Source organism: Tripterygium wilfordii, chromosome 1, assembly GCF_013401445.1.
Source record: "Tripterygium wilfordii isolate XIE 37 chromosome 1, ASM1340144v1, whole genome shotgun sequence".
Classification (NCBI taxonomy): Eukaryota; Viridiplantae; Streptophyta; class Magnoliopsida; order Celastrales; family Celastraceae; genus Tripterygium; species Tripterygium wilfordii.
The window spans coordinates 6,396,566-6,468,654 of NC_052232.1; the positions used below are offsets into that span (position 1 = coordinate 6,396,566).

General features: G+C 36.7%; 4 protein-coding genes and 2 pseudogenes across 4 annotated transcripts in view; all 6 read right to left on the minus strand.

Moving 5' to 3' along the window:
* Window positions 1-7,215: 7,215 nt before the first annotated feature.
* LOC120014402 (rop guanine nucleotide exchange factor 5-like) lies at window positions 7,216-10,293 on the minus strand. Its single transcript, XM_038866384.1, has 7 exons — window positions 9,754-10,293; window positions 9,510-9,626; window positions 9,248-9,402; window positions 8,851-8,925; window positions 8,470-8,760; window positions 7,936-8,292; window positions 7,216-7,849 (listed from the first exon to the last, which is right to left on the minus strand). Exons 1-7 carry the CDS (start codon window positions 10,046-10,048, stop codon window positions 7,412-7,414), a joined length of 1,728 nt encoding a protein of 575 aa, XP_038722312.1. The 5' UTR covers window positions 10,049-10,293; the 3' UTR covers window positions 7,216-7,411.
* Window positions 10,294-17,124: 6,831 nt separating this feature from the next.
* LOC119997247 lies at window positions 17,125-34,760 on the minus strand (annotated as a pseudogene).
* Window positions 34,761-40,933: 6,173 nt separating this feature from the next.
* On the minus strand, window positions 40,934-46,395 carry LOC119996157 (annotated as a pseudogene).
* A 2,071-nt stretch (window positions 46,396-48,466) lies between these two features.
* On the minus strand, window positions 48,467-52,017 carry LOC119996164. The gene is made up of 8 exons (XM_038842705.1): window positions 51,908-52,017; window positions 51,285-51,657; window positions 50,893-51,167; window positions 50,576-50,788; window positions 50,306-50,398; window positions 50,110-50,226; window positions 49,589-49,997; window positions 48,467-48,504 (listed from the first exon to the last, which is right to left on the minus strand). The coding sequence occupies exons 2-8, from the start codon at window positions 51,622-51,624 to the stop codon at window positions 48,500-48,502; spliced, it is 1,452 nt and encodes a 483-aa protein (XP_038698633.1). The 5' UTR covers window positions 51,625-51,657; window positions 51,908-52,017; the 3' UTR covers window positions 48,467-48,499.
* A 9,115-nt stretch (window positions 52,018-61,132) lies between these two features.
* Window positions 61,133-63,649, minus strand: LOC119995123. Its single transcript, XM_038841516.1, has 2 exons — window positions 62,962-63,649; window positions 61,133-61,694 (listed from the first exon to the last, which is right to left on the minus strand). Exons 1-2 carry the CDS (start codon window positions 63,351-63,353, stop codon window positions 61,457-61,459), a joined length of 630 nt encoding a protein of 209 aa, XP_038697444.1. The 5' UTR covers window positions 63,354-63,649; the 3' UTR covers window positions 61,133-61,456.
* A 5,111-nt stretch (window positions 63,650-68,760) lies between these two features.
* The window catches only part of LOC120004106 (transcription factor MYB25), a 4,005-nt gene continuing 676 nt past the window's right edge, over window positions 68,761-72,089 (minus strand). Inside the window, exon 2 of the mRNA XM_038853391.1 lies at window positions 68,761-70,043. Coding sequence (XP_038709319.1) covers window positions 69,196-70,043 — 848 coding nt within the window. The 3' untranslated portion in view covers window positions 68,761-69,195. The remainder of the gene's footprint in view (window positions 70,044-72,089) is intronic.

Genomic DNA, 72,089 nt, shown 5'->3' on the forward strand with positions numbered 1-72,089 from the left:
AGAGGGGAATCAGAAGGATTTGGCAAAATGGACTATGTTGTTCGATGGGGCTTCTAATATCATGGGATGTGGAATTGGTGCAGTGTTAATATCACCTGATGAGAATATTATCCCGTTTACAGCTAAGTTGTATTTCGAATGTACTAACAATGTGGCTGAGTATGAAGCATGCACGATGGGAATTCAAGCTGCTATCGATATGGGGATTAGGAGGCTACAGGTTTATGGTGACTCACAGTTGGTGATTAGGCAATTGAATGATGAGTGGGAAACTAAAGATGACAAGCTCATTCCATATTACCAACATATCAAAAAGTTAGTCAAGTTTTTTGATTGGGTTGAGTTTGATCATATCCCCAGGGAAGAAAATCAAATAGCAGATGCTTTGGCAACTTTGGCGGCAATGTTTGATGTAGACCCAAAAGGGGAAGTGCAGCTAATTAAAATTGAGAAACGAGAAGTTCGAGGTTACTGTTCAAATTTGGAGGGAGAGCCTGATGGTAAACCGTGGTATCATGATATCCAACAGTACATTGAAAAGAAAGCATATCCATCAGGGGCATCAGAGAATGATAAGCGTACCATCAGGAGACTGGCAGAATCTTTCTTCTTGAGTGGAAATGTTCTTTATAAAAGGAATGATGGGATAGTTTTCTTACGTTGTGTTGATATGGCTGAGGCTAAACAAATAATGGAGGAAATTCATGAAGGAGTGTGTGGGACTCATTCCAGTGGATATGCAATGGCACGGAAGATTATTCGTGCAGGGTATTATTGGTTAACCATGGAGAGGGACTGTATAAGTTATGCAAACAGATGCCACAAGTGTCAGATTTATGCAGACAGAACACATGTTCCAGTTAATCCATTACATGTGTTGACATCACCATGGCCTTTCTCGATGTGGGGATTAGATGTCATCGGTCCAATTGAGTCGAAGGCTTCTAATGGGCATCGGTTTATTCTGGTTGCTATCGATTATTTTACCAAATGGGTGGAGGCTGCTTCGTATTCTAATGTGACAAGTAGCGTGGTTGTTCGGTTCTTGAGAAAAGAGATTGTTTGTCGATATGGAGTCCCAGAAAGAATTATCACTGATAATGGCACGAATTTCAATAGCAAAATGGTGAAGGATTTTTGTGACCAGTTCAAAATTAGTCACCATAATTCAACTCCATACCGTCCAAAGATGAATGGGGCTGTCGAAGCGGCGAATAAGAATATCAAGAAGATCATTGGGAAGATGACAGAGAATTACAAAGATTGGCATGAAAAGCTCTCTTTTGCTTTATATGGTTATCAGACATCAATACGCACATCTACCGGGGAAACTCCTTTCTCCTTGGTGTATGGTATGGAAGCGGTTTTGCCTATCGAAGTGGAGATTCCATCCCTTCGAGTAGTTCTGGAGGCAGGATTGGAAGAATCAGAATTGACTCGAATGCGTTATGAGCAGTTGAATTTGATTGAAGAACGAAGACTAAGAGCAATTTGTAAAGGGCAATTGTATCAAAGAAGATTGATGAAAGCACATAATAAGAAAGTTCGACCTCGCAGTTTCAGGGACGGAGATTTAGTGTTGAAGATGATCTTGCCACCTCAAAAGGATCACCGAGGGAAGTGGACACCGAATTATGAGGGACCATATGTGGTGAAGAAAGCCTTTGAAGGAGGGGCATTAATTTTGACAAGAATGGATGGAGAAGAATTGCCTAATCCGGTGAATGCAGACGCCATCAAAAAGTATTACCCATAGCCAAAAAAAAAAAAAAAAACTCGCTAGATTGAAAACCCGAAAGGGCGGTCTAGGCAAAAATTAGAGTTAAAAAAATAAAAAATAAAAAACAACTCGCTAGATTGAAAACCCGAAAGGGCGATCTAGGCAAAAATTAGAGTTAAAAGCTAGCTAGATTGAAAACCCGAAAGGGCAGTCTAGGCAAAAATTAGAGCAATAAAAATCCCGCTGGAGTGAAAACCCCTCGTGGGCGCTTCAGGCAAAAATTAGGGAAAATAGAAAAGTCTCTACTAAAGTGAAAACCCTTCCTGGGAGCTTCAAGTAACATTGAGATCAGAAAAAGCGTGGAGAAAGCAATTACGGGGAATTGACAGAGGCCATTAAGAGGATTTGAGAAGAATACGGGACAATTCAGTGAATGACAAATAGCAAGGCTGTATACGGGTGAATTGGTTATGTTCAGGGGTATGCATGATGAGTCTGTGAAGGAGAAGCTTCATATGGAAGTAGTCAGATTCAATAATTGCAAAATGGGGGCACACAAAACTGGGGCAGTTTTGTGCGGAATCAAAGTTATCTCATTTTATATCCTGTAAAGATTTCTGCTATTTCCTTTATTTTTAACCCTCTTGAATCATATATATACTCGATCAGTCTCTCCTGTTATCTATCTATTCTAAATAAAATTCTCTGAGGTCATTCAATTCATTTCTAAATTCCTTATTCATTGTTTATGTTTTTCGTGATTTTTTGCCTTCATAAATCTCATGTAATACAAGCATTGCCATACTATTGAATTTATTTGGAAGTTAAATAAGGTAATAAAAGAATCATGACAAGTGCATTAGGACATTGTTCTTAGCAGGAACCTGTGAGATTTTGGTGTTCTTGACTGTAAAGGAGCTAAAAGAAATTAAATGGTGCTAAAAGGCATGGTGGAGCCTGAGAGATTGTGGTGTTCTTAACTGTAAAGGAGCTAAAAGCAATTAAATGGCGTTAAAAGGCATAGTGGGGCCAGAGAGATGTTGGAGCCGGAGAGATTGTGCTTGGCGTTAAAGGTATGTCAGATTTGGTGGAAATCATATGTAAACAGTAAATTGATGGAAAGATCGGACAAAAAGAGAATGAAAGATACAAGAATAAGCCTAACATGGCAGCTTGAAGATAGGATGGAATCAAAAGATGTAGTTTTCTCATGATGGATGATTGTAGGATGAAAGGGTGGAAATCATATGTGAACAGTAAATCGATGGAAAGACCAGACAAGACAAAACAAGAATGAAAGATACAAGAATAAGTGTAACATGATAGATTCAAGATGGGATGGAGGCAAAAGATGCAGTCTTCTCATGATGGATGATTGCAGGATGATAGGGGTGATGGTGCTTACGACAATTAACCAAAATCAAATTTTCAAAATGAGAAAAATAAAAGAAAATACAATTTTCTTCATGCATTCATACACTCATGGATATTTTCTTGCATAAAATTCAAACAAACATTGCTGGCCAAGCTGGGAATGGCCGTAGTGATCCCATGCACTTTCTTTTCTTGTCAGCCAAGCTGGGAATGGCTGTAGTGATCCCATGCACTTTCTTTTCATCAGCCAAGCTGGGAATGGCTGTAGTGATCCCATGCACTTTCTTTTCATCAGCCAAGCTGGGAATGGCTGTAGTGATCCCATGCGCTTTCTTTTCTTGTCAGCCAAGCTGGGAATGGCTGTAGTGAACCCATGCACTTTCTTTTCATCAGCCAAGCTGGGAATGGCTGTAGTGATCCCATGCACTTTCTTTTCTTGCTGGCCAAGCTGGGAATGGCCGTAGTGATCCCATGCATTTTCTTTTCTTGTCAGCCAAGCTGGCAATGGCTGTAGTGATCCCATGCACTCTCGTTTCATCAGCCAAGCTGGGAATGGCTGTAGTGATCTCATGCATTTCTTTTCATTTGGCCAAGCCGGGAATGGCCTTGTGATCTCGTGCCCTTTATTTTTCTGCACCAACATTTGGCCAAGCCGGGAATGACCTTGTGATCCAGTGCCCTTTATTTTTCTGCACAAACATTTGGCCAAGCCGGGAATGGCCTTGTGATCCCGTGCCCTTTATTTTCTTGCACAAACAGTTGGCCAAGCCGGGAATGGCCACAGTGATCCCGCGCATTTCAGTTCCCGTACGAAACTCGGTTGACTACACCTTTGTTTGTCTTTTATTTCATAAAAGACATACAAAGGGGGGCAGCTGTAGTACCCGGTTTTCGTCCAACCCAAAAAAAATTAGAAAAAATAGAAAAATTAAAAAATACAATAATAATAATAATTCAAAAGCCCGTTCTGGAGCCCGTAAGCTCACAAAAAATCCTAAAGCCTATTTCTTGGGTCATAAGCCCATAAAAATTTAAACCCAAACCCAATACAACAAAACCCTAGAAAATATCTAAAAATAGGAGAATTAAATAAATAATAAATAAAACCTTTAAAAAGGAAAGGTGACACCTTTTAGGTTTTTGCAAAAACATTGGAAAATACCAAAATATTAGTTTCTTAGGAGAAAATAAATAGGGTTTGGGGGGACATTTTGGTAAAAGGAGAAAATAGGGTTTTACGTGGATATGGTATAAAAGAAAGAGAGCTTGTGGGAGAGAGGGGCAGCCGCATAACAAGGAAAGGGGAGCCGGACAACACATACAGGAGAAAAAAGAAGAACAAAAGAAAAGGAGAGATCGGGAGAACAGAGGGCAAAAAAAGAAACCAAAAGAGGAAAAAGAGAGGTTGAATAGAGGAGAAGGAAGTCAATATCAAGGGAGTGCCGGATACAAAGAAGAAAGGTATTACTCAGCATCTTTTTCCACTTCTCTACTATCTTCTTTGGTGTCATTTTCGGTTCTGGTTTCTGGTCTCTAAACATTACATGTGCACTCTTGTTTACTTCTGGGTTTGTTCTAGCAGTAATGATTCGTTCACAATTTAACCCAAACCTGGTTTTATTTCATTGAAATGGGGTGATGTTTTACTTCTGGTGTGAATCTTGTTTGCTCACGGTGTTGATGTTTGATATGAGATCCGGTTTTGATGTTAGTTTATAGTCATATGCTTGTTTCAAAAGAAATGGGGTTTGGGTTGATATACTTGTAGTTGGCTGATTGGTTCTATATGTGTTTGAAGGGTTTGTTCTGAAGGTGTTAGTCATATGTGTATGTTCGAATGTAGCTCCCGATTGTAGAAAGGTTTTCTTGATTGACAATGATGAACTGTGACTCAAAATGGTATTCAATGCTTTTATAAATATATTAGTAATTTGAGTGGAGTGTGTAACTTGCTAGCTCAAATCTGAAGTGGAGATCATGTTTATAGATGACATAAGAGTTGTGTATATATGTGAATCTCATCAAATCTGTGAAAATATGTGAGTTTACTCTCTTGATTACTTTTGAATAGCTATGTTGACCATTTTTTTTTTGTGTGTTTGATGTTGGGGTTTGAACCGGGCTTGATCCCACTTGGGCCGAAGGGAATACTTAGAGGATTTGGGCTGGATTGGAGCAATGGGCCTCGCGGGCAATATTGGGTTTTTGTACATTTGTATAAATTTCATTTTTTAATTTTATTATTTGTCATGTATTCTTGTAAAATGTAAGTCTTGTAATAGTGTAGCAAAAATAGTGGATGTAAAATAGAAAATGCATACATGATATTCTAGGATGCTAGAAGCATATAGAAATTAGGAATTGATTTTGTGAATGATGATTGCATTAGAATGCATGCTTAGGACTTTGATTTCTCACACTATGCCATGATGCTTAGATGTATGCTAGGATTGTTTGAATGCAATGAAAATGAATGCAACGCGTTAGTCATTAGAATTAATCCAAGCTGTCTCACCTTAATAAACACACCAAGATTAACTTATGGAACCTTTATGTTTTGTTTAAATACCAAGGAGCCTTCAAGATATTGGGGTTCCATTGGCATTCATCCAAAACATTTGGATTTCGTGGACCTGGAAAGCAAATATGTTTTTAGGGATTAGGAGAATTTATTTAAGGACCCAAAGGGGGGTTTAAAGTTATTTGGCCCGTCCGATGGGCCTTAAATGGATTCTTTCTTTTCTCATGAAGAATATAATTGTGAGTAAGGCTTGAATAGAACATTTTTCATTGATTGTGGGCCTTTTTGGTGCATCAACCAAGTTCCCAAAAATCTCTTCTCCAAAACCATCAAAACCCATTCCCATGTTTCTATCCAAATAGCCTTTTTTCCAAATCATCCAAAACATCAAAACCCACTCCGATATGGACTTTTTCATCCAAGACCAAGTAAAACATTTTCGGCCAAGCCGGGAATGGCCATAGTGATCCCGTGCACCTTTTTATTTCAACAACCACTTCAAGTGGAATTTTTTATTAAATGTTTTCGGCCAAGCCGGGAATGGCCGTAGTGATCCCGTGCATCTTTTTTTATCCAGAACCACTTCAAGTGGAATTTTTTTATTAAATGTTTTCGACCAAGCCGGGAATGGCCGTAGTGATCCCGTGCACCCTTTTTTTTATCAAAGACCACTTCAAGTGGAGTTTTTATCAAACATTTTTGGCCAAGCCGGGAATGGCCATAGTGATCCCGTGCACCCTTTTTTTTTATCAAAGACCACTTCAAGTGGAGTTTTTTTAAATGTTTTCGGCCAAGCCGGGAATGGCCGTAGTGATCCCGTGCACCCTTTTTCCTTCTTTTTTATCAAAACCCATAAAAATAAGATTTTTAAAATCAAATCTTGGTCTAACATTAATGGAACATTTCCACCCATTTGATAATACATGATTTTTCGGGCATATGGAAAACTCATTAAAACATTTGGGACATACAATCATTCCTCAAATCAAAGTAGAGCCAAATAGGAAAACATTTTTGAAGGTAACCGTTTTCGGGAGTTGTGGGGTGCCTAACGCCTTCCCCATGCTCAATAGACCCCCTTACCCATTTTTCTCGTAGACCAAAATGGATGTCCAATTGCATCCTAAAAATCAATTGGTGGCGACTTCATTGTTTTTTCAAGTCGGTTGCTTCACCAAGCATACCAAGCCTACACTTAACACTTGTAAGTTTAGCCTAACCAATCAACACTTAACACTTGTAAGTTTAGTCAAGAGAGAGTACAATAGCAAAAGAAAAAAAAAGGAAATTGTAGTTGGAAATTTTGAGTTTAGAGTACTTCATATTGTGTACCATTGTAAAGGAGACTCTTGATAATTTGATGATGCACAAATTACAAGGTATTTTGGAATGTTTGAAATATGTTTGTCATTGGAGATGCTCTTTTAGTTGTCTTATTAACACATTACAGGCAAAAATCAGGGGCTTCCATTACAGGCATTTCGACCTTACCTTGATCAATTAGAGCTATAAATAACAAAAAAATTGACCCTTTAGACTAACAGATGTGAGATCAACTTCAACATCAATTATCAAGAACAGGAGCAGCTTGAAACCAAACTAATAGCAAAAATGCAAGCGACCATTGTAACATTCAACTTGTAAACAATAGATGTGATTGGTTACAAAAGTTTAACAAACAATCCTATTTCTCTAAACATGTTGGGTGTGTTCTTTTCCAGGAAACTCTCATCTGGCCATTTCAAGAGGCCGTATGCCAGGGAGGATTTTGGTTGATTTCGATCCACTCTGTGGTGCTATGAGTCCTTTTGATGTCCAAGACTTCCTGCGCCATTCGCACTCGCGGTTGGATTGCCACAGATCTTGGCTTTTGTGTCAACACCAAGATAATTGTTCAAGACCCTTTTCACACCAAACCCACGACGGGGAGCCTTGCCATTGTTGGTTATGTTGACAAACGGAGTTCTCTCCCCCCTTAGAGGACTGATTGATGGTGCAGGTGAAAAGCTTGGTGTGCTAAAAGTTGTTTTCTGCGGAGTGCTTGAGGTGGGCAATGAGTATGGGATCGAAACCTTCTTATGAGCGATCAAGCTGAGTCCAGGAACAGATGATAATCTATCCGAATGTTTAGTTAAGTCATCCACGTACAGCAAGTCGTCTATACGTGCAACAATGTTGAATGCCAGGCTCTCCAGAACTCTTGAATAGCTTTCAAGAATTGATTTTCCAACGTCCTGGGAAGATCAAGAACAAGTTTCTTAATATAAGAACAAAATGCATTTGTAAGAACTAACATGTAACAAAAGAACGAGGCTAAAACCTTGTTGCACTGGATTTTGCTGGTGTCCAGTGTAGTTTGGGTTAGACTAGGGAACCGCTGCTTCAAACAGATCAGCAGGCTTTCAGATCTTTCTGCCAGAAATTCCCTTTTATCACCATCAACCATTAGGTCCTTAACCATCTCCCATGATGATTTAGTGGTGGAGCGATTTGGGTTAATTGGAGGTTTTGGATGAGCTCTTCGACGCCAAACGTAAATCGAGGATTCCACTCGATTTGCAATCTCTAGAGCAATGTGCTCAGAGGACAGGTCCAGACAATCAAGCAGGCATTCTGCATTGAATTGATCTGATGTAATATACCGGTAAACAACATCGCCTAAACATGTTCTCCCATTCTGCAAAACAAATTGTCAACTGTTCAATAAAAACATCACCTTACAAATTCAAGGGGAAAAGCGAGAAAGGAAAGGTTAAGCATCAGTAGGGTTCTCGCAGAAAACCTGGAGAATGCTCTAGCAATGTTTCTTCTACTACATGACATTAAAAAATGGGGCCAAGTTAGATTTTCAAACCTTTGGAAGAGCTTCCAAATATGAGTTAGGAACCTCCATTTCAGCTAAAGCAATACTGTTGATAGCCATAGCAGCTTTTAATATTTGATTCGTGCATTCACGGGTGTGATTCAATTGCTTCCTTGATTTCTCACTAAGACCAGCCGCGGGTACTCGAGGAACAGGTAGCCACCACTTCTCCTCTTGCCGTTGAATCGTCTTGCGAAAAGAGGCTGAACCATCAGCATCTGGAGCTACGATCCCTTGATCAACATACCAAAACTCTGTGTCTCTGAAACTATCCAATATTTCCTGTCATAGAGGGAAAAGACACTCACAATTTCTACATAACTGATCAGGATGAGAAATGCACAATGAGGAATAAGACATGTCATTTCTTACAACAAGCATGTTGTCTAATTTACGCAAAGCTGGGAGATTGATGAATAGATCCGACCTGGGCCTGCATGTCATGACCTAAAAATATGCAGAAGAAATATTGTGAGTGCAAAAAAACAGTATATCGGTTGGCCAGTGAACAACATATAGTCCTTCTGAGGATTAAGCTTTGTGTACTAGATAAGAATTGAAATTGATATGACAATGCCAAATTTGTGTCGAACTCTAATTCCAGCTTAAATAGTAGTGTGCTACTAATAATTTGAATTTCCTCAAAATACAGTAACTCAAACCCAAAAGCCAAATAGTTTTAATCCAAGGGACCAAACAGAATATCACCATGTTATGATGTTAAGCTTCTATAGTGGCGAATTGACATTTGGACTTGAATTAGAAATACCTCAAGCTTACTGCCATCAGGAAATGTTTGCCAAGAAGGAATTAATTCCACAATGTGATCACTAACACAAAGAAGCAACTCGATCTCTCTTCGCCACATTGATTTCTTCTCAAAGGGCAAAGGCTCTAGTCTCCATTGTTGCCCAAAAATGGTAGCTAGATACCATAAGCAAGACGTTTACAGTCAGAGATAGCCAAAGAAGCAATATAATATATGCAAGTATAGAAAGAGATAGACCGAGACGGAGACAGAGAGAGAGTACCACATAGATTGGTAATGGCATTTGAAATAGCCAAAGCAGTGCAAACCCCTTTGCCAGACCCTGACATATCTTCACCAAGTAACAATTTTGCAAACCTCTCCTTCATCATGTCAATCTCTGTTCAAAATCAGATTTCAAAATCAGAAATGGGTATTTTCCAAAACGAAAAGGGGAGATTTCAAATTGTTTCTTTTTCCTGCACTTTCTCAGGAACCAAACAAACCCACCCAAAAAATAAACTTACCTGAAATCTTCGAATTGGTTTTCTTAAGATCGAAATCCTCGAAAAGAGATTTATCTGCGTCCACTTTGTCACACGAAACGGAGCTCTTGCACACTTCACCGGCTTTCTTGATAGGCCAACCAAGCAGAGGCGGCGAAGAGCACGCTGTGGACTTCGCTTCCTCCTTCGAAATCCCACTCGAGCTACTCTCTTTCGACTTAGCACACAACTCGGTTAACGAATCGGCACTACCCAATGGCTCAAACCCATCCTTTTTCTTCTCAAATCGACCCCCACACTTCACTAATCTTTCCATTTTAAAAGAACCCCCAAAAGAAAATAATGAGCTTTAGCTTTAGCTCTAGCTCAGATTCACATCAGATTCGGACGGAGAGAGCATGATCTGAGTTTCTAATAAGGCAGGGGAGTGAAAGGGTGGGCTGAGGTTTGAAATGATTTTGACTTCGGTGTTTCCGGAATTCTTTCTGTCTCTATCTACAAAAGAAAAGTTTGATTTTGAAGAACAATCAGAGAGATAACGGCCAATATTCACATGCCATGCCAACGTCTCTTTTTCACTTTCAAGCTCTGAGTAGAGGATACGTTCAAATTAATAATATAATATTGAGGCTGCAGGTGAGTGACGGATGTGTGAATAAGAATAGGGATAACTTGAAATTGACCCCCCTACTTTGTTTTTCTATTAAAAAAAGTCCCTTAATTTTGTTTTGGATAAAAAAAAAAGTCTTTGTACTTACAAAAATGATACACGTTAGTCTTTCTATCAAACATCCGTTAAAATTTGCTGATTTGATAGTTAATTGATTTTTTAAAATTTTTTCATGAATGACATGACATACTTAAGTGCATAAATGGCTCAAATAAGCCTATGTACTCTTGAGAAAGAAACATTTAAGACCCTTTACTTCTCTTAAATGGCTCAATTTAGCCCTTTTTTAATATAACACTCCTAAAACAGAAACAAATGCCTCAACAGCGACTGTAACATACAATCCAATATCTAAACTGATTCCAAATGAAGCAAATAGGTATAATTCAACATAAACAGATCCAAACAAATAAGTCTAGTACAACAAAAGCATACTGAACAAGTTTTGATTCAACATCACAAACACAAGTAGAATCCTCTACTAATTCATTCCAGATACTAAGGGAAGTAAAGGGTCTAAAATGTCCCTTTCCCAAGAGTACAAGGGCTTAATTGAGTCATTTATGCACCTAAGTACGCCTACGTCATTCATGAAAAAAAAAACTCACTTAATTGTCAAATCAACAATTTTTAACAGAGGTTTAACAGAAGGGCTAACATGTATCATTATTGTAAGTACAAGGGTTTTTTTGATCCAAAACAAAGTTCAATGACTTTTTTGAACCAAAAACAAAGTACAGCGAGCAATTCCATACTTACCCCATAAGAATATCACAAAGCATGAAAGCATTTGGGCCACTTTGGTACTCCATATAAAATACTAAAATATTAGTATAATATGAGTCGATTTGGTGGACAATTTTGAAATTAGCATATATGCTTTTTGAAATGTTAGACTTATTTGATTTAATTTATGCTGATAATATATATATTATTTAAAATGCTACAGCAAATTACGTATAATGCTATTGTACATTTTACTTTAAATAGAAACAATTAAATATCTTATTATTCTCCAATTCAAGTAATTCTTGCAGAACCAATGAGAGTTGAGTTGGTTGATAATCGATTGGGTCAGGCATATGTGTTCCTGATGTTCAATTCCAACCGCAAAGCTTAATTCTTTATGCTATTTCAAAAAAAAATTCTTGCTGAGTCTAAATTCTTAAATAATTATATGGTTGCACATATGGTACCTAAAATGTGGGCAGTGTTTGGATGTACTTTTACTCGTAGTATTTGGATGTAATTTTGTTGGTAATATTTATATAGTTAAAATTATTGGGGCAAATGACGTGCATGAGTATTATACTTTTAACTTTTAACAGATTGAAATAAATAGTAAAATAAGTACCAAACAAATATTTAGTATTAATAAAAACATTTTAATATGTTAAAATGTTAAATATTAATATTAATAGTAATATGTTTAAACAAATATTTAATATTCATTTTAATATGTTAAAATGTTTGATATTTAATATTAATAGTAGTATACTAATATGTTTAAACAAACAGTTAATATTAATTAAAATATTTTGATTAATTTAATAAACTAAAAATATATTAATATGCCCTTGCATTTATTAAAAGGGTATTAAGGGAGTTTCATTTTAAAGCAAGGTTAAAGAAGTAAATCTCTATCAAACATGCACAAAATTTTCCAAAAATTATTGAATCTTGTATAATTAATTGCAAAACACAATAAAAGCCAGGTTAAAGAAGTAAATATCTATCAAACATACACAAAATTGTCCCAAAATTATTGAATATTGTACAATTACAAAACAACCATTTTATTGTGTTAAAATTGACTGGAAATTTGGGGTACCAAATTACTGTTTAGTGTACCATCAACATCAGCATTAATGTTGGTGCAAAATTGAACACCAAATGGGCACATTGGGTCCGTTTGGATCCCCGATGGAAGCCAATTTTTTTCACCGCATCTCACAAATGACGAACACGTCCATCGTTAAGCTGTTTGGGAGTGCTTCTTGGTGGTAAGTGTGAAAGCTGCTTTCACTCAAGAACGAGTTTGAAAAACTCTGTTTCAAAAAAAACTTGCGCAATTTGACCCGCCTACTCCCAAATTTTTAACTTATTTACAATCGTACCCTTCCCAATTTCTATCCCATTTGCGTCGCTGCGACTGAGTTTCTTCTCAGGTTTGCCATCTTCTTCACAAATCTCTCATGTTTTGTCAAATAGTTATCTTCTTCACCAACATATGCTCAATTTGCATGGATACACGTAGCCGCAATTTACTACATAGGTGGGTGTGGGTTATATTGCTAGAGAAGAGATCTGTAGAAATTTGAGGTAATTTGGGCACCCCTTGCAGTTTATCTCTTGCTGCACAACATGCTTTGTTTATTTTTCCTTAATTTCTCAATCTTTATCTCTCTATGTATAGTTGTTCTCTATCTATATAAATCTATGCTTTGTAGTCATTCCCGTGGATATATCTATGATTTTTAGTCATTTTCATTGAATCAATTCCATGCTCTGAAGAAATATCCCGGTAGTTCAGCATTAGGTATTTAAATTGTAAACAGAACATGTATATGATATAAATCAATTGATACTTTTATACATATGCTTGGTGATGTAAATGTTGTAGAATAAGTCAACAAAGTGCTCAAGTGGTTGAAGAAAATTCTCCAACTGATAAAGCAAACTGGGATGCCCCATTGACAAAGGCCTTTATCGACATCTATTAAGGATGTCATCGTATAAATTTAAGGATCAAGTGACGATTGTTGTTGTATGCATGACATTGCACAACTTCATTCGAAGACAAAATAATTGAAGATGAAGATTTCCTAACATTTGATAACGAATCTATGGTCATTACAAATGACGACGACATTGGTAATGAGATCAACATAGGGGAGCCTTCGAATTTCAATGAAGATTTGGAGATGGTCATCTTACGTGATATGATTGCTACGGAGTTATTCGGTTTGTAGTGTAACATAAAATAAACAAGTATTATGTTTGGTATTAATGTATAATATATATTAGTGATATAAACAAAATTAACACTTGATTGTTTAAAAATAAAAAATCATAAAATAAATATTAATTAACTAAACTAATCTCACACAATCATTTATTATAATTTAATATTAAAATTAGATAAATTTCATAATTTATTATCTCAACTCACCACACTTCAATTTTCTTAATCCACACACTAAAGTACACCGACTCACCTCACCACAATTTTTTTTTTGTGTTATGCCAAATGCTTTTTGTCAACAGAATTCACCTCACAACAACACAACTTTTTACATGGTAGCACCTCACCTGAATTAGTCAAAATACAAAGTATTCCCAAATGGACACATTATATACTCTACTATTAAACCGCCCAACTCCCAAACTATTAAACGCCTAACTCCCAAGCATTTTGAATTCATCCAAGATAAAAATAATTTACTTATTTTACATGAAATTTACACGCAAGGGATGGTAAATATTCTTGTGTATGAGAAAAATAAGTCATGCCTAGTCAGCATGTCAAGTGTCATAAGAACAAAGTCTACGCATTGAAACTTCCTAGCAGTAGCTAAAAAGTCAAGATAAATACAAGGTTAGCTAGGAAAGAGATAATTTCCAGCACCCAAGGAAAATCTCGACTATGCTCAAACTATCGTTCAAGGACGTCAGGAGATTAGAATCAACACGTTTGATCCTATCATGACACCCCAAGAAGGATGATATCAACAACTAAGAAAAGTCTTTATCTCATCACCTATTGACCCCTATATAAAGCTGAGATTTACCCAAAATGCAGATTACAATTTGCAATCACTAAGAATATTAGAACTCCATGAGTTTGACACTGACTTGAGCGTCGGAGTGTCACCAGACCACGAAGGGTCTCCCTCTCCCTTCGTTCTTGCAGGATTCACGGAGACTTGAAGTTGCGTCAGCCGTCTTAGCAACTGATGTGTGGATCGTCAGATTTGTGCATCCACAATCCCTAAACAAAAGCAGGCAGTAAAACTACAAATCTTGCTAGCCCATTTATTTCTTCTCCTCGAAACAGTAAAAAGAAATCAATTGAGATATTGGACATAGATGATCTTTTATTATATCCGGCTATCAGAACATAGAAGTGCAACCCATAGTCTATTAAAACAATTAACTTCACTACTCAACACCCAAGCATTTTGAACTCATCCAAGCGAAAAATGAAATAAACATTTCAAAAGAAAGAAGGATAGTAATTACGAGTTTTCATATAAAAGAAACCGTTGGAGATAAATAGAGTCCCTCTCGCGGCACATTTCACCCCACATCATTAATAGCTAGCAAAAACAGTATATGGTAAACAAATAGAATGAGAATGGGAGATAGCCTAGTTGGTCTGGTTATCTGTCTAGGACCTTGAGGTCCAGGGTTCTATTCTTACCAGGGGGTTTGGGATTTGGATAGTTTTCCATCCGCTGTGGTGGCTTTCATGCCCCTCGGACATGGCTTAGCGTGTGTATGGCTTGTGGGCCTTTCAAAAAAAAAAAAAGTAAACAAATAGAATATTAATTAGGCTAGTAAGACACCCATCTATTATTTGTTAAAATATGATTTTATTTTTTATTTTTATAAACCCGAAATTAATCTATTCCACTTTGTTTTTTTTACTTGAGAACCCATGACCATTGTTTTTCAAATGTGCATAAGTAAACACTCGAGTCCATGCAATAATTCGCAAATTATGTGTACCAAGCAAATACATGTAATCCACGTAGGAGCGAGCTTAGGTAGAAATCAAATCCATTACCTCTTGAAATGGAAGGTTCCCTCCTAACTATTAGGTTAATAGTTGATTTCATTTGTTCCACTTAAATTTAGCAAAAAATGGTGAAGATTAATTGTCATATCCTTTATCTCATTAAGTCAAAAGTATGTGATTCTCCAGTAGTCCTCCTCAAAGTTCAATTTTCCAATCTCAACGACCATATTTAATGCTAAAGCACATAATTCATTGTCAAAAATAAATGCTAAGAGGACTTTAGTTACTCTTCCCTTGAGCCTTAACCAAGGTTATTGTTAGCAGGTGGTAGTAATTAAGAACTCTCTTCATAATTCTAGCTAGTTCATGAAACTTTAAAAATCAAGATTCAAATTCAAATTCAAATTCAAAAAAGAAAAAGAAAAAAGAGTTCTGGCACACATGATCATAACCTCATTTCTTTTTACTAAATAGGAGTGGTATTCATTGTGCACAAACAACGTTCTCCTGGGTCTTCCTTTTACTTAAAAAACAGTGCCTCCCAAAAAAAAGCTTTTGTAATAAGGTGTTTGCTGAAAAGTGAACCTATAATCTCAATGGCTTTTGCCGAAAGAGGTTGTTTCTTTGTATTTTTCCCTTTCAATGGATGGATATTGTTGATTTACAATATCAGGGAACTGCAACCACAAAGGTGTTTACGTTCATTGGGCTAATCAAAATTTGAGAAACGTGTAAGCTGAGGTATGAGTGAGAAGGGAAATGTGGTATGCCACAATGATACAATTTTGATGGTCTATTCTATAGAGTATATTTTATTTTTTGCAATACTTTATTACTTTTATTAGAGCAAAAATTCTCAAAGTGTGAGATCCCACACTTTCATCTAACCATTCATTTGGTGTAAGTGCAGTTCTCACACGTGATGGGGTCCACGCATGAATGGTGTTTGATGGATTCCGCGTTTTAAATAAAGTGCGAGATCCTGTACCTGAGTCTGAGTCTGCCCCTTAAGGAGAGAGAATGTGTAAAGTGAACCCCAAATATTCCAAAAGTAAGCCAACATATAGGTCAATCAATTTCCATTCCATACTATTTGACCCAACAAAAATGACTCAAAAAAAGATCATTATTGTATCCATTCATTCATCCATGCCCTGGTAGAATCCACTTCTCTCCCATTCATGCCCCAACAAATTGTCACTGCTGGAATTGCTAGGAGTGGCTGTATAACAAAATAAAACTTGAGGAGGGGTGAATGCAAATTACCCCAATTTTATGGAGAAAAGTAGTTGAATTCAAAACCAGAGATGGAATTATCTGCATTTGAATTCCAATTATTACCATTTTCCAACATCTTACGTACATGGTATTTTTCAGTCGATATCAAGATCCAATGTTCGAATGATTTGTCTTTTTTAAGAGTTTTCTTAAATCGTTTTCTTTTTTTAGGCAAAAAATTTGTTCATCATCCTTAAATACTCTCCAAATCTCTGATTGATGATAATTGTCCGGATTAAAACATTGGTGCTGAACTGCTGATGGCCAATGAAAAAAAATTGAAATTCAAATGAATTTTGTCCTTCGTGCAACGGAATTAGGGTTTAGAATGTAGGATTTAGGGCTTAATTTTTATTGTTTAGGGTTTACAATTTAATATTTAGAATTTTTTTTCCCAAAATCTACTATATTCTAACATTATGAACACCAAAATACTCAATAACATATTTTAATTCATGATTTAACATGATTTTGGGAGAGAATTAGGGCCGAAATTGGAGCCCCCATCCCTCGAGCAACAATGCATTCCAGAGATATTCTTTCTTGCAAGAACAAATATACTAATAAAAAAAAAAAAGAATGTTCCATGCAATCCACAATGGAAAGGGAGTTTATGCAACAAGATATTACTCTTTTAAATTTTTGTTTGTGCAAACCTGAATTAAATCGACAGTTCAACACAAACTTCACACATATCCCTGAATTAGGTCCACAAAAAAAGCCAAATCTTTCTCAAACTGAATATAGCAAGAGTGCGAGACAACGCATGCCAAAACGACATCACTGAACCACTGAAAAAGTACCCAATATTTCCATCAAATACATCATAATAAGTACAATTTATCATTAGGTTGATCTAAGACTGAACAGAAGAATGTATATGTAATGACCCTTTCGTGCACCAAGCACCATACAAATAGGCAACAACGCGTTTACTTTATTGAGAGTACGGATTAATTTGACAGAGATCCTGGGCAGATGTTGAGGAGGACCCAGTCCATGACAAATCTGACGAACGAAGAATGGGCTGGGTGTCCCCAGATTTGTGTTCTATAATCTGCTCAAACTGGTTTCTTAAGGCCTTAAACCTCAACCCATCGCCATAGATGCTCGGATCCATGATGAGTTCAGGGACAGAGACTTGGCCTTCGAGCATTTTCACCACTACTGACATGGTGGGCCTAAGTGCTGGTGCTGGGTTAGTGCATAACAGCGCAACTTTAATCATTCTCATTGCCTCTTCCTTGTTGAAATCACACCCCAATTTAGGATCCACAAGCTCCATCATATTTCCTCTCTGTTGTAAGACAATTGCCTGAATGAAACAGAGGGAAATGGTAATAAGAACTAAGGAACAAATCAGTATAATCTAAAACTTAGATCAACACAGAGGTTCAATACAGAAGTTCAATTAGAAAATCATCAGTCTCGGTGTCTGGATTAAGACCAATAGAAATACATGATATGTTTGGAAAACATACCACTCAACTAACTCATGTCAAGCCTGAAAAAAATGAAGAAATCACAAAATTTATTTTGTGATAAGTTATTTTGTTCAAAGGAAAGGATATTCCCATGCTTCTATCACTTCATTAGCATCGATTATTGCTTGTTGCTTATGTTATTAGCAATTTATGAAAAATCCAATTTCAACATAGCTAAATTTGAATTTTAATGAAGTATAATCGGGCAGAAATAGGTTGACTACGAAAATTGGAAAAGTACTGCAGCAAGAAAATTGGTGTCTAAACTGTACTATTAATTCCATGCAATCGAAAGATCTGTCTTACCCAATCTACAAGGCATACATAGTTCTCATTTGGACGGTATTTCATGTTGCTCTTTCCGGCCACAATTTCCAAGGCGACAACTCCAAAACTGTAAACATCTGCTTTATAAGTCAAGTAACCCCACAATCCATATTCTGGAGCCATGTATCCTCCGCACAAGGAGATCATTTATGGCTTTTTGCAGCAGCAATAAACTTTTAACATCAAAGAAGACAACAATATCCAGTTCGCATATTTTTCTAATTTATTAAGCTTTCATGCTAATAAAGGCAGAACTAGTTCTCATATTGATTCATGTACCCCAACATTGTTTGGTATAAAGGCTCTATTGATGAGGATGATTAAGGTCTAATAGAAGTAATTTTAGTTTTCCTCCCATTTTTGACTTGGACTGCTAAAATTAAGTGTGAGAAGAAGTAAAAGTATTGTCTTTCATTTGCAACTTGATTGTTGTAGCAGTTATTAATAATGAAGTTTCGCCAATAATTGAAGCCATAATACGAAATATGACATCCACGCCTATAGGTCACTATATGTGAAACTACAATTTACTGCATCAGCGTAATATACTTCCAACATCAATTCAACCACAGAGACACGAGGACCAATGTACTCGCTATTCTTTCCTAATCATGGATTACGCAGCGGAAGCAGAACACATAAAAATATATATAATTGAAAGCACCCAAATACAATCACAAATATAATGCGAAGCAAGAAAGGGATGCTCACATAGTCCCAGCAACCCTGGTGCTGATGTGGGTGTTCTCCTCTTCATCAAGTTTAGCCAAGCCGAAGTCGGATATCTTAGGGTTTAGATCCATATCAAGTAGTATATTGGTAGGTTTAATGTCTCTATGAACAATCTTCAGTGTGGACTCCTCATGCAGAAAAACCAAACCCCTTGCTACCCCAACACAAATCCTTTGCCTTGTAGACCAGTCTAATTTCAACCGGCCTACCTCAGGACCTGTAATCAGTGTCAATAACTCATATAGTCAAACTCAATACATTAGTACTTACTATAAGCTATTTATAGTGTTTTCTTATCTTATTAAATCAATATAATTCCAGAAGATTAAGTCAGCCTAGTGGCTAAGCTCCCCACCCCTAAGACTCGTGACCAAAGAGGTCAAGGGGTCAAACCCCCTGAAGCAGCACAGACTTCTGTTGGACAGATCTGAAGAATCTGGTCCCGCACTGAGAAGGGATTACCTTCAAACTTAATGAAAACAGAAATCACAAATGAAAACTATTATTGCATACCATACGAGCATACAAAGATCTCCTATTTATAGGAGTTCTAAAACACCACAATATTCATATTTTTTCACAGATTTCAGAGGAGCCATTTACTACTTAGATAAATGCCAAATAAAGTTAGTGTCTCCAAAATATCCATTGAAAATAACTAGACCTTCCAGAAAAATCAGCTAGAATATTTCTGATTGATATCTCAAGAAAACTCTAATGTACATATTTAGAAGCAAAAAAAAGGCTTACCATACAGTGCATGTCCAAGACAATTATTTTCCATATATTCGTATACCAAGAATAATTGGTTTCCGTCAATACAACATCCATACAATCTAACCAGATTTGGATGTTGTAAGCCAGAAATCATGCCTATTTCATTTACAAATTCACGATTTCCTTGCTTTGATTTCGATGAAAGCTGTTTGACTGCAATTACCATACCATCTACCAATATACCCTGCAAAGATTATGATACTAAATTTTCAGTTATATAATTCATCATGCATCTCAATCTGCTATTCTCCAGGACGAAAACCGGGAAAATGACGACACAAAAATAATGGAAGAGATTCAGTAGAGAGATATCTTGTATACAGATCCAAAACCACCTTCCCCAATCTTGTTTGCAGGATCAAAGTTATTAGTGGCAGCTTTTATTTGTCTATAGGTGAAAATACCAGTTTGCAAATCTAATCCAATCAGATCTGACAAAAATAAAAATTAAGAAATATTCCATTGCATCTTTAAAAGTTAGCTTTTGAGCGGAGTATTTGAGTGCCTCTTGATATTTTAGATGACTTATTACAGAATAGAGAAACAGACAATCCCAAATGCAACTAAAAAGAACTAGTATTGTCATATCCAAAATAATGATAATAATACAATAACATTAACTGAAACTAATATACAGCGAGTCATAGCCACCTCATAACACAGTTGAGAGTCTTGTATCTTGTCCTAGATTTTCTAGGCATATATATTAAACTTCATGGAAGTTAGAAATCAAATAGAAAATTTATAATTCAGATTGTTGTAGTTGACATTTGCGACGTCCCCTCATGCTAAAGGAACTGTAAGTATGAAGTGTTGAATAGAGTCAAAGATTTACCCAAGATTTACTTTATTGATTGAAGACTTTATTGACAAACTCAATATTGATTGAAGACTTTCCTTAATTGAAGATTCGGCAATCAATATTGATTTGTCTAAGTTCATAATTGATGCCTCAATTGTTGACTAATTGATGCCTCAATTGTTGACTTTGATAGTGACTTTGATAGAGATTGTAATTACGTAGATCATTGATTGTAAACCAATGTAATAGCTATATAGGTGTTTCCCACTTCAATAAAAGATATTGATTGCAAAATTAAGTTGGTATCAGAGGAAGGTTCTCTTAACATACTACCTCTCCATCACCGTAGCTACTAGGGACCGACTGCTCCAACCATCCGACAGAAGCCGATTGCTTCGTCCATAACAGGTGCCGATTGCACGTTTCATACCATGATCAAAACACAATTCTCTGCTAATTTACAAGTTCTTCGATCTGATAATGGTGGTGAATTTGTAAATCAGGAGTTACAAGCTTATTTTCAGACTCATGGAATTTTGCATGAAACCACTTGTCCTTATACACCACAACAGAATGGTGTTGCTGAGCGCCGAAACAGACAAATTTTGGAGATTACACGTGCTGCCCTTATTGGAGCCCACATGGCACCACGTTTTTGGGAAGAAGCTGTTACCACAGCTGTATATCTTTTGAATAGGGTACCCACTCGTGTTCTACAATTTCAGACACCACTTGATAAATTGGCATCATATGTAACACTGCCATCGCACCTCACACTTCCTCCCCGGGTGTTTGGTTGTGTTGTGTTTGTACATTTACAGAAACATCTCCGCACGAAACTTGATCCTTGTGCCCTCAAGTGTGTATTTGTCGGTTATCATCCTTCACAAAAGGGTTACCGTTGTTTTCATCCTCCTACAAGTAAGTTCTATGTTACTATGGATGTCACCTTTTCTGAACATGAAATGTTTTTTTCTTCACCCAATTCCACGCTTCCGGGCCTGAGTGGTGATACTGTTGTTGAAGCTCCAAATTGGATGGAGTTGTTTCCTGATCCACTGTGTGTTGCCGATACTGTTGCTGAAGCTCCCTCCCTCTCATCTTCGCTAGTACCCACTTCCGATACTCCTCGTACAGATCCTCCTGAGGTAAGCATTGAGTCTGATGTTAATACTAACAATATTTGTGATAATACTTGTGTCTCGATTGAAACTGACAGATACGTACTCCCACCAAGAAGTACTCGTGGTGTTCCACCAGATAGATTTTCACCAGAGGTTGTGCGAAAAGTGAAATATCCTATTGCTCAGTATGCATCCACTCACCGACTGTCAAAGGAATGCCGAAGCTTTGTCAGTAATATGACTGTCATAGATATTCCTACTAAAGTGCAAGAGGCGTTGTTGGATCCAAAATGGGCAACTGCAATGACTGAGGAGATGACAGCACTTGAGAAAAATCAAACTTGGGAATTGGTGGAGTTGCCGAAAGGAAAAAAAGCTGTTGGTTGTAGGTGGGTGTACACCGTCAAGTGCAAGCCTGATGGTTCGGTTGATAGGTATAAAGCTAGGCTTGTGGCTAAAGGATTCACCCAGACGTATGGGGTTGATTATCAGGAAACGTTTGCTCCTGTTGCAAAAATTAATACGGTTCGAGTCCTAATATCCCTAGCTGCAAATTTTGATTGGCCTCTACAACAATATGATGTAAAAAATGTTTTTTTACATGGTGAGCTACAAGAAGAAGTTTATATGTCTCTGCCCCCAGGATATGAAGCTCCAAGTGATCAAAGTGTCGTGTGTAAACTGAAGAAAGCCTTATACGGGTTGAAACAATCTCCTCGAGCTTGGTTTGGTCGATTCCGACTTGCTATGAGAAGATTCGGCTATAAGCAAAGTAATGCAGATCACACTTTATTTTTGAAAAGAGTTGGTGATAAATTAACGGCTCTCATTATTTATGTTGACGACATGGTAGTGACAGGCAACGATTCTGAAGAAATGCGTAAACTGAGAGACTATTTGTCAACTGAATTTGATATGAAGGATTTGGGAGGATTAAAATATTTTTTGGGCATTGAAGTTGTTCGTTCTGAGCAAGACATATTTTTATCCCAACGAAAGTATGTGCTTGACTTATTAACAGAAACTGGTATGCTTGGATGTCAGCCAATTGGATCTCCTATGGAACAAAATCATGGATTGGAAGAGTCTTCGAATCAAACTTCAATAGACAAATTACGATATCAAAGGTTAGTTGGGCGTTTAATCTATTTGTCTCATACGAGGCCAGATATTGCATATGCGGTCAGTGTTGTGAGTAGATTTATGCACAATCCTGGTAAACAACATATGGATGCAGTTATTAGAATTCTGAGATATTTAAAATCTGCACCGGGAAAAGGCTTACTTTTTTCTAAGAATGGGCATGCAGACGTATGGGGCTATACCGACTCAGATTGGGCAGGTAAAGGAGACCGAAGAAGATCAACCACTGGGTATTTAACTTTTGTTGGAGGAAATCTGGTTACTTGGAGAAGTAAAAAGCAAAAAGTTGTTTCATTGTCTAGTGCAGAAGCCGAATACAGAGCAATGGTGAAAGGTATTTGTGAGTTGTTATGGCTCAAACGGCTTATGGGGGAGCTGAGTTTGTCAATTAAAAGACCAATGAAATTGTATTGTGATAATCAGTCAGCAATTAAAATTGCTGAGAACCCAGTGCAACATGATCGGACTAAACATGTGGAAATTGATAGGAATTTCGTGTATGAAAAGCTAGAAGAAAAAATAATTGAAGTTCCGTATATGAAGACCGAAGATCAGTTGGCTGATGTGTTAACCAAGGGAGTGTCAAATTCAGTGTTTGCTGATTCACTTGTCAAGCTGGGCATATACGATGTCTACGCACCACCTTGAGGGGGAGTGTTGAATAGAGTCAAAGATTTACCCAAGATTTACTTTATTGATTGAAGACTTTATTGACAAACTCAATATTGATTGAAGACTTTCCTTAATTGAAGATTCGGCAATCAATATTGATTTGTCTAAGTTCATAATTGATGCCTCAATTGTTGACTAATTGATGCCTCAATTGTTGACTTTGATAGTGACTTTGATAGAGATTGTAATTACGTAGATCATTGATTGTAAACCAATGTAATAGCTATATAGGTGTTTCCCACTTCAATAAAAGATATTGATTGCAAAATTAAGTTGAAGGACTAAGGTTCTGTTGATTTGTCTACTGACTCTACTCTTTAAAGATTTCTTCCGTCTCCACGGAAAACAAGATACATCATGCATTTACAATAAGGAAATTCTGCAAAGTAATTCTCAGAAAGGTGGGGAAACCTACCATAGGGCAAATGCACAGTACAGAATAAACAGCAGACTTATACACTTCTTAGGCATCATAGAAGCTCTAAATATTCTGCTGCAAATTGACTTTATTCGACTGCAAGACCTATACTCACTAGTAAGACTTGATAATTTCATTCATTGTTTTCCATAAAATTATATTCATTTTCTTTTTCATATTCTGCACAGGAAAATAATATATTCTAAAATTGACATGTTTTTGATGCATATATGACAATTATATTAGAGTATTGATATTATCTTACATGAATAATTGCAACCTTCTAGTAGAAGCCACCTCTTCATTAGTTCATTTGCAGCAAGATTAACCCATGTATAATCATCCATTACTGCCTCAAATTTTGTAATGACAATCTAATATAGGGCATGATGTCATTTTACAAGTTATATGAGTGACTTAATTACTCAAAATAGTGGAAAGTAGACAATCTAATCACTATATTTAACCAAATAATAAAGACAATTAGTATAACCAAGAATTTCCTAAATAATATAAGATTAAACAGGTAGGTTCCTTCCCCTCATCCCCGAGGTGCTTTCCATGCTTGTACTTCAGATTTTCTTTTTCTCTACTGAGAGGAAAAGAAAAATCATCTCAGTAGACAGAGATGATCATCAAATACAGTAAATGGCGCTCACTAGACAGAGATGGTCATCAAATAGAGTAAATGGTGAAAAAGCATAAACATAGAATTGATACATGCTCCTTGAAATTTTTTCGTAAATCAATCATTGTCATGCCACGGAAATAGAGCTGTTGTAACCTTGGCACAAAAATGACATGTTCTAACAATGGAACTTACTGGATGTTATATATTACCTTGCTCTCTAGATGTACTGCCTCCCAAGCAGCCCTTCCACCACAGAGCGCCCAGCATTATGAGAATAAGAAGCAACACTAAGGCTATGGAACCCGCCAGGAAGAATATCTCACTTTTCCCCTTACTGGGAGGCTTAAACTCTGCATAGTTAAAAAAAAACCAATGAGGAACACATCCAATTTAACTTTGTAGTCATGCAAGTCCATACAGGTGTAGAATGTCAATAGAAAAACCAAAATTTAAAACTAAATTCTCACGACAAGACAGTTTGAGAGGGTTTACAAAATACCTATTAGTCTTCCATAAGCAATTAGCCTGCACCAACCCTATTTAAGTATTACACTTTTTATGTACAATATTCATTGCCATGGATATAAAACAGTATTATATCTTTTTATAACAATAGTCATGGATCCATGCAAACCATATTTCAGTATAGTCTTGTTCCTTGTATAGTTCACTCGAATAAATAGAATTGCTTATAGTGAGTCACATTTCCTTGCTTAGGCTATTGAGTACGGCTAGGCCAATCTTAACTTGTATAATGAACCTGAATCAGTTTGAGAGCAAAGTTGAAGTGATATGTAATTAATTATGCAAGAGGTGGAAAAGGCTGTGCTATGAAGGCCAAGTATTTCAAAGTAAAAGAGAAATTCACGAGCATTTTGGAAACAGACAAGCTGGTTAAAGGTAAACCGAGCTGCCTAAGTCAACCTACCGTTTCAATGTAAGATATCAAAGAATCAACAAGTAACCTGATTCAACAGAGAGCGCTGATATCAAAGGACCATAGGTTCCTATGCTAGGGATCATTGTTGCTCCTTTCCCGGCCCAAAGAAACCGAATCTCTAAAGTTCCATTAGTAACAAAAACTCCTTTAACCACATGAATAACTTCCTTATCCACCCCCTTGGCTTCTTTCTTGATATCGAAATCCTTCGATACAAGTTTTCCCTGCAATATACAGACTCAGTCAATACATCTTCTACAATATGCAGATAACATAATCTGTAACATGGACTAACCTGGATATAAACATCAAATATTCGTCTTCCAAGACTGTAAAATGATCTATTGTCCCTTATTATAATCTCAGCATAGTGAAGTTTCACAGTAAAACTTCCATTTGCCAAGCAACGCATGTAATATGTGAGAGAGAGAGGAGATAAGCGGGCAGTCTGGTATAGTTCAGCATTTTTCATTGTCAGTAGAGATACATTATGTGCTACATATGCAGTCGAGGTCGAGGTGATGTTTGTATCCCAGAAATGTCCTGTGCTACTGGTCACCCAATCCTCTCCCATAGGAATGTAATGTGCTGGACCTCCCATGTATTCATCTCCTTCATAGTTGATATCACCAATGGTAGTTGCCCTTCCCCCACAATTTATGTGAAATGAATACCGAACTACACAGAAACAACTGCCTTTTAATGGTTTAAGATGTGAAACAGGACCAAACACAATCGGATATGTATAATTGAAATTTCTGAAATTGTAAATTGTACAATGTATTGTCAACAAGAACAAGACTTATATGGATTACTACAGTTGCATCCCATTGTTAAACCTAGAAGCATATATTTTCTTGCATTTAATAATGAGTGAACATTATGTGGAAAATAAACATTCATCCACATGGGGCACGGGGGTGGAGAGCAGAAATTTTAGAATGCTTTGTGGCCCGCCCCTTGACACTCTCGATAGCACAATGAAGTCACAGATTCATTTAGAAATTTCTCTGGCATCTTTATGGGCTCTTTCAATTCTTTAAATAAAATAACTAAAGAAAAAGTAAGAGAAAATAAATTTACAATTACCTTTCTGACAGGGACGCTTGTCAAGGCACTCGGCAACACTATATTAGAAGTTGTATAAGAAAAAAGCATCAAGCCATCAGAAAAAAATACAATTGAAAGGAAATTGACTTGTTCTGAAGGATTAACAAGGTAGAAGCTTACAATCCCTTCTGTCCGGAAGTGCTTTTGAACAAATTTCTGTCAAATCAACCACGATATATGACTATAGGAATATTTACGACACTCAAGGAAGTTGAAATTCTAATTCACTATGATATCTGTTCTTACAGGGATTCTCGACACGCAGGCTGTGAGAGCTTTCAGAGAAATTATTATATGAAAGATCTATTTGGCTGCAAAAAACTGTAACTGTCTAAATATTTGTACATATATATTCTTTCATAAGATATTTAAACTGCGGGAAAAATAAATTTTGATACTTCAATCAAAAATTTTAAGTGCGCAACTTTTTCTGGAAGTCGTATTAATTTCTAGAAACAGCTCCGAAGAAATATTTTATGCAATACGACTTACTAACTTCCAGTACAGTACGGTTTTTCTATGCTACTAGCATGCTTGTTTTTAGAAGTAGTTTCTATATCTCTTTCTTCCTCTATCTGAAGCTTAACAATCTATGGCTAAAGAAGTAAATTATGCAGCATGTGTCAAATATATCAATTGGTACATAAGTATGCCTGCACAAAGAATCATTTGTTAGAATGCAAAATTCACTATTCCAGGATCCTTAATAAATGCGAAATCAAATATTGACATTTTCTTCCAAAGGTGGAAAAATTAAGACAACATACCATTTAATGTCTTTGTTCTTGATCCAGTCAGGGATGGATCCAGATAGAAAGTTGCTCGTCAGATATCTAATCAGTAAGCAACAAAATTTCAATGTCCTTATTACCAATAGGAAAGGATATTAAAAAAAAAGGGGGGGGGGGTGGGCATTGTGAGGTTTCTATTTGAGAGGATAAGAAACTATTTGAAGTAAGTTTTGCGACATACAACTTATTTCCTAAATTTCCATTGCCGTATGAAACAGGTGAACATGTAGCCCTGTGGTAGAGTTGCAGGGAAGCAACCTAGAGGTCACAGGTTCAATTCCTGAAAACAGCTTCTCCACATATTATGTGGGAGTATATTATGTGGGAGTAAAGTATGCATACTGCCTCTACCTGTCCCGACTCCATCCACTGCGAGACCTTGTGCAAGAGAGTTTTTTTACCTTTTACCATTGCAACATGAAAGCCATTGGAAAGCTATGGTTAATGGCTCATGTGGTGCTATGGCTTCTAAGAACTTTATTTTTTCGATTGCATCTTCTAAGATATATAACCAAAGGCTTTATTACTTAATAGGTGGTCAAAAGTTAGGTTTCTTATCAACATAAAATGGGTACCTAAGCCTACAAGGTGAACAGATTGTAGATATGGAGATAATATACGAAGGAAAAGTTCCATGCGCATCACAAAATATGCTAGTGGCATGTGTTAAATTGCTCACAGTTTCTCCATCTTTGTGAGACCTTCAAGCTTTGGAATAGGCCCGTCCAACTTGTTGAAACTAAGATCTCTGAGAGAAAAATTGTAGTACAGAGGTAATCATAACAGGATGAACAATAAACTGTGATTATGTAATCCAATTTAGTAAACCGTATGAAGGTTTATGTAAAATTATGAACAAGAGTCATGAAAAATGAATATGCAAGAATAATGCAATGATTATGTTAGAGATGTGTATTTTGTATATTTTTAGTATAGAAGGGTAGTATGGTCTTCTCTTCATTCTCTTGTCTATATACTCATGTATTACTCATTTGTTACACGACATATACAATTTTACCTTTGTAACATGGTATCGAGCTAGGTTTATTTTCTCTCAAATTTTTTTTCGTGCCGCCTCTTTCCTTCCGGCACTCCCCTTCTCCGGCGAGCTCTATCTCTCCTGCTCACTGCTTCTCCGGCGAGCTCTCTCTCTCCTGCTCACTGCTTCTCCGGCGAGCTCTCTCTCTCCTGCTCACTCTGCTCAACTGATTCTCCTGCGATCTCTCTCCTGCACAACTGCCGTGTGTGTCCCAGGCGAAAGGTCCTTCTTATTTTGGGAAAGCAAGTACAACTTCTGCAACTCAAACCGCAGAGAAGAGAACTGGCATGGAACTCCCAAGAGAGGAAATCACACTAGATGGTCACGCGCAACCCAGCCAGATCTGTTTTTGATCTTCTGACATTGCAGTTTGGCCCTCCATATTTCTGAAATTGCAGTTTGGTCCCTCCAGCTTTCTGACATTGCAGTTTGGTCCCTCCAGCTTTCTGACATTGCAGTTTGGCCCTCCATATTTCTGAAATTGCAGTTTGGTCCCTCCAGCTTTCTGACATTGCAGTTTGGTTCCTCTATATTTCTGAAATTTCAGTTTGGTCCCTACAGATTTCTGAAATTGCATTTTGGTCTCTCCCGCTTTCTGAACTTACAGTTTAGTCCCTACAGATTTTTATTTTTTTTTGAAATTGTAGTTTGTATTGATGGCAACTGCCACTCGGTCTTTGTCGACCTTGGCTGTTACTACGGCACTCTCATCATCATCGACGACCGTTGGTTTGACCACCCTTGACCTTCCTCGGGATTTTCTTCCCACTTCGACTGATTTTCGGCTCACTTCAGCCGGTGACTGGCCTACTTGGAGTGCCACGGTTCGTAATGCCTTGTTTGGCCGAGGGCTCTTATCTTATCTCACAGATGGTCCACCTGCTGATGGTTCTGATGATGTTTTAGCTGCTTGGACTCTTCGAACTAACCGGGTCTCCAGTTATCTGATTGAGTCTCTCGACCCGGCTCTCCGTCCTGATCTAGTTACTCAAGCTGCCCATGTTGTTTGGAGATCTCTTACCGCTCGTTTTGTTGAGCGCAGTGGGGCTCGTCAGTATTCACTTCTCACTCAGGCTGCTACTCCTCGGCGATCCTGCACCCTCTAGTTTCTCCGGTGTTCTTGCTGCAGCTCCCTCTGGTGTTTCCACAGCTCCTTCACCTCCATCTGGTCGTCCTACTTGCCCTCATTGCATGCGGCCAGGTCATACTATAGATGACTGTTGGAAGCTCCACCCCGAGCGTCGTGTTGGACCTCGTGGCCGCGGCCGCCGTGCCTCCACTTCCACTGTTGCGGCTGTTACTCATGCACTTCCTGCTCCTGCTCCTGCTCCTGCTCTTGCTTTGCCTCAGATTGATATTCAGCAATTTCAGCAGTTCCAGTAGTATCAGCAGCGTCTTGAGCAGATGACTACTTCTTCTAGCACTGGTAGCACTCCTGCACCCTCTGCTTTCTCAGCCACTGGTATGTCTAGTACTTGGATTGTTGACTCTGGGGCCTCTCATCATATGACCTCTGATGCCTCACTGTTGACTGATTGTAGTCCCGCACCTCCTATTCCCTCTATTTACACTGCTGATGGTTCTCCATTGAGAGTTTCTCAGGCTGGCTCTATTACTACTACCTCAGAGCCCTCAGGCCATCTCTCTCTACCCTCTATTCTTCATGCTCCTCAATTGAGCATGAACCTTATTTCTGTTGGTGGTATATGTGATTTTGGCTATGATGTTTTATTCACACCCTCTTCTTGTCGTGTGCAGGATCCGTCTACCAGCCGGGTGATTGGCAGTGGTCGTAGAGTGGGTGGCCTCTATCATCTCCAGTCCCTCCACATTCCCTCCTCGCGTCCCAGTTTTTGTGGTCTTGCCTCTCCTACTCCTGATATCTGGCATAGACGATTAGGTCATATTTCTGAATCGCGACTGAAGAGTCTCTCCCTGTCTGGAGCTCTCGGTCGTGGTCCTTTTTCTGCTTTGAGTCCTTGTCTTGGTTGTAAGCTTGCTAAAGCTACAGCACTCCCCTTTTCCCCCAGTGTATCCCAAACTTCTAGTGTTTTTGATCTATTACATTCAGATATTTGGGGCCCTGCACCTCTCCCTTCTATTTGTGGTTATCGTTATTATGTTTCCTTTATTGATGACTTTACTCGCTATACTTGGGTCTATCTCTTACAACATCGCTCTGAGATTCTCTCTGTGTATGAGCACTTTACCACTATGATTTTCACTCAGTTCGGTCGTCGCATCAAGATGCTTCGCTCTGATTGTGCTCTTGAGTACTTGTCTTCTAGTATGCGCTCGTTGCTCTCCTCTCACGGTACCATTTTTCAACACTCATGTCCTCACACACATGAGCAGAATGGTGTTGCTGAGAGGAAGCATCGACACATTCTAGAGACTACTCGGGCACTTCTACTTTCGGCTTCTGTGCCTCGTTCTTACTGGGCTGAGGCTGTTCTCACTTCCGTCAATCTTATCAACATTACTCCCTCTTCAGTTCTCCCTGGTCGTATCTCTCCTCATGAGCGGCTCTTCAGCTCCCCACCTGACTACTCTCGTCTTCGCACATTTGGCTGCACTTGTTTTGTCCTATTACCTCCTCTTGAACGTTCCAAATTGTCTCCTGTTTCTGTCAAATGTGTTCTCCTCGGTATCAGTGCTGAACACAAGGGTTATCGTTGCTACGATCCCTTGACTCGGCGCGTCCGTATCTCTCGTCATGTCTCCTTTCTTGAGGATGTTCCTTATTTCTTCTCGACATCTCAGGATCTTACCTTTCTTACGCTTCCGCCTTTACCCACTCCTGAAATTTCTACTCTCTCTCCTCCTGTTTCCTCTACCTCCATTCTAGATATTTCAATCTCTTCCACCCCCTCGGATTCTACTCCTACTGAGCCTAATCCTCCATCTTCCTCGTCCTCTGTTGGCCCTGATCACGTTCCCCCTGTACCTGATCCTCCATCTCAATCTTCATTATCGTCCTCGACTGATATTGTTCCTCCTCCTCCTTCATCTGGTATTACTCCTTATCATCTTCACTACACCCGTGATCTTGACTATGTCCCATCTTCTAGTTTTGATACTACCTCATCCTCCTCGATCACTTGTCCATCCTCTGCTAGTACGGATCCTCCTGCACCTCGCTATCCTCAACGCGAGCGACGTCCTGTGGAGAGGTATGGTTATAGTTCTGTTTCCACTTATGCTCCACAGTTTACTGCTTTTCTTACTGCTCTTCATTCGGAGTCTGAGCCTAGTACATACAGTGAGGCATCTCAGTCCGTTCAGTGGCAGCAGGCTATGGCTGAGGAGTTTGAGGCTTTTAGGGAGACTCGGACTTGGGATGTGGTTCCTCTTCCTGTTGGTGTTAGGCCTATTGGCTGCTAATGGATTTACCGGGTCAAACGTCGACCTGATGGGTCCATTGAGCGCTATAAGGCGCGTCTTGTAGCTAGAGGTTTTTCTCAGGTGCATGGTATTGATTATGATGAGACCTTTGCTCCAGTTGCTCAGATGACTACAGTTCGCACTTTATTGGCAGTTGCGGCAGTTAGTCAATGGCCTCTTCTTCAGATGGATGTGAAGAATGTCTTTCTCAATGGTGATCTTTTAGAAATTGTTTACATGCAACCCCCTCCTGGACTTCGGACTCCTCCTCAGCATGTTTGTCGCCTTCGTCGGGCTATCTATGGTCTCAAACAAGCCCCTCGGGCTTGGTTTGAGCGGTTTCGTCAATTTTACCTTTGTAACAGATTATAAGAACACGATAAGTCAAATAAAGTTCAGATTATAGCAGTCATAAATAAACTAAATTGCTCTATCAACATACTTTAAATGCTTTTTTGACATAATGAGAGCTCACTGGACAATGGTTCTTGAGATTGGGGCTCGGAGGTAAAGGTGTGCAAATTCTCAAGTTTTCTGCTTCACATGACGGAAATCTTTTGCAATTAATGAAATCCCCTGGGTGGGACAGAATCTTCTGTGATTATTGCCAAGTAATCTTTAAACATTCTATTTTAAGTTTAGGGCCTGACCTCCTAGATTACTACCATACTTTGCAGTGACCAAAGCCTCATGCACTGGACTGCATTTTTGTTTATGGAAAAATTTACATATCTGTTCCTACGCAACTAATTTTGAGTGCCCCATGTTAACTTCAACATCATTTATTTTCCCTTATAATGAATTTTTTAGTAATTCATTTTCATTGAATGTATCTAGCATCACTATAATATATGATCTTGTTGTTTTTACTTTCTTTCAATCTTTAGCACTAGTCTCGTTTTTGTTGTATTCTTCAAGAGCACCATCAGATCACAATAACTTTTTTAGAAACCCTAATTCTTTTCCACCATGGACAAATTCTAAGAAGGAAAATTCTTAAAATACGAAAGTGAGAACATCATATGCCACTTCGAGTCTGTTAGCACTAAATATTCTGACTCAAAGAATATGAATAGTCAGCACATGTGTACTTCTAAGTTCATTCGTTACTCTACCATATGCATAGCTGACAATATGTACATAATTCAATTCCAACCACCTATATGGATGCACTTTGCAATGTCTGGAAATTAGGAAATGATGAGGAAAATTGGCGGCAGAGAATTACAATATTTTGAGTACTGGCATTTCCGATATGAAGGTGGGGATCACTCCAGAGATATTACAGTTCCTCAACATCCTGCAACACAAACTAACTTTGCATGACCACAGAAGTGGTGGACTATAGGACTTTAAAATTACCATAACAATGACTTACAAACTAGTCATGTTCTTCATGTTTCCAAGGAGTGGAAACTTTGAACCAGCTCCATGTAAATCACTAATCCTTCTGCACAAGATTGCATTATAGATTTGTTAAAGATGCAAGCCTCGCTTATCAAAAAAAAAAAAAAGATGCAAGCCTCTTCGGCTATGAATTTCTAATAATGAAAAAAATCTCGAAGATGTCATGTTGAGAAGGAAAATTAAATGCTTTGAAGCTACAACTTACAGATCAGTTAAATTAATTAAGGAGGATATGCTTGAAGAAATAGGTCCTTCAAGCCCACTGGATTGGATTTCTCTGACAACAAGAAAAATCCAATTGAACTCAGATTGCATCCAAGTTTTACATTGAGAAATCAAAATGCATAACAAGAAAAGATACTTGCAATTTCCGCAGCTGCTTCCAACTCTGAAAAAAGTCGGGCATTCTTCCAGTGAATTTGTTACTGCTAATCCTCCAGCGTATAACTCAAAACAACATCAAAAATTTAAATGGCAGAAAAATAACCATCAGACTTGGAAAAACAATCTGAAACAACAGTGCATTTTAAAAGAAAACACTAACAGCTCAGTCAGTCTGGAAAGATTTGTGAGAGCAGAGGGCAACTCCCCTGTGAGATAGTTAGCACTAAGAATTCTGCAGTGAAAAACAAGCCCATGTATCCACTTAAAACGCTGTAACCCAATTATGCAAACCTCAGAAAATCTCTCAATTAATGATAAAATATATATCTGAAGCTGGAAAATTGAACTGACAGATGCACCAAGTTAACCAAGTTCCCTAGGATAGGAGGCACATTTCCAGAAAAGAAGTTGTTCTCAATGCTCCTGCAAATATTGTACCCTTTTGTGGTTATAATAGCTTCAAACTTAATGAAACTTCAACAAATTTCAAAAAAATAAAAATAAAGAAAAAACAGATGGAGAGTTAAAAAATCAAAGCATACAAGGATTTAAGTATTGTGATTTTCCCCAAGTAGTCTGGAATTGGTCCTGATAAGACATTTGAAGAAACATACCTGAAGCCAGTTTTTCAATTAGATTAAGTTTTATGAGCTAAACTTCAAACATTAGTAACAGAAGTTGCTTACAGATGTACCAACTTGGTAGAAGCCCATTCAGGCGGTATTGTCTCATTCAGGTAGTTTCGATCGAAATCACTACAACCAGAGAGGGAAAAACAATGTAATTGGAATTAAGAATAGCAGTTTCTGCTAAAAAATGAAAATTGAACGATGTTCTTACACTTTCTTGAGATAAGGTAGCTTAGCCAGAGCTGGGGGAAGCACGCCATCAAGATCCTGACCCTTGAGTAATCTGAATCACAAGTATACAATACTTGATACATTGCGTAATTTTGCGAAGAAAAGTGGTCCAAATTGAAATCACAAGTCCAATAGCGTAAAAATTATGAGCAGAAACAAGTCGTGCTCATGTTAAGTTCGCTCTCGTTCTGGAAAATTTGCACGAGTCGTCGGACGCGAGAACATTAATGGTTAGTTTCTAAAAGATGTTACAGACTCAATCACCAATAAATCCCTTATTACCTTTTCTCCTGACCCATTTTAACCTGATTCGTGACAAAGGTCCCCCAAATGCACACCACCTCCGTCGCACATTTCGTTGTTTTCTTTCTTGCTTCACGTCTGTTCATTTAGAGGTAATTGCATCATTTCTGTCCTATTGATGATATGAATCTATAACATCTTTTAGAAATTTTCCGACTTTGATTTACTCGGTTCACATTCGGGGTTGGTTTTGTGCAGCTTTTGATTTTGTGATTTTGAGGTTGTTGATTTTATTTATGCGTTTGATATTGTTATGTTTTTAACTAAGATTTATTTAGATTGGGATGTACTTAGTAAAATAAGTAAAGGATGGAAATAGTACTCATCAAAATTTATTGAGAGCAAAGGAGTGACTTTGTAAAATGTCATGATTGTTTGTGATTGATCGTTCATTAACTATTAATGATAAAGAATTTTACATATAATGCATGGAAATATCTAGCTTGCGCTATATAAATGACAAAGATATCACCTTAGAGTATTTCGAAATGGTCAAGATATATTGAGTTCTCGAGATGTATCTAACCATGTTCATTCATCTCTACATTGTATTATTGATCATACATTTGGCATGCTGAAAAAAAAAATGATTGATCCTATAGAGGATGCACCTTCTCTTACTCAAGTGAACATTGTAATCCTGCATGGCTCTGGATAATTTTATTTGAATGCCCTTAATTGCATCAGCAGAGTCATATATAGATAGGGGTGGACGCCCCTTTAAAAAAATTTAATACTAAAAAAAATTTAGTAATAAAATGTTTGGCATATATATATATAATGTATACATACATACATAGAAGTTCTCTCATAAGGGTCTAAAGTAAGCATAACTTTTTGAGGGTGTAGATGAGTGAGATAACAAATGTGATATACTTTTTTGATATCACATGTTTCACTGACAAAGGCGATGGGAGAGATTGTTTTTGTGTCTCTACTGAATATTTTAATAAGAAACCGTGGGTAGCAAAGCTACAGTACTCGGCCAAAGTTAGTGGCGAACTGTAGCGCAACTTCATTTTAGCAGAAGTTTATAGGAGCTGCTAGGGTGAACTTTTTCAACTTTTTTTGACTTCCATCTTGCAAAATTGGATGCAATATCAGTAAACAAGAGCTGCCGGATGCTCTTAGGAGACAAATTCCTCCCAAGCCGAGCAAGGTCGACAAACTTTTTGTGAGTTTGTGGTGCAGTTCGTTATTGGGAGCTAATCCTCGGTGGTCTTTTGACAACAAAACATAGGGGGAGAGCGCCATCAAAGTACCAGAAAACATATATATATATAATTAGGAACTTACATGGTTTCGACGTGGCATACACCACCAGGATAGTTGCAATTGCAGATGAGAGTATTGTCGTACAATGGCCGATCATCTGATTTTGGTGTTTTCCAGCAGCTATAGACGTCGTCACTACAAGGATTCACACTGCAATTCCAGTCTTTCTTCCCCAATTGCCTCGCCATTTCCCTAAGAGCTTCCACTGCATTGCATATACTAATTTAATTCTGAATCTTGTGCATTTTATATAATAATATTATTTTACACTTGATATATATATATATACCTTCGTCAACAGGAAGATGCCTTTCTGGTTGTGATTCTACTTTGATTGCTGTCATACACATGAACAATGGCAATAGAACTATGAACAAGATCTTATCATAAGCTCCTGCCATCTTCGTTCGGCCCAGTTATCTCTAGCTCCGATTCGTACTCCAAAGACAGCTTTACTTACATAACAAATTTGCGCAAATTAAATATGCATTACTTTTTAAGGGTGTGGATGAGTGAAATGACATATGAGTTCCACTGCTTTGGGTCTCACATGTTTCAAATCAATGATGAAAACATAGGAACGTATTTAAAGTGCACAAATTAAATACGTATATCAAAAAATAACAAATTATGTATATGTAACCATCATGTTTTTTTGATCTTTTTGAAGGAGACTTCTCTTAGTCTTCCTAGAGGTGGGGCCGTGTGGGGACCACTTTTAAAAGAAAAGTGCTTCACACCCCCAAATTTACGTATCCCCAATCTATGTAGACTAGTCTAAGTGTTTAACACTCAAGTAAAACAAAGACCGGATGTTGACTTTGTGGAAAATCCAAACCCTACTCACATCCAAGATATTGTCTGCTTGTGGAGCCCCCAAAGACAACAAAATTCGAGGATCAGGACGTATCTAACACTCAAGTAAAAACAAGGACTGAAAGTTTATTTCAGTGGAAAATCTCAACCCTACTCACATCCAAGTAGGACCAATCCTAGCCATTTTGATGACCAAAGTGGCACAGTATAGTGGTGCCCTACTGAAAAAAATCGCAAAGTGAGACGATAATGACACAAATTTTATATCAAAAGTGAGACGGTACTCACATAATTTTTAAAAATAATTCTTATACTTGTTAATAAAAAACACAAAATATTAAACATCCCCACTAAATTGAGCTTTTAAAGATAATCTTGTATTTGCTAATAGAAAACAGAGAAATATATAACATTAAACAAGAGAGTGAGAGAAATAAAGTTATGAAAATATAGAATCAATAGATAGGAAAGGGTCTTGGTATTTTGATGATCGATAGTACTACACGTCCATAAACTATGCTTAAAACATCCATAATTAGGTGGCATTTCACCTAAGCAAGTCCAGATGGCAAATTCAAAAAAAAAAAAAAGCAAAACCTAATATTTGTAAAAAAAGATGGGACTCCCAGAGACGAGAGAGGATTTCCGAAATCGTGAACCCTAAGCTCCCAAAATCGGTAGTCGATCGGCGTACATCCTCACAGCTTCGATCACGGTAATATCTGGTTTCAGTGAGAATAAACGACAACCATTTTGAAGACAACCATGGTAATCTCAGAGAAATCTCTCTTTCGAAGAACTCATTTACTGTGGTAGCAGACATTGTGAGTGTATTTCTCCATTGGAGCGCCTATTTTTTCCGATTTTCTCTTGATTTTTGCAGAATGTAATATGGATCTGGTTGGGTAGAGAAAAAAAGCTACTGACAATATACGAATTTTGTGTGTCCCAGTCTTCATACATGGTGGAGAGCACTCTAGTTTTTTTTTTATAATGAAATAATTAAAAATGTAGAATTATTGAAAGAAAAAAACTGCCCTTTAACACTTTCAATTTTACACTGTCGAAAATGGTCAATGTTTGCCAGTGACTGAGACTGAGACTGAGACATTATTGTGCAAATTTCTATTTTTTTAGACACAAATAATGTGATTGATACATCTAATTATACGATAGTTTGCACTGATCCTATTTCATTGCAATGTAATAAAGGGCACGGAGCCAATTTTTTTGTCGTGTAATAAACGGCACTCAACTTAATTATATTGTGTTTTTGATTGTGATTGAGTTGTTCAATTCAGGATGGCAAAGGTTCGAGCAAAAAAGAAGAAACCAAGCGATAAATCAACTGAAAAGCAGGCCTTACACTTTGAATGTAATTAGTTACACTGTCAATTTAATAAGCCACTAATGAGTAAACATGACGGTGTTGACTTATTTAATTTGACAAAAGCTTATTACAATTTAAATGTAAATGTTAGGCTGTTAATGTAATAAGACCATTGTGATTAAATTTGACAGTGGTGACTTAGTAAACTTGACAGGTACATATTACACTGACAATGTAATTAGTTACATAGACAATGTAAGTGGTTACACTGTCAATGTAATTAGTTATATTGTCAATGTGATAAGTCATTGATGCTTGTATGATCTCGGAAGCAATGGTATGGTTGAGTTTGATGCCATATTCGACAAGGTTCTCAATTGATGATTATATGAAGATCTCAATTGAATGAGTAATAAGAAGATCAAAGAGATACAAGAGGAAGAAGAGAGGTTAAAGAAGGAGCAAGAAAAGTATATTATTCATTATTTAGAAGACATTACAACCGCTAGAAACAATTTAAGCATGTAAGAGTACTGTTGATTTGACAATAAAAAAAATTAAAAAACAATTTCGTTTGAGATAAGAGGTGGATTGATTACTTATTTGGGCTTATATATTTAGTAAGATACACAAGCCCACAACTAAGCTAGGCTAAAGATAAAAATAAAAATTGTAAGCACAATGCTGCCGACTGAGTTCAAACTCTGGATGACTTAAGAGGAGACAATTATGTAAACGCTATACCAACTGCATCCTTTTCTCATTTATGTAATATATATATATATATATATATATATATATATATATAATTTTTCTAAAATAATATGGTGCCCCTTGGGGCTTGGGTTGGCCTGGTGCCCAAAGCCCTAGCTTTGGTTGTTTTGGATTGTCCTGCATCCAAAATATTGTCTACTCTGAGTTTACCAGTTCTTACAGATACATCGGGTATGAACAACTTTATTTCTTCTTGAACCGTCTCACTTAATGGTACTTGAACTCAAGAAGAAAAGCCTCTTGAATATTAGAGAGGGGCTTGATCTTAGAAATCTTAGAAACCCACATTACTTGGCTTAGCCAAGCGATGTGGGATATATAAATTCGTAACATGTTCGTCCTCTGGAAGGAGAAGAAGAAAGCTTTGTTAGGTGCTTTCGCCTAGCTAATACAAAAAGAATAAATCAAAGCTTTAATGCCACATCAACATAAGTATCCATCGTCCACAGAAAAACCACTATCGAAGACGCCTCTCATCTAGCTTCCGTAAACCGGCCAGTAAAAAAAAAAATTACTGGTATTTCTATTCAAAAGAAAATATAAACATGTATTATGACAGTAAAAAGTTACACTAAAATATGGTCTTTTGATGCTTTACTTCCCCCAACAACCAGCATGAAGGTCCAAGTTGGATACGTGTGATGCAAAATCTGCAAGTGCACGAATCACACAAGTAATTGAGTAGAGTATCGATCCTACGAGGATTGTCTAAAATTACGGACTACGAAGTACGACTAATTCTAAAGCTATTTTAACGATCGAATTTTGTTTTTTGTTAACTAAACTAAAATTATTGAACTAGTGACTAGAAAAGAATACACAAATTGCAGTGGATTAATTCCAACTAAGAAAACAATAGGGCATCTAATTAATTCTGTCATAACCAAATCTATTCGAATCATTTGGCCTATTAATTACAATTATTATCCATGTTGACAGTCAATTTTTCATAATATATTCAATACCCCAATAGTACTCTCGCAGAAACACGCTTAACTAGAAAATTATTACGGGATGTTGTCTTCCAAGAAAATGCATTGTTAATGGTAAGTAAATGAATTTATCTATTTACGTTAACATCAACCTCTATTATTACTAACATTCGAGTTAACACAATAAAAACTCATTAAGTTCTCTGAAAAATCTAAAAAGACCACATAAATCATTCTTATGTTCCTACGAATCATGAAAATTGTGGCATCTATTGCAAGAAGAAAAACTCTAAAGATCTCTTTTTAAGTCTCTGTTTAATATTAAATCATATTAAATCATTCAAATATCAATCACATACTCAAAAGCATTAAACATAACAGTAACGAAAATGACAAGTAACCACGGGAGAAACGGCATGAGGGTCAAGCTTTACAAGAAGGTGCTTTGTGTCTGAACTTAGTTTTCTTTAATGTTGCATATAGATGGTCGTAATGTTAGTTTTTTTGTTCTAGGGAAAAATGCCCATAGAAGACAAGATTGGAGGGGATCCGACTCTGAGAAAAATGGCATTGCTCATGCCACTAAGCAAACAGTAGATGAGGAGAATCATAGCTTGAGCAAGCATCATGATGATTCACCTGATGAAGTACTGATTGAAAAAAAGAGTAGAGAACCAGATACTACTAACATCTGATGGGGGTTGTTGAGTCAAAATTCTATTCATATTGGTCTAAATGGGTTGCAGAGTTTAAACTCAACATCGACCCAGGATTTATGTGTTATGGTGATTAGCATAGATGATAGAACATGTTATTTACAATTTCCTTTAATGGATTATGGATCTGGTGTATCTTCGCATAGTATGTTTACAATTATGAAAAAAAAAATTGTTGTGAGAAGGGTTTAATAAAAAATGCCAGGGAAAAGTTATGGGCAGCTATGTCATTTTATTTCATTTCAGGAGAACAATTACCCAAAGGAAAAAAAAATGGACAGAAAAGTCGATAACTTGAATCCAGGGGAAAAAGGTATCAAAGATAATTGAGCAGGGTTTTATCAAAAGTCGTTCCCAGGAATGAGCGCAGTCGGGCTGTTCTCATTGTACACGGAAGAGATCCCAATGCCGATGGCCACACCAGGGGGTTGTAAGACAGAAGGAGGTTGTCATAATTGCAACAGTCCTAAGCTGGAATTGTGCCTGCTGAAACATACTAGTAAATCAATTTTCAGCTGGTGTTAACTAAAAATCACTTGTACAAAAGTTAAATATATTACCTGAGTGATGCAGCGGCGATGAGAGGTTTTACGGTGGTTGCACTGCCTGACGCACTGAGTGATATTCCTATCACAACGGAGTGCACCACAATTCCCAACTCCAAAACCTATAATTAAAAGCATCAATTTGATGAATAAAACTAAGTTTCATGATCAAAAACCAATTATTTGAACTACTTACTCTAGTGATGACTCGATGGCGAAGAAGGTCAGCTGATCCCGAATCCGTGGAGGAATTTGCGGATAGTGGAAGATGACCGTGAGAATTCTGGGAGTAGTTTGTAGCACATGTTTCAATGATTAATGTCATTATGCAGATACCATTGCCATGAAACCCGCGAATGGGAAATTCTGCCAAGGACTGTCGCTCAAGCTAGTTCTTGACAAGCTTTCGAACGCGTCTAGAAGAATGTGGATGAAAGCCGTTGTCAGTATAACCCCAGCAGGGAAGGCTTGTAGAAAATGCCCACGATGTCACAACCTAGTGCCAGCCTCCCCACCATCTCGGCCCATTGGGCCGTGGCAGTTCCCAGCCCACCTTCTTGAAAAAGGCTGGACAATTGGTTGAAGACTTGAGCAAGTTTATAAACTAGACACCAAGCCCCTCAACAATCGATGTGGGATTTTTATCCCTTTAACACCTTTTAACACTGCCCCGCACTCGTGGACTGGGTATCAAAGCCCAAGGTCCAACGAGTGGACTTTTTAATCGGGGACGAGCACACCTGATCCGATACCATCTCGGGCATCAGAAGATCAGATTCGGTTATGGCATCATCGTTTGGGTCATGTCTCCTTTGGTTACTTGAAATATTTATTTCCTACTTTATTTTTTACATGGTGACCTACAAGAAGAAGTTTATATGTCTCTGCCCCCAGGATATGAAGCTCCAGGTGATCAAAGTGTCGTGTGTAAACTGAAGAAAGCCTTATATGGGTTGAAACAATCTCCTCGAGCTTGGTTTGGTCGATTCCGACTTGCTATGAGAAGATATATATCAAAGTCATCCTTGATATATGTAATTGAGGGAAGTAAAGTCAAAGATTTACTTAAGATTTACTTTCCTTGATATATGTAATTGAGGGAAGAAAAATAATATTTTTCTTGTTTTAAGAGATATGTACATGTTATATATACCTCCGATTGAGAGAAGAATAATATTGATATATTCATTCTCCTAAAATTAAGTTGGTACCGAGTCTATAACTTAGAAACTGGAAAGTTTTTTATCTCTCGGGATGTCATATTCTATGAACAAATATTCCCTCATTCCACTTCCGCTGCCATTCTCTCGGGTCGTCATACCTGTTTTCACATGGTATCGGAGCGGGTTCAAGAACACACCACATAAACAAAACCAGCAACAAACCATCTTCTTCCATCACTACCAACAGCACCAATGGCCAAGAACAACGACGGCACTCCAGAAAAATCTGAGATGACCAAAGTTCAATCACACAAGTATGACGACCCAAGCAATCCTCTCTATTTTCATCACTCGGATCAACCTGGTCTTGTCCTAGTGAATCAAACACTAAATCAAGACAACTACTCTCTTTGGAGTCATGCGATGCTCATGGCTCTCACTGCAAAGAACAAGGATGGTTTCATTGATGGGACTGTGACTAAACCACCTGCAGAGTCCGTAGTGGAGATGAAACAATGGATTCGATGCAACCTTCTTGTCAAAGGATGGATCCTCAACACAATATCACCTGACATTGGACAAAGCGTCATGTATAATGAAGACGCGCATGATTTTTGGAATGAGTTGAAGGATCGACTTGGCCTTTCCAACAGTGTATACTTATTTCAAATTGAACAACAAATTCATGATTGCCTACAAGGTAACATGACCATTGGTGAGTACTATACTAAATTGAAAAGTTTATGGGATAAGCGAGATGCTCTATGTCCTATGCCATCTTGCAGTGGAGATATCGCCAAGACGCTGCTGCAGTACCAACAAACACAACGTTCCATCAAGTTCCTCATGGGACTCAATGAGGTCTACGCAACCGCACGTGGACAGATTTTACTCATGGAACCTTTACCTCCAGTCAACAAAGTGTTTTCCCTCATTAACCAGGATGAAAAACAGCGAGTCGTATCATCCCAAGTCTTGGGAAAGACACCGGAAGTAGCAGCCTTTGCTGCCAGGAATAGTTTCAGTTCGGCTGAAAAGAGATTCTCGAAGCAAAACAACAATGTGCGTTGCCACCGCTGCAATCTCATGGGGCACACTGCTGAAGACTGTCGTGCACACCTCAAGTGTGAATACTGTGGTCACAAAGGACACACTGTTGATATTTGTCGAAAGTTGAAGCGAGCCAATAATCACGGTGATAGGAACAACCAATCCAATGTCAATTCCAATTTCTGCTCAAAGGCACATCATGTTGATTCCCAATCAGAAAGAACTGATACACCATCCACTCCTTACAATCTCACGGCAGAACAATATCATGATCTCATTGCCCTCATAAATCAAAACAAAATTGGAAACATGGCAAGTCAAGTGAGTGCAGCCACCACCATGAGCAACATGTCAGGTGACAAAGTTTGTGCAAACAATTTTATTCCAGATACCCAATGGATTTTTGACACAGGGGCCACCGATCACATGGTATGTTCACCGACCTTTCTGACCACCAAGACACCAGTCCTTAACCAACATGTACATCTACCCAACCATGCACTTGCTCTTGTAACACACATCGGGACCATCCGCCTTTCAGATACATTCGTTCTCTATAATGTACTCTGTGTTCCTTCATTCAAACTGAATTTAATTTCCGTAGCCAAACTTGCTAAGACCTTCTTATGTTGTGCAACGTTTTCTGATACATCTGTTTTGTTCAGGACCAACGATCGGGGAAGATGATTGGGATGGGAACTGAGAGCAATGGGCTTTACTATTTGGACGTTTCGAAGATATCTGGGTGTCACTCTGTCTCCACAGCAGCCTCAGCTTCCTCCAATCTCTGGCACCAACGTTTAGGTCATTTGTCCAATAAAAGCCTACATGCTATTTCCTTGTCTACCAAGAATATTGATTTTTGCTCTATTGATGATTGTGTTATTTGTCCCCTTGCCAAACAAACTCGTAAACCTTTTCATTTAAGTTCTATTACTACAAAAATACCATTCGAGTTAATCCATGTTGATATTTGGGGGGGCTATCACATTCCAACATTCAATGGAGACAAATATTTCCTTACCATTGTTGACGATTTTTCTCACTACACATGGGTTTACCTTTTGCATGCCAAATCAGATGCACGGAAATTCCTTGTTTCATTCATCAATTTTGTTGAAACACAATTCTCATCTTGCATCAAAATTATCCGTAGTGACAATGGCCCAGAATTTTCAATGCAAGATTTTTTTTCTAACAAGGGAATTTTACATCAAACCAGTTGCGTTTCCACTCCACAACAAAATGGAGTCGCCGAGTGCAAGCATCACCACCTTCTAAATGTTGCCCGTGCACTCTTGTTTCAAGCCCAACTTCCCAAAACATTTTGGGGGGATTCCATTCTTACGGCTGCTTACCTTATCAATCGGACACCCACTGCTGTCCTTCAAGGTAAAACGCCATATGAAATTCTCTTCAAGAAACCACCCTCCTATATGCATCTGCGCGTATTCGGTTGCCTATGCTTTGCCTCCACACATCACCATCGCCCTACTAAATTTGATGTCCGTTCTATCCGTTGCATATTTCTTGGATATCCATATGGGACAAAGGGGTACCGAGTCTATAACTTAGAAACTGGAAAGTTTTTTATCTCTCGGGATGTCATATTCTATGAACAAAGTTTTTTTTTGATTAATTATCCTACAATCACTCTTATACACTTGATTACCCTTCAATCACTCCTATACAAATTATACAAATCATTGACTTTGTAACACAAATCATTGACTTTGAATCAGTGATTGATTATCCTACAATCACTCTTATACAATTGATTACCCTTCAATCACTCCTATACAAATCATTGACTTTGTAACAAGGCTTTCATCGCGTAAAAAAAGTTGGTTTCGGGATTCAATGCTGGGATGATTTTTGTCCCCAATATGGGGAGAAAAATCCCTACATCACCCCCAAAAAAGATCGTTGCCATTGCAACGATCTTGAACTTCAAAATGCTCCCCTCCTTGTCATTTCCCTCGGATTCAGAGGGGCAAGATTCAGCTGCCAAAGACATTTGCAGCAACCTGCAGTCTCTCCCACTATTTTTTATCCTTGTACTGTTGAAATTTGCTGCTAGGAGATCCACCAAGGCCATGTATATCAGTATCCCAACTGATGTAGAGTTGAGGATTCCTTCAACAATGAGCGAAGTCGGGCTATTCTCATTGTACACAGAAGAGATCCCAATACCGATTGGGACACCAGTTGGGGTTGTAAGACAGAAGAACGATGTCACAATTGCAACAGCTCTAGGCTAGAATTGTGCCTAAGTTGAGAAACAAAAGCATGGAAAAGATGAAGGAGCAGAAAGAGAGTGGAATAAAGTTGATACGGTAACGGTATGGATTATGGATTATGAATTATGATTGTGTGAATTAGGTTTTGAGTGGTGATGGAAGATATAGAGTGAGAGACAGCTAGCTAGATATTTCGAAGCTCAAAATGTATCTACATACACTAGTAGTAGTAGTTCCTATATATGTATATCATGCATACTTATATACTAATTGGTGTATGTGTAAAACGATTTGCCCAAAACAAGGGAGTAAGATTTGCATGAAGAGAGTTAGGTAATGCACAATGTTTATACATTTCCCTTGAATACTGTGCATTATATTATTATCAATTAAATATATAAAAAGACGATTAAACTTGGGGGTTTTGAAGAGATTAGAAATAGTGAACAAATTCATTGGACATAATTTTGTGTATAAACATTGTGTATTACCTAACTATCTTCAATCTCCTCAAGCATGAATACTATGCATTACCTAACTCTCTTCAATCTTCATGCAAATCCTGCTCCCTTTGTTTTGGGCTCCTTAATTAACTGAAATCGATTTACATACTCAAATATAAAGTTACCCATGTTTGGTAGACACATCTTATCTTCCATTCCTCTCTACTCGAAATTGCTAGCCGTTTCTTGTCGTCGTCATATTCTCCTGTCAACGTTTCTCGACCACCATCTTTTCCTATCCTCCGCTCAATGTTTCTCGACCACCATCTTTTCCGACCATCGTCATAGTTCTCAGCTACCATCTTTGTCCGCCCAACAACATCGGATCAACTATGAAATTTGGGCTTCTCCACAAATCCACTTTTTAAAGTAGAATTGCTTCATTCAAACTACAGATAAGTTTGATATTGTACAATTATAAACTAGATTGTTTGAGAGTATTTATAAATTTTGTATTTTTGTTGATAATTATCTCAGCTGTTCTTATGATAATTCTGGGATTTTTATTATGATATAATAACCATTAATGAATTGATTTTGCAGCAAAAAATCAGTGTCTTTAACCCAAACACTAGTGCTGGTTGAACCAGGAGCAGGACAAATGGAAAAGATAGTTTGGGGATTAAAGCAAAGCAACTACTAATTTTTATGGGTTGTTCGGGCATCAAATTCTGTGTCTTCTTCTTGAGAGAGAATTTTGTTCTTGTTCTTGGTTCACTGTACACTTGCGATTGTACTACTGTAGTTGTGAAATCGGTTAGGCATGGGAGGCAATATTGCATACATGAGCTGTGAGCACATCATACATAGGCAATAAATTGCTTAAGGTCAGAGGTATACACCTCGCCTCAATATTAAGAATGGTAGATCACGTGCCATTTTGATGGTGACAAATCAAGAGTTGTGTTCTCTTCCTTTGGTTCTTTGATCAAGCTATAATTGCTCATAACATCAACACTAATGCATGTCAATAATTTGAGTTTGAGTTTGCTACTGTTCCTTTCGTTTCGTATTTGGACCAATTACACATTAATCTTTTATTTAAAGCCAACTGTCGCGATACTCGAACGAAAAGAGAAGAGTCAACTAAAACTATGGAAAATAAAAAATTCTTGCCTCTTGTTTTGTGTGGTCTTCTTGGTCCGACCTTCATTGTTAGTTAGAGAATGCACTATTGAATCTGAAATGACAGGGCAAAACAACTCCACTATAAGATCGTTACGATTTATTCGATCTATGTTGGTGATGGTGTTGGGGTTTGTTTTCCACCACCACCACCAACGAAGATTGAAACAATCACAACGATCAAAAGTTGTCTATATGACTCTTTTAGTACCTCAAGTGTCTCAATCTTTTCAAAACTTTTGCCAGCAATAGGTCTATCTACATCTAGATGCAATCTTACTCGCTCCATAACTTGGGGATTTATGATTTTTAGCCTCTTTAGCTATTTATCGAGTTTGGAGAAATCAGGTTGACAATATCCAACTTCTTGTTGTCTTGCCCTGTCCTTCAGACTCAATAGCAGACTCTCTAACTACCAATGAAGGCACTACAAGAAATTCGGGTTTCTGTGACAAATAAAATTGTCACTGAACGTGGAAAACTCGTCAAAAAAAAGTTTCCGTGACGAGCTTGGTGACGACGTACCTCCGTTGCATATACCTCTGTCGCTGAAAGACAAGTGACGACTTAAAATAATGCGTCACAAAAATGTTTTCAATTATGACAACAATAATCTGTCACTAACTCCCTACTTTTAGTGAAAACCTAAGTCGTCGTTAAATGTTTTATGTGTGACGTGTTTATTTGTCATAAATAATTTATAATTGTAACTAAAACAAAAATATATTTATTAGCTAGGTAGGAAATTTTTTTTTCAATGACGGTATATGTCGTCACATAATAGGTTCTGTGATGACTAATTTGTTGTCACTGGTTCTATATTTGTTCCTTGACAAGCTAAGGTCGTCACTATAATTGAAAATAGATTCGACACACAAAAATATTTTGTGACAAAAGTTATGTAACAGAAGATTTTGTGCACTTTCCCTGAATAGTTTTAGTGACAAGTAATTTGGTCACTATTCATTTGTATATTGTCATCCTAATCAATATTTTCTAAAATTGCTCAATAGTATATAAATTAATAATGATCAATCAGTGGTAAATAAACATAAAATATATTTAATATCCATAAGTCATAAACAATACAGTCATAGTTAACCTAATAGCTAGTTAGAACATAAGTAGTACTGTTAAGAAGCTAAAACATATATAGAACAAAAAGCAACTTCCCGAATATTGTTTAGCAGCTAGAACATATACAACAAAAAATAACTTCTCATATGCTCCCAATGTATAGCTGAATCCGTTTTGATTGGAACTCATTAGCTATCTCAATCTTTAACCTGCATAAATTAATACAAGACAACTATTAGAGGAGTGAAATTAAAGAGAATCTACTCGAGAAACAGCCATCATCCATCAAAGACATAATGTAATTCTTTTCCAAAAATGAACTTATCAATTGCGAAGATAATAAAGTTGAGAACAGGAAGATAATTACTTAAATCTTTTTAAACCTGCCACAAAATAACCCAACATTATTCAAGAATACAACCATTCACTTCTAGAGCTCATTAAAAAACTTGAAAACCAGCTATGAATCTAATTGAAATACTGGCACAGTACTAAAACAATTACGACGTAAGAGTTACAGAATCTATCCACCATATTAAGGATAAAATAGTCAATGATAATCAAGGAAATTGCAATTATGCTATTTTAACTTATTGCCAAAATGAAATCCCCTTGAGCGCTTATAAATTTAGGCAACATAAATTACCTAAAATATGAATCGAACATAATGAACTGAGCACTGATCAGAACATAAGCTTTTAACTTGCTATTGCAATCTATAAATGCAACTCAATAAGCATCACTCCCCAAGAAGACCCAGATAAGCATAGCAAAGCAAGGGCAAATTAAATACAAGGAAGAATTACAACAAAAAAAAGTTTAAAAAGGAAAATTAAATGGAAGAGCATATCAAATGAGGAATTGATCACATGCACTGATCATATCAAAGCAAAACAGGAGGCACAAAAAGAACTTCAATCATTCAAATAAGAATGATCTTCGATCTCCTGGAAAGTAAAACAGGAGGTACAAAAAGAAACCAACAACAGAGCAAATGAGGAATTGATCACATGTACTAATCAGATCAAAGCTAGCAAGAGATGCAAATGCTTGAAGTAATGAAAAAAAAATTGAACACAATAACCCTCCAAAAAAGTATCCACAAACATGATCCTCAACATATCAACACTCAAATTCAGAAAACATGATCCTCAACAAAACTCAATGTCTAGATAAAAACAACTTCAATCATTCAAATAAAGATATATTTTTATGGCAAGATTCCCCACCATTTTCTTCCAACATTAACCTAAAATCAATCGAAACATAAATGATGTGATTTCAAATACTTACCACGGTTTGCAGGTCTTGTTGGCACTGAAGTATCTGATTGTGATGAAGAGCCTAAAAAGGCAGCCATTCGTGCTTGGAACATAGCATTAAATTGCCTTTGAATTTGCTCCGTAAGATCATTCTTCAGCTCCATTTCCACAGTTTTTCTGATTTCAGCTTTGAGTTCGTTACTGACATCAGCCCGTAAACTTTCAATCATGGATTCCCTAGCCGAGTCAACAGCCCGTTGTACTTCTTCTTGCATGTTTTCGAGATATCTTGTTCTTTTTGTTGGTGGTCTTGTTCCAGCACCTTTACCTCGAAAATAACCGGACTTTTGACCAAGAACTTGCAGCAACATCTCGTCATTTGTAAGTTGAGATTCAGGAGGAGTTTCTTCTTGTTGAACGACAAGATCGTGAAGTTTTTCCTACACATGAATCACATATTTCACAATCATTTATAATCATTTCTAAAACTTAGTGTATATATAAATAAATTCACATGTCATATGTAATATAAAAATATATCAATGCACGTACATGGACTTCTTTGGAGATCGGATCAGACCACTGTAATTCCCCTTCTTTACTTTTCTTTGTATGTTGTTTAAGCCAAATCTCATCTGGTGGTGGCTTTTTTCCAGAGATTGGATCTCTCTGCCATAACCCAAGTCATTTACAATGTTTACTAGCTAAAATGATTAAACAAATTAACAGAGAAAAAAATCATAGTTACCATTGACTCCTCAACTTCGGTGAATGATCTTGTACCACAAGTATGTTTAGTCACAAGCTTAGCTCTATTTGCTGCATTTCTTTGGCTAATTTTCTGCAAACAATGATACATATGTGATGCATATATGTGTATTTTTATTCCATGAAGCATGCTGTGCTGTTGAGACAATTTTTTTTTTTTAAATTCCATGACAACTTTACTCATTTTACTTAAAATATAATAGAAACACACACAAATGAATAGACAAAAGCTATAAAAAATAGATATTACCTGAAACTTCTCTGAGCTGAAGTACTCGATCAAAAGCTTCCAATCTTCACTCTTTACATCACTAGGAACATTTTCCAGCCTTTCTTCATCTGTTTCAAACCTTTTATACATCTCATGTAATCTATGCTTCCAAATTCTATACAAGCGTCGCATGGTGTCTATAACAAATGCTTGAAATTTGTATTGCTTGCCTTCAGCCACCATAAACTTCTCCTAATAACAAACATAAAGAAACAGGAAATAAAGTCATTGAGATATTTGTATCTCTATAACATTAAAGTAAAGATAATGAACTTAAAGATGATACAAATTATAACCTTCACTTGGGTCCACATAAGTTCCCCTATGGTGCCTACAATGTCCTCCCACTTGGCATCCATCATTTTTCCCTCTTTCTCCACAAACAAAGGTGCCATGCTTCTAACAATATAACCACAAAAATTGACAACATCTCTTGAATTTTTTCCGACAGCTCTTTGAATGTCATCAGGCATAACAATTTCTAATTTTCCACCTTTGGTTTTCAAATCTAAATTCAAACATTTATATTTGCCTCGTACAATCTTTTTGATGGCATCATTAGAGGTGGAAGCTGTAAAGATCATTAATCCATTATAGTAATTAGCATATTGAGACATACATATAAGGAGTTCAAAAAGTAATGACTTTGAATAAGCACATAAACAAATCAAGAATATTTGATAATTACCAGCACTACTAGGAGTCAATGACTCAGGTTGTGTTTGGGGAAATAGTGTCTCATCTTGCACTTGAATTGCATCTCTTTGATTTGTCTCATCTTGCACTACTGGATCTCCAGCTCTTTCATTTTCATTTGTGGATACATCTCTATTATTAATTCTCCTTGGAGACCATCTTACACGTTCACGTCGAGTAACTCTTTGATTTGTCTCATCTTGCACTATTTGTTCTCCAGCTCCTTCATTTTCATTTGTGGATATGTCTCTATTATTAATTTTCCTCGGAGACCATCTTACAGGTTCACCTCGTGTAACTCGTACGACACTTGCTCCTCGAGTACGTACCATTATCTACTCCTCAATAGTTAGATGGAAGGCTACCTTAAAAAAAATGTGTATACAAACTACACATTAATCTTGTACTTTCTAAATAATGAATATTCACAAGGTGGGTTCCCAGTGGGAAACCAAACAATGGTAGAAAACAATTTCCATATAACATATAAGATGCAAAGTTATACCAAATGGGAAGTCACTAAATCTGATAATCTTCAATCCAATTAAAAAAAGACCCCTGGATGCAGCAGTTATATAAAATTGAATGGAAAATTGATATTAGGATAAAACATACTTGATTATCCGCAAAGCAATACCGATATCAGCTAGAGCCAAAGAGGGCGCATCATTCATCCCATCACTAGCCTGTAAATATGAAATATCTTACGTGAATAAATCTCCCAAAAAACTGTTTCTTAAATGTAATGGTTAAAATATAACGTAATAACATAAACCAGAATTTATTCACTGATTTTCACGATATATGACGGGCAAAGTAAATCCAATAACAAACAAGGGGAAACATATTCAGCATTCACAATTTTTTCCAAAGTAGCTAGGGAAAAATTGAAATACTAGAAAATATAAAGGATAATAGTATTCTTCAAAAATCAGCTTAATAGAAAACTAATTATCAGAGTTCGACTCGTCATCAAACTCAATCTCAAAGTGATCATCGTCTAGTTCATCATCTACATTGTCATCAATAAACTCCTCTGATCCATCAAGATCTATATTGACATTAAAAGTCTCAGGCTCAACATCATCCCTTGAAAGGATAGGCATCATGTTTTCATGTTCCATGGGATACATGTTTTGCTCAAAATCTTGTTGTTGGTAAGCATCTTCTTCTTCTTCTTCTTCTGATGATGATGAATTTTCAAAATCAGTTGCATTTCCTTCCTTCACAGGTGGCATACTGTAAAGATCACGAGGAGTGGTTTTAACCACAACAAGCCATTCATTATCAACATTATCTTCGATGTAAAATACTTGCTCAGCTTGAAAGGCTAGCACAAAAGGCTCACTACTGTTTAATGTCCCATTCACATTGACACTTGTGTAGCCATATTTATCGATCTTATATCCTCTTCCAAGTCGCCCCACATCCCACCAATGACACCTAAAGAGAAACACTTTTCGTCCTCCTACATAAGATAGTTCAAAAACATCTTTTAAAATGCCATAATACTCTTTTTCTGGGGAAGAATCATCTCCTTTCACTAAAACTCCACTATTCTGACTTGTTCTCTCCGTGGCACGATCTTTGGTATGAAATCGAAAACCATTAATAATGAATGTGGAATATCGACGTGTCGTTCTTAAAGGACCAGTAGCCAAACTAAGTAGCTCATCTGTTGCATGCCCATCTGCATGTAGCTTTGATACCTATTACCATTCAATGTAAATGAATTAATAGAATTATAGAATTCAGCCAATGTTGTTAGCTACATCTAATGGATAGCTACAAGTATCTCAAAAGAAAGAAATTGATCTCATTCCATGAGTTTGTTTCTATGAAAGCTTGCAAGAAATAACTTCAAAACATCCAGCATTTTCAGGCAACTTCATGTTACAATTGACGGATCGAGTTTAACACAAGAAGGGGGGGTGAATTGTGTCCCCAAATTCCAATTGGAATCCCTTTTTAAATTTAAACAAATTAATGACAATTAACACATAGCACACAAATTTGGACTCTAATGATTATCCTAATCAATATTCAATCCAATGCAAGATGTGATACAATATAGTGAATGACCAAATATCAAATAATCAAGATTTGCACAAAACAGATTTTCAATCAACACACTGCGCACAGATTTTTCAACTCAGGTTTTACCTATCAAATGATGTCGAAATGCAACAAAATTTTATATGCAATATCACAACACCTTAATAAACACTATATCAAAATTTCAGATCAAAATTCAAAGTTTAAGTAAGTCTGCTAATCTCGGACAGATTAGGGTTTTGAAAATCCTGCAGTTTGAAACAAGTAGTAAATATAAACAAGTAAACAAAGAAATCAACACAGCGATTTATAGTAGTTCGGAGACCCTTCTCCTACGTCTACTACCTAGATTCACCAACCTAGGATTTTCCCAACTCCACTAAGGTGTGGTTTTAAGAGACCCACAAAACTCCTTACACCAAGGGTTTCTAAGAACTCCCTCAAACTTCAATGTTTACAATTTCCCCTAACAAAGGGAATTTCTCAATGGGATTTTCAGCCAAGGTTCTCACAGGTTACCTCAAAGGTATTTGGTCTGGAACTCTCAAGATTACAGCAACACTCTCAAAGATAGGATTTTAAGAACAAGAGAGGTTTAGATTGTAAGTAAACAAAGCCTAAAGGATATAGGAACTTCCCTTTTGCAAAAGCAAGAGTGGTGAGAAGTCCTTGATTGTAGAGGCTTGTATTGGAGAAGATTGTTGTAGCAACTAGCAAGAAAGCTTGATGATTGATGTACTTGATAGCAAGAGGTTTCTCTCAAGGATAATTTTCAATTTGCTTCTCCAAGTTGTATGAAAGGGAAGATCCTCTTTTAAAGGCAATTCTCTCCTATGCTTGCAGCCATTGGATCAAACTTCAAGAGTTGATCTCTACCATCCATTGCAGCTCCTAATCTTGGTCATTGATGATTTGAACAAACAAATCTCCACCATAGAGCATATAGACGTTGGAAGCTTGAGAGAAGTCAAGTTGTACCTTTCTTCCATAAGTGTTGTCACAAGCACAACCCTTTGATCAATGTATGTCTTCAAATCTTGACCATTCAAACTCTCTTTAATTCTCAACCATGGATGTAAATTGTACTATGCCATCTTGTCCCTTCATTTTGAATCAAAGACTTCAAAAGTGATCTCTTAGTCAAGGATCTTGTTTGATTGCACCAACCTAACTTTCTTGGTAGCACATGTCTTGAGTGAAAATGTCAAACAAGAATATATCACTAATGATAGAGAGGACAAGGTTTGTCCCACATGTTTGAAAAGAGTTGTATCTCCATGAAGACCACAACCAATAGCCTCAATGTTGGATTCATTCAACTTGATTAAATGCCTTAGTGGAAAGTTGGCAAATATAGGATTTTTCATAGTTTCCTAGAGCTCCAAGCTCATTCTTAGAAACAGGACTTCGACCACTCTTGAACATACTGAATTCTGAGCCATATGAGACCACAATGATGATTAACCTACAAGGAAATAGGAGGTAGAACTCCCCAATTACATGTAAGCTCAAAGAGCTTCATATAGAGCGCATAGGTTAATTACATTAGAAAAACAACCCAGAAAATTCATATTACTGCATGATAAATCATTTTATATGTATTAGAATGTCCATGTAAAATTTCATAACAATCGGAAATCGTTTGGTCACTCAACCAAGCAATTAGATCACTAATAGTGAAACCGATAAATTCTAAGTGTAAATTCAAAGTCATTTTGCAAACTCAGTGTAAATGACCTTTTCTCTTGAACTTTTACAAATCAAATATGTTCATAGTGATGAAACTAAGATGCACACGAAATTGCATTTAAATCGGAGTTCATTTGGTTCACCACGTTCACATAGAACACATATGCACAAAATTAGGTAAAACCTAGTTTTGGCGGAATTTAAGCATATGACCAAATATATGTGATGCACTTAATTTCTCATGATTATAGTCCTATAACATATATTAAACCTTCATGTGCATGTGGTTCAAGTTTCAAGTCATTTGGACCTAAGTTGGTTAAGATATGATAATTGGAAAATTGATGCTCTAACTTAGTACATGTATGTTTGTTTTCAAAATTTAATTTCCAGCACCATCTCAAAAATATAGTCATTTAAATTCAATTCATATAAATCAAATATTGCTTTAATGTTTTATTATCATTTATAAATGATTTAATATCATCAAAATTAGACATATAGGACCATAGGTCCAACAACAATCTCCAGTAAAAAGTTATGCTACTTTTAAGTTCCTGTAACATTCTTAGTTACCAATTCATCTCTCTATCAGCTAGCTAATGTACCCAGACATGTAAGAAAGTTCCTTTCAAGCAATGATAAAAATAATATAATACACCCATTACAAGTTTACAACTCGAAAAAAAAATCCAAAAAACATAAACATTAAAAATATCCAAGATGGGTTCCAGGAGGCCATATAGGTAATTCCTTCGTAATAATGTGGATGATAGGATATCATATCAGTAAAGTAGGCTATTCAAACTATTAGTCCATCATCTACGACATAACTACACAAACTATAACTGTACAAGCCATTGAAAGTAAAATTTCAATATTTCATTCCTACCATGAATAGGATACACTAATGATTGTTCCAGTATAGAGCAACAAATGATGACGAAGCAAAAAATTGGTCCACACAGGAAAGCTATAAACTAATAATCATTTGCAAATAGAAAATAAATCCACACAATTCCAACGTTCGCAGGTGAAAGTAATATACCTAATCAAAAGCATAAATACATACACCGATCGAACATCAATCATTTGTTAAGCAACAAATCCTGGTATAAAACTAAATTAAAGAGCTCAGATAAAACCATAAGTAATTCGTATAGAAATCAATGAGCTTCACTAGGTAAACAAATAGTCAGAATTTGGGGTGGGGGACTCCCTATCTTTCAGTGCATTAAAGATTACTTTGAATATGCTTAATGGATTTTTGAAAAAAGAATTCATGTTTAACCAATAAAAACAAAGGCAAGAGATCTATTGAATGAAAGGAAGAACGGGAATCAAAGGAGAGATGACAGACCAATTGAAAGGGATAGGAAGAAAGCATTACTAATTACCCTCTTTGATCTAGTAAGTGGAAGGCGCATAATGGTATGACAGTTTTCAAAGATGATGAAAGGGGTGAAGGCAAGAGGTCTAGGTCTTTGCTCTCTGGTTATGAATTGATGTCCCAATCGTTGGATAGTGAAAGCAAGCAAAAGGAGAAAGCTATAAATGCAATAAATGGAAGAAATGCAGAGATTGGATTGGTGCGATGCATACGAGGATCAGCCCATGAACGAGGATCAGCCCATGAAGGAGGCTATCACTTTGCTTCACACAAGGCAAGACATGTTTAGGCAAAAAGCATCTCAAAAAAATTCACTAAAGTAGTAGTGATCCGCTGGCGATCACGGGGTAGCATGCAGCCAACATTCAATCATAGTTAATCCTGTGGAGCAGGACTCAGGCTAGGAGCGTCTGGGGGACTTCCACCCGGATCAACCTTTTTTGTCATCAGGCGCTTACTCACACACATCCTTACCACACCATCCAGAGAAAGAAGATTGAATCGCTTCGACGCCGTACTATTCAAATTCAAATTGAAAAGAATGCCAACAACACAGCACGGAATACATGATTCTAGAAATTAATATGTGAGATTGGGAGTATCAAGAGAAGGAAGAATTACCATGGTTGAGAGCTCTCTTGTGCCACAGACGAAGACCTAGAAGATGAACGACGGGCGTCTTTCAATGGTAAGACTTCGATGTTGGCTCCCTCACTCTATCTGACGAAGGAAGGTGTTTTTGAGGAGTCGGTCTCTCAATCAATTAGGTAAACTCTTTTCTATTATTTTAATATAATTTTCTAAGTAATTAAATATTTTGTTACAAGAAATTTCATTTTAACCTTGTCACTAATACTTTAATGTGACAACAAAATTTTCATGGTAAGTAAAGGGGAATAAATTGGCGCTTTTATTTCGCGCTATAAATTTCGGCAATTTTTTTGCTAAGAACTTTAGTTACAATATTTTAAATTAATCACAAAAAATATACCATTAGCGACAAGTTTTCTTGTTGTCACATAGAATTTGTCTTTGACTTTTGTCAAATATTTTTTTTTTATTTCGATTACAACATTTAGTGACGATTAAGAAAAATGGGGTCACTTATTGGTTTTCTCCAGTGACGACAGAATATTATTGTCACTAAATAAAATTATGAGCGACAACAAAAAATATTTGTCACAAAAAATCCCTGTTGGTGACAATTGTTTTGCTCGTCACACAGAGCTTGTCACGGAAACCCAAATTTCTTGTAGTGAGGTAGGACTAAGAAGAACACACACAAAAAAGAGGAGTGTCACAATAGTTGGCTTTAAATACAAGATTAATGCATAATTGGGCCAAATAAGAAACCAAACGAACATTAGCAAAGTCATCCCAAATTGTTGTCATGCATTAGTTGATGTTTTGTTGTTAGAGATTCAAAGGAAGACAAATGCGAAACCAAAAGAACAATATCAAACTCAACCCAAATTGTTGACATGCATTAGCTGATGTTTTGTTATTATAGAGGATAAGAACACACTATTGGCCTTATATTTAGAGAGGAAGAGTATGCTTTTGGAGTGTAGGAAGGTAACTAACTATATGTTAGTCATTATTTTTTAAATAATGTCATATTCTTCTCTAAGAATATGGTTGCATATTACTTTCTCAATTGTTGCTTTGCACCTGTACATCAAGCCAAAGGAACTAGTGGATAATAGCGCGCAACATCAAATGTTCTCATCTTTGATTTGAAATTGAGTTATGTCTTGTTCAGGTTTGTAACAACAGATTTGAGGTTAGGGAAAACCTTGTCTTCTGCCTTTTTAGGTAACTTTTAAAAATTTTATAGCCATGATGTCGTCAATCAAGATCACTTGTCGATTTCTGTCTTTGGATGGTGGATCTTTATTTTGTGCCTTTATTTTAATTGCGGATCTTGGATCTTTTGATGTTGAACTATATTTTGCTTACTTTGTACAAAAAAAATTTTGTGATGAAATTAATATTGGTTTGATCGCTTTATATGTTTGGATTGTATATTTTTTGTTACTGTATTTTAGATTGCTTTGTTCAAATAGGGTGAGTACTCAATAATTTTTTTATAGGTTTAAAACATTACTCACGCTTCCAAAGTGTCATAAAATTTTAAAAATATTTTTTTTCAATAATTAAATGCATTCACAACACGCCATAATTGTTTCACATATATGACGCTTTACAAAAATACGCCGTAATAAAATAGCATACACGATGTTTTACAAACTGCCATGAATAACAACAATAACGACGTTTTGCCTAAGGTGTCGTGACAGAATTAACGACACCAATATTAACGGCGCTTGTTCGGCGTTTCCAAAAGCATTGATAACATCACTATTATATTGTAGTGGTGGCTGAAAACATTTTTGAGAGAAGTCATGAATGTATGGACCTCAAACTGCTTGATCTTCTGGCTTATTACAATCTTATCCGGGTAAAATATGGCCTTGTTGCTAAAAAACTCGCCCATTATATAAGGACAATGTTTCATAGATAAATCCTAGATTTTAGCCTTCTCGGACAATTTATCTTCAGACATCTTGATTTCCCGCAATGTAATCCTGGATTCTAGGTAAAACATGATTATAATCCCTTCAAAATAGAAAAATGATTAGTGTAAAATCTCCTAGGCCCTACCACATGTCGTCTCATGGTTCGTTGAGAGTGTCCAATGGTGTACCCCATACTGCCACATGTCAGAAATATGAATTGAAATCATTTTTGGTACCAACTAGGAATATGCCAATGCATTCATTTTTGAAATGTTATACAACTTTACGGGACCTCTAACTTCATAGACACACAATCCCAATTTACACAAGGTTTTCATTTAAAATTATTGCTACTCGATTTTCAAAAACATTTTTTTTATTTTTTGTGTCCGTTTTCTATTTCGTCTTTTATGTGTTTTGAGTTTACGCCTCAAAATGCCTAAATGTCTATTTGATATTACAGATTTTGAACAAAATAGGCTCAAAATGCATTTTGAAAAATTACACAAACCAATTATGTTTTGAAAAATAATTCAAAGCAATCAAGAAGGGATTCACCCCCAAAAATCTCACCCATAATCATGTGTAATCGGTTATTCTTGACTCATATAATAGGGGACCTCCATCCAGGTAAATCTCTTTCACATTCTCACAATAACGCAAACAATTTTAAGTAGATAACTTTAAAAAAAAATAAATTTTAAGTTCTGATAATAAAAAGCACAGGAGTTTCTTTTGGTAGAGTGACACAAATACATGTACAATTTTTAATTTTAAGTAGATATATTTTGTAGTCGAGCAAAGATCATGAATTCATGATAGATAATTACTTATCGGGCCATGGTTTTGCTCTATAGGTGCAACAAGTTGACAACCAAGCATACCTATCTCCATTAATATGGCAATGGTTCATGTAACTTCAGTTTTGTAATTGTTTGATATTTGTATTTGATGCAACTTGTTTTATATTTGTATGTCATAGAGGGTAGTACCTCTAAAGCTACAAGAACAAGGCCTGTTAGAAGTGGTGTTAGAGGTGGTGTATCAAGATGAAGTGGTGTTAGACGAGGTGGATCAAGATGAGGTGGTGTGACCAGAAGAGGTGGGATACCAAGGAGGGGTACTGTGCCAATGAGAGTAGGATCCAACTTAGCAAGTGCAACTGTTGGTGCTGCAACATCATCAACCAGAGTTGCCTCAATCCTACAAGCATCTCAAGAATCTGTTTGCACAAATGGAGATAGAAATTAAGAAGCACTGGCTATCTTTTAGGTCTCATTTTGTATGTCTTTTGGCTGCTTTAGAAGTATATTTCTTATGTATTTTGGATGATGTGTAAGTTTATTTTTCATGTCTTTTGGATGATTTTGATGGATTAGTACTTGGTGCTCCAGTATTGTGTCTAATTTTCTAGGTTTACATGTATGAATACATAACAGGTACATTCTATGACAATTTGTTTCACAAACATACATTTTAGTGACTTATTTGAAAATAAACATTCTGTCAGAACATAAGGTTTCATGTCATTTTCTTACTTTTTTACAATTTTATATTTCAACAAATGGGGGTATCTTTGAGCGACCTATATGTACTAAACCCAAATAAAATGTATGTGTATATACTTTTTATTGAAAGAAATATTAGAAAGTGGTTTTTAATTTTCTTTTTGGTACAAGTAAAATCTCTCTGTAATTACTTTGGTGCTACCAAACTAATGTTGTTACTATCAAGAGTTATAACTTAATAGAGATGTATTTACCAAAAAAATTTTTTGGTAATTTAGTCATCCTTAGTGCAAGTGGTACAAAGATAAAATACACACTACATTAATTATAAATTAATAGAGCATGTCAAATCTAAAGTATAGACATTGATAAAAGAGAGAGACTTAGTCTTAAAAAAAAACTAGTGTTGGGAATATTTTACCTTCAACAAGGTATCCATGCTGACGAGTTATTACGTACCCGCAAGTTCAAAGATGTGGTAACAACTCTAAAGCATAAATCATTGTCCCAAACTACTTTAGATAAATATTTTATTTCATCTTAAAACTTTAATGTAACATAACACATTTTTTTGCAATATACAAATAATTATTATTACGTGGAGGCAAGTCGGGACAGAATTTTTATGACTACATGGAGCTTATTCTTATATAGATTATCACTATAGAGAGGTTTTACTGTATAAGTATCATCATCCCGCCCGTGCATTGCACAGGCTCGCGACGTACGCTCAAACTACAAACTAGTTAATGCAAACACTGAAAAACAGATCAAATTACAGTAATTCTAGATTCTATATTGATACTGTGAAAGAAGATCTGACATAAACTACAAACAGCTTGTCCAAACTCTGATTATAATGATATAAACAGAATACACATAGAGAACTAATTAACTCTATAGAGAGGAATCTACCTGCACAACTGCTTAAGACACATTAGGCTCACTTTTTTTTTTCTTGATTAATTTTAATAAATGTAACAACCTTCTTACTAGCCTTTCATCAGGGCATATTGAAGTGAAAGAGCCAAGAGATGACAAAGGCGAAGACCATACAAGCTAAAAGGAAATTTAGGAACCGGTGGCCATGCCAGAAGCTACGGTTGTCATGAACTGGGTGGGCTGGAAGAGCTCCAGCAGTTGCTACCGTAACATCACTTTCCTCGTTCGACAGCTCCGTTGAATCAGATTCATTTGCATTGGCAACATTGCGCGCTGTTGATCCACAGATTTCACAAGTTCTGCAATTTGATAACATAGTAACATTAACGAATGATTATTTCAATACCAGAACACAGAAAAGTTTAAGCTCATAAGTCAGGAAGGTATGATTACTAACACGAAAGGCTAAAATAAGTCTTGCAAGATATATAGAGCAGTCAGAGATGATAACGGAGTCCTTATCTTCCAGAGAATGTCATGGCTGACTGGAATTTACCATGTAATATAACGATAAATGAAATACCAAAACTATTATCATATGCAGTAATGCACTCTGAACTAACGCCTATATATGAAAGACTCATACAAAACAATATAACGAGTAGTAGATTTCGGTAGCATGTAATCTCTTCAAGCTATTGAATAGATCCAAGCAGTCCGGTTAATATTTACTACCAGGAAAACACAGCAGTCAAAGGATCTAGACACTGTTTGACCCCCGTTAAGAAAAACACAGCACAATTCCTCGTCTTTTTAAGGTAAAATTTAGAACTTGCAGCAGAAATCTCATAGTACAGGAATTGATTTGGGAACTTTGACAAGACAAAAGCTCATCCAAAGTATTAAGTTTTGTCATGAGAAAGACCATGCTGCAGGACATGGAATTAAAGAAAATAATACAAATTCCCATAAAGAATAGCATTACATAGGCATATCTGCAAGTGACAAATACTTTTGACCAAAAGAAATGAGTATAACCTCAACCAGTTTCAAAGGGAGACACAGCTGTTCCACACGGACAACAAACGGGAAGAATCATTTGTATAGTTGGGAATACTATCAGAACAGCTACTGTTTGGTTTTTCTATATATAACCGCCTTTCACTTTGGTTTTTCTCTTTACAGTGAAGTTCGAGATTTTGTTCCTAACTGAGAGATTCTATTGACATTTTCCTAACACTAATCATGCTCCTTTCGCCGGCATTTCCTCAGTTAACCTTCCACCTTCCACCTTTGATTGACAAGTCAACAAATATACTCCTAAATATACAACAAAAACAACATGCTTCCATCATAACATATAAGCACTTAAGCAGGACCAGAAAGGCAAAAGAATGGTTCATCATTTGATCATATCTAGAGAAACCCAACAATATTTCATTTCCTTAATCCCGAAAATTATTCAAGTATTCTCACAAATTCACAAGTTCAGATAGCAAAAATATAACAAAGAAATTTAAATCCTTTAATGTGTCTGGAACATTTAGTTGACAACAATGCTAAGAAACAACAAAATGTTTTCTCCAAAGCAAAAAAAAGATAATTTCTTTAAAAGAAAAACTTAACTTGTTTCCTTTAATCTTGAACCAAGCCTCAGCACAGTGTTTATGTGCAGCAGCCAAATCATCCTTGCAAGAACAACCCAACTCAATTGGGATCCCTTCCTCTTGATTCCCTGCATCCAAGCTCATGTGACAGATCCTGCAATCTCTCTCAACTATTGCCGAATGTACCTTAATCTCAGGCAACCCACATTCCAGATCAATCTCCGATGCAGAAGAGGATTCCTTCACCTTATCAGAGACTCCGACAATCTCAGTACTTCCTGAATGACTTGACAAGCTCTCTTCCTCCTCCTCCTCCTCCTCATCTGAGCAGTCGTTAGCACCGGAGCTCCGGCGAGCACCTCCTTCCACCTCATTAACATCAACAACTTGGGTTTTCTGTGCAGCTTCCATTTTGGGTACCCAAGTGGTTAATCTGCATAAAATTGGTCTGTAAGGAGAAGATCTTCAACACCCACAAAAATATTGAACCCTCTGTCCCTATGGAGGAGGAGAGATCAAAACAGGGGTTACTTCTCTATCAATTTCAAGCAACCAAAGTACTATGTTGTAGTAGGTGCTCTCTCACTCTCTCTCGCGTGATCTTACAAGAAAATTCAGTGTGAAGCAATGTTAGTAGGACAAAGGAGACAACATCAGACGGACATGTAAATGGAGTTTTTTCATTGTATACAAAAGTAAAGTCATGTTTTTATATAAAAACTATAATTTTTTCCGCAGACAGAACCTCAAAGCAGATTTATATTTGTCTTCTGGCCTTCAAACAATAATTAGGCTTGTAATTATTAACTATAATTCGATGTTAGTGGGGGACAAATTGGACTTTTCAATAGCTAGTTGTGTGTTTCGAGTTTCGACATGATCGTCCACACACTTTAGATTAATGAAAATTTCTTGTTAAGCTCCAATTGTTGAAAGATTTAAGAATCTGACAAAACAGGAACAGGCTGTGCGATAGTTGACAGGGGCCGACCAGCTGAGATTCCTCGTCTACAACTGCATTAAACGTGGTACATATAACTAAGCCCTCAACATCAAAAAGAAGTTAAAAAAGCCTGGATTACTAAGGCTATTGTTGGATAATATTTTTTGACAGTTAAGTATGAACGATGAAGTTTTAGGGTCGGCATCTCCAAGATAGCCCGAACTTTCTCCAGATCCACCTCGATCCCTTTGCTATTGACCATAAAGCCCAATAATTTTCCGGATGTGACCCCGAATATGCATTTAACTGCTTTCAACTTTAATTGATGTTGCCTGAGTCTTTGGAATAACTTCTTACTTCTCAAGATTCTGTATATGATCTTCGTCCTCCTTGGATTTCACGATCATATCATTGACTTATATCTCGACTTCTTTATACATCATCTTGTGAAATAGGGTCACTATAACTCGTTGGTAACTTGCTCCTGCGTTCTTCAGACCAAATGGCATGACTTTGTAACAAAAAGTTCCCCAGATGGTGATGAAAGTCATCTTCTCCTGATCCTCTGACGCCAACTTTATTTGATTATACCTTGAAAACTCGTCCATGAAAAAGAAGACGGAGTGAAGCTGATATCTATACAAAATTTACCGATCCTATAGTTAAATGTGAATTTGCGGGTAGTACGAGCTCAAGTTTACTTGGCCTCTGGAAGGTAAGTTGATTAGTTTGAATTATTTCATACATGAATTAGTATATTAGTTGCATATTAGTTTGAATTATTTCATACATGAATTAGTATATAAGTTGCATTATAAAATATACTGCGCATGGTGAAAAAAACTGAAGGTATGGGCACCAAGATGCTACCTTGACTTAGTTAAACAATCCTAGATCAAATATTATGCTTATTTGAAATATGGATATTCTTCAGCTATTTCATGTGTCTTGCTCTGCTTATATGTTTCATGTGTCTTGCTCTGCTTATGCTGGCAGTGTTGCGAATGTTATTGCTATTATGGTGTTGTTTTAGTGTGTGATTTATCTTTTATCCGTGCATCTAATTTTTTGTTAGAATCTCCTCTCACTAGGTCTATTGTTTGGCCTTTTTCATGTTTACAGTCTCAGCTTCTTCAATGCTTCTTCCTACGTCTCCCTGTGCTGAAGATGAACACTAAAACACAAGGCAATAAATATCTCAAAATCACATGTATCATGTATGAAACCATGTCTAATTGACATAAAGATATTTTAATTATCAAGAACTGGAATGAACCATGTCTTATGGTTCTATTAATCAGAAATTACTGTTATCATTTTTTTTATACGTTTGCAGTGAATGAAATGAAATGATTTTTTCTAAATGAACTTAATTGTAGCTATTTGTATGTTATACATAACTTCAAATATGATAAACATTGAAATTTCATAATTTCAATTTGGATTCTAAATTTTTCTATAAACAAACACTACTAAAATTTATAATCAATAGTTATTTTAAAGTTTCACTTATAGAGATAAATATTATCCGTCCAACGCGCTGATTCACCACTAGTTATAATAAAGTGACAGTTCTTTTCCATGTTCAAGTCAAATTTAATGTATTCTCCGTAGTTGGTCACTAAACACATTCACAATCTACTCTTTTTTTAAAAAAATAAATTTAAACACATCCATACTTTGGTATTAGATGTGACTAAAACATCAAAATCATGACATCCATCTACCAAACGAATTGAAATAATATATGCAAGGTAACAGAGAAAATTTACATGTTAGATATACTTTTATGGAAAAAGAAATATATATATATATATATATATATATATATATTATAAACTATGTATTGGTTTTTAATTTACGAACGGCCTGTCCAAATGATTAAAATAATACAAACAGAATACGAATACATATAGAGAACTAATTAACTCTATAGAGAGGACTCAACCTGCACGATTTGCTTAATAAATGTAACAACCTTCTTACAGCAGAAATCTCATAGTCGACTAACTAACTAGTACAGCAACTGTTTTTTTTTTTTTTGAAACTTTGATAAGAAAGAGCTTAGAAATATTGGACATAATCCTTTTCCCACTACGCTCTGGCCGAGGTTGTGAAGCAGGATGTACGATAGAAGCTTAGACGCTTTGAGCCATCAGCTTGTCCAAAGTATTATGCTACAACACATTGAATTAAAGAAAATAATACTAATTCCCATAAATAATAGCACGGAAATACATCCTATTGCTGAGATTTAGTTACACATGGACAATAAATGGGAAGAATCAGCTGTTGCTGAGACACAACCTTCACTTTGGTTTTTCTCTTTACAATGAAGTTCCGGATATTGTTCCTAACTGAGAGATCCTATTGACATTTTTCTAGCACTAATCATACTCCTTTCGTTTAGACAGCGAAGAAAGGAATTTTGAATCGTTTGATGTGCCAGGAACATCTAGTTAACAATGCTAGGAAACAACAAACGGGTTTCTCCAAAGCAACGGAAAGATCATTCCTTTAAAAGAAAAACTTAACTTGTTTCCTTTAATCTTGAACCAAGCCTTAGCACAGTGTTTATGCGTAGCTGCCAAAGGTCGGGTTCCCGATAATTTTTTTTTATAATTTTGGGTCACCTCATAACTAGGTTATAAAATATATTAAGATAGTGCTTATATGGTGTAGAATTTTACGCCATAGTAGCATTAATGCTAGTGGTGCATCAAATAACAACTTTGTGGCCCAAATTCTCATACAATTTTGATGGCTCAAAATTTTATTTTTTTTTTGAAAGGCCCACAAAGCACACACGCGCTAAGCTATGCCATCATAGCGGATGGAAAACTACCCAAATCCTTTGAAAGGCCCACAAGGCACACACGCGCTAAGCCATGCCATCATGGCGGATGGAAAACTATCCAAATCCCAAACCCCCTGGTGAGAATAGAACCCTGGACCTCAAGGTCCTGGGCAGATAACCAGACCAACCAAGCCATCTCCCATTCTTTGGCTCAAAATTGTTGTTTTGTAGTTATTGATGAATAAACAGTTTTGGGACAATTTTGTGATAAATTTTATTATCATTCCTTTTCTAACCTCGCTTTAAATGTAAAATTCCCTTCATATCCTTACTAGGGTCTCCATCTCGTTTGCGCGAACACCACCTCTTCTCTCTTTGGACTTTGTAAAATTTCCTTCATACCCTACTTGGGGCAATGTGATGACTTGATTCAGGTGGTGGAGGTATTTTCTGGCTAACTTGCGAGTCTTTTATTGGCGACTGCTTCGGCACAAGCTAGAAGAAGGTGAACCAGTTGAAGCCCTGATTCTGTTGAAACTAATTCACTTTTGGATATTTCAATTTTGATCTTTCATCTGGGTCAAACTCAATCTATTATTAATCCTCATATTTAAAAATATTATTGTTAATTTATTAAATTAATTAAAATGTTTTTATAATATTAAATATTTTTTTAATATTTATTTTATTATTTATTATAATATATTACAAGTAGAAAACATAATACATGTGCACTTAATTTGCCACAATAATTTTAACAACAAAAATACTACCAGCAAAAGTATAATCAAACACTATCTACAACCATTTTTAATCACCATTTAAATTACTAGAATTAATGTTACTGTCAAAATTGTCCACCAGACTCATATACATGAGGTATTAGTGGCTTCTTTGTGCTTTTAAAGTGTTTCCATGTGCTTCTCTTTCTTTATTTACAATGCGGGCTCAACAAAGATATAATAGTTATATACACTGATTGTCTGTTTTGTACTGCTGTAATGCTTTAAGACCTTATACATACTCTTCGGGAGAGACTCCATGATCGACCAAAAGTTGAGAAACACTTTTATAATAACCCAGAATATATGTAACCTAAGGTAACCATTAGCAAAGCATGTGCCATTACACTCCTACAAGTTTTGTCTCATTCTCAGTAAATATGGAAATACTTACTGGTATTGGCTCGTACAAGTTTTGTCATCATTCTCAATAAATATGGAAATACTTACTGGCATTGGCTCCTTCCAAGTTTTGGTATTGGTATTGTTTTCACATAGATTGTCTTTATTGATCTTTGTTTATGCCACTTTAACATGCAGATTGTTTTTATTGATCCTAGTTTATGTCAGTTTAATATGCTGTCGCTGCTATTCTGGTAGGCAAAATGCTTGGAAACTGCGGAAACCATGACAATAAAAAGGTTTTGCAGGACATGAGATAGAAGAATCATGGACTGCAGTTGATGGTGATGGATCTTCCTAATGTGGTGTCTTTGAAGCATTGTTTATTTTTCATGACTGGTAAAAATTAATTGTTTCTCAACTTTTAGTCATGGAGTCTCTCTCGAAGAGCATGTATAAGTTCTTAAGGCATTACAACAGTGTATTACAACAGTGCACAACAGACAATCTGGTATGTTGTGTATAACTATATATTTAATTTGTTGTGCCCACATTGTCAATAAAGAAAGAGAAGCAGATGGAAACACTTCTAAAGCACAAAGAAGCCACTAATAACTCATATCAGACCCTATTATGAACTCATCAGGTCGGGTCTTACTCGGTCCGATAAAAAAAAGTTTCGGGCCTTCCTGATAAACTGCGGGTGACCGGGGTGGGCCAGGTTTGGAAACCCCTGTACACCCTTACTCGTATGAGGTTTACAAATACCGATGCGATAACCTCATAAAACAAAGCTCTTTTGTTCGTGGCTCCAGACTTCACAAGAGGTTACCTCAAAGACTGCATCACGTATAGTTCACCGTAGCCCAAAATAGCACACAAAGTTCATTATGATTCTGTTGGTAACCAACAGCATAAATTCGCTCGCGCTGTCTCCTGTCTGCTTAAGAGTGATGAGACCCCCATCAAGAGGACCAGATGACAAATTTATATCAAGACATAAATAAGAATCCCATATGCAATCTCATACATATTTCGGCAGAAACAATGTCAAAGAATTACTCTACTCTGCCTAAAAAACAAAAATCAAATTGACAAAACTATCAGCCATGCAAATTATGAGAAAAGAAGAAGTATCCCTGATCAATTGTGAACAAGTTTGAATAACTAGATGAGGTCCAAAATGCTTTCAGAACATATTTGATTACTATATTGACAAAAACGACAATCTTTGCTAGGAGTGAGGAGCCCCTTCAAGAAATTATATTCCTTACCTTATATAATGTAGCCAACATGACATACTCAAAATTTTGATCGTATAGTCCTTCAAGAATGCAATCCCACAATCAGAAAGAGAATCGACCATGAAGTTAAGCTCAGCCCTGCAGTTCAGCTTGCATTGCAATACGCTTGTCTAGGCATCTCGGTGGAAAGAACTTCTGTCATCATGCCCATCAATTTATTGCGTCCTTCCTCAAAGCGCAGGTGGTCAGTCTGTATGTTGTGATCAGATATTCTTGGTTGGGTGCCTGTGGCATCCCCTTGAGACATTCTCTGGCCATCTCTGTTGCCTGGTAAACTAATGTCACCATTCTGAAGTCCATTTTTAATCCATGCAATGTTGTTCAAATCTGTAGCTATGGAGAGTAATTCATGAGTTGAAAAAGAGGGAGGCTCCTCGTATTCCACAAATTCAGGACCTAACAATGAACTTTGAGAATGACATCCACTTGAGGTTGTACAGCAACCATAACCACATTGCATAGGAATAATAGGCTCACCATGAACATCTTCTATATATTTGCAAATTCCCAAGTCTGGTTTAAAAGCTTCTACCAAAGGTCCCTGAGTTGGGGTTGTCCTTGAAAACAGAGAGTCATTTGTCAGGCCACCTGGAGGGTTATAGACAGTAAATGCACTTAAACGTGCCACCGGACGATAAGGGGTAGGATTGCTGTTTTGTATAGATGCCAGATGACCATTTGTCTGGGTTCTATTTTCAAGCTCATTGGGTCTGTCATCCTCTGAGGATGCCTTTGCTATGTCGAGGCTACCATCTTCTGCAACATCAACTGATTTTGGCATAATCCTCCCAAACTCTGCACATCTGCGCCTTAGTGTAGAATTCCAATGGTTCTTGATTGAATTATCTGTTCTGCCCGGCAGAAGCCTTGCAATTGATGCCCATTTGTTCCCATGGATAGCATGGGCTTGAATAATGAGTTGATCCTCTTCATCTGCAGCAACATATGCATTACAAAAAAAATTGCCAAGCGTAAAAGAAAATATGAACATCTGTTTCATCTACATGTGGAAACTCATCCACCCAGCAAACTAGAAGACTGAAGACTAACACAAGTCTTAAAGAAGCATCAGAGGGTAGAATGCTGCTCTGTTTTAATTTACTTTTTCCCTTTTAATCATTTTCACCATCAAATGAAACTACTGCTATGGCCTTTCCTAGATCTGCGTATCATTTTAAATCACCACCAACACAGTATTTGAACCATAAATGTCCAAACTTAGACTCCATTATGACCATGTCTCTCATACAAAGGCCAATTAACTGTAATCACATCCTAGAAGATGCCATTTAATTTCTCTGATATAGCGAGATCATAATTATATGTCCTGGTATGGAACTGAAAATTATGAAGAGCGACAAAACTATGGAAGGAAAACCATATCATCAACCAAGTATTATCACTATGAGTAATATAAGTCAATGAATTGGAACAACTTTTAAGTTAATATTTCACACTAACAATGTAGATCCATATCTCCTTTCTTTTGTAATGCTTATTTTGAAATCCCAACTTCATTGACACCTTTGCCATCAGTAGCATGTAAGTATGTAACCCATAACTGGGCCAATTAAAGTTCACTGGAAAGAGTTCCACTATAGTTTTTTTTTTTTTTTTTTTTTAAATTTGTTGAGGTTTTCATCCGGTCGAAGTTTAAAATTTATATAAAGCAACCTCCAAGAATTTTTCTTTTCTTCTCCCTCAAAATACCAACCCCATGCAGCCATCCAGATTGGTGACTACCCCGTCAACAGACAACTATTGGTAATAACAATGGGCATTCCAAAAGAAAAAATATTCACCATAACACATATATGAGAAAATACATGCTACATTTTGTAATATACAAGTGAAAATGTGAAAATACAAACAACTTCTGAGTTCTGATGCATGTATAAGTATAACTACCACCAATTCTGAGAGCTAGTTTATGTAAGGATCATTTGATCATTTGCATATATGGCTTGCTTAGAAGTTCTGCGACATTTAGGCACAATATTTATATTGATCGCAAGGTTGCCTCCAAGAAATCCCAGGTAATCCTTTAAATACAACACAGGAGGAAAAACAGAAATTACAGAGCAGTAAGTAAGAAAATCATGTAATAGTCATTTAAGGTAATGAAATGGTTGTTTATTTTAAACCAATGTGTGCCTTTGGGGATTCAGAATTATAATGTCATCAATCAAACAAACAACACAATAACCGCAAAGAAATAGATAATTGCGTCATTTAAAGTTGCAAAGAGCAGATTTTTAGAAAATGACAACCACATAGTGCGCCACTTTCAGTATATTGTATTTTGCCTGCAAATTGAGAAAAGGAAAACCCACGTAGTATGACGCTTTCAGAATATTACACTATTTTGCCTACATATAAGCAAGTTATTACACATTTGATCCTGAACAGTCACATTCTCTTTTTTCTTTTTTGCTGTGTTTTGCTATTAAATATCTGCTGTACTGTATTCCAGTACGGGGTACCTTATGTTCCTTTTTATCATCCACACACCATGTAACCTTGATTTAAACTCTTCCGTTATTTGCATACTTCACTAATACTTCACTAAATCAGGCTGTAGAGTTACGGCTATCTTGTGTAACATAATAACAAAAACAACGAACATAGCCTAGTTTAACGAATTATTAGAAAGAGTTTAAACTAGCTACTCTCAAAAGTTGACAAGCGCACAAGAAAAAGATGCCTGCAAAAGCGTCCGAGAATGTGAATACCAGGAAATAACAAATGAGTGGAATCGATAAGGATTCATGTAGCCGACCTTAAAAAATGGGACTAAGGCTTTGATGTCCATGATGATGAAAATCTCACATTATTAGTTACACATGCCAGAAGGCACAGGAAAATTAAGACGGACATTCCAATTAAAAATTACAGAGCAATTCTGCATATTAAGTTTGGAAAATCGAGAGATAAAAGCAAAATTCCAATAAATTTCGTCTTCAAGAACATTTTAACCCA

What these genes read in the sequence shown, in the direction of transcription:
- LOC119995123 (XM_038841516.1), bottom strand. Translation starts at nt 63,353, where the DNA reads ATGGAAGCTGCACAGAAAACCCAAGTTGTTGATGTTAATGAGGTGGAA. An exon ending in TTCAAGATTAAAGGAAACAA is followed by an intron (nt 61,695 to 62,961) that starts GTTAAGTTTTTC and finishes ATCAAATTGCAG; the next exon opens with AACTTGTGAAATCTGTGGAT.
- LOC119996164 (XM_038842705.1), bottom strand. Translation starts at nt 51,624, where the DNA reads ATGGTACGTACTCGAGGAGCAAGTGTCGTACGAGTTACACGAGGTGAA. An exon ending in CCGAAGTTGAGGAGTCAATG is followed by an intron (nt 50,227 to 50,305) that starts GTAACTATGATT and finishes GGGTTATGGCAG; the next exon opens with AGAGATCCAATCTCTGGAAA. An exon ending in CGATCTCCAAAGAAGTCCAT is followed by an intron (nt 49,998 to 50,109) that starts GTACGTGCATTG and finishes ATTCATGTGTAG; the next exon opens with GAAAAACTTCACGATCTTGT.
- LOC120014402 (XM_038866384.1), bottom strand. Translation starts at nt 10,048, where the DNA reads ATGGAAAGATTAGTGAAGTGTGGGGGTCGATTTGAGAAGAAAAAGGAT. An exon ending in CTGATGGCAGTAAGCTTGAG is followed by an intron (nt 8,926 to 9,247) that starts GTATTTCTAATT and finishes GCATATTTTTAG; the next exon opens with GTCATGACATGCAGGCCCAG. An exon ending in AATTAGACAACATGCTTGTT is followed by an intron (nt 8,761 to 8,850) that starts GTAAGAAATGAC and finishes CCTCTATGACAG; the next exon opens with GAAATATTGGATAGTTTCAG.